Raw genomic sequence first — 72,089 nt, 5'->3', positions numbered from 1 at the left:
TTCAGTATTTTTTTCATTCTTTATCTCAGACACTATAACATACATGCAGGAATTCACATCATTTGTATTACACATATTAACTTCCCCACTTAATTCTTATGTAACTATTTTTTACGATGATAATAATTCAAACACCATGTCCTGAATTTCCACTCCTGACTTTGTATTAGCTGTTATTGAAACAATTCTTAAGATATACGTTTTCTTAAAAAATGTAAAAAAGGACATTTGCCTACTAATTATGAATGGACGTTTTTTTTTTCTTAAACCTGTTGATTGGACATCTCTTACATTAAAATGCAAAAAAAACGTTTACAACAAAGAGTAATAATAGATGTTTAACTATGTTTTTAATATGTTGCTCATAGTATTTGCATTTGTATTTAGATGTAATGTTCCTCTCCTCTCTTGTGTGAGTGTGATAGTGTTTTTTATTTGCCATTTTTTGTCCGGTTATTCATCTTGTTAATCTTGAGTTGCACTGTGCACTTTTTGTTTTGTGATAAAATACAAAAACAAAAAACGTATATACATCATAGATTAAAAATATACATGTATATTTTTCTCATATAAGAGATGAAAAGATGTATTCAGCACTTTCAGTATAATTTGTCTGCGATAACGATGCCTTTTCGCTTTTGGTTCCGTATTCTTAATCTGTAATGACAACCATCCTTAGAAAAAAAATATACCTACATTTGCAATAAAAAAAAGTATATATTAATAGTTAAACAAACTTTAATTTATTTATTATTATATTTTCATCTTGAAAAAAAAAAATGACTACAACAAATCTATTTTGATATTTTCATTATATTTTAAATTATCGTAAGAACTGTTTGTGTTTATTCACCATTTCCATATTATTAGACAATGTCAAAATGAACTTTCTCCTTATCATATTTTATTTGCTTGAAGTTAAATTACATTTTTTTCCACCGCAGCTTCTTGTGGCTAAGCAAAGAACACTAAAATGTAAATTAGGGTATTTTCTGAATTGTGTCATGCAATTAAAAAACCCAAACAAATATAAAATGTTTTGTTAAAACCCAATGTAGACTTTTATTTTTTCCAAGGGATTATCTTCAAAACATTTAAAAGAAAGTGGTTCAAAGTTGGATTGCAGACGGCACCAGATGATACTTTATGAAAGCCAGCAATAACACAATCTGTTGATCCTGTGATGTGGGGATCTCCCCTTCCCTTCTGTTGCACTTCACACAGAGACGATGGCCCAACAAGTCTGCATGAGAGCCTAAGTTCTTTAGACACATGAGGAACAACTTATTGCAAGGGAATTTAAAGTAAATTAAACCGTGCTCTTCAAATGTCACACACCCACATGAATTTGAACTTTCTCTAACTCTTCAATGAGCGGCTAAATAATATTAAATCTTTCCCAACAAGCACCATTTAACATCAATCACAGAGGTGCTGGGCGGAGGAGCGACACGGAAACACAACAAAAGTTTGGCCTCTGAAAAAAGGATTTAAAACAATTTTGGTTTGTGTGTAAAAGAGACATAATAGCGTCATGTCACAGCGGGATACGTGGCATTTGTTGTAACATGTCTGTTTCCATCGTTAGGAAAAGTGACTTGAAAGATTTGCAGCTCCTTTAATCAGACGATCATGGTATTCAGAGGATTTGTCTCCGCAAAAATAATGTTTCCTCTGATGGAAAATAAAGTGGAGGCTTCAGGAGGCCAGGAGCATGATTTTAGGAAGTGTGCCATTAACAACAAGCGTAGGCCTTTCGTCCGCCGCTCCTCATGTGGAATGTATAAGTTCTGTGGCCGCTGAATAAATCGCATGTGCTCGCAGACTTTTGACGATGAAGTAGTGAAAGATCTATGCATATGCTGGCTGATTTTGAGCTCACATTGAATGGTTTTCATCGCAAACAAAATGTGGGGAATCAATAAAACCTGGTTCCAGCATCAATACGTGTGTTATATGTGCCGTCTGAACAATGACACGGACAAAAACTATGAAGCAATAAAAAAAATTCAATATAATCAAACATCTGTATATGTGTGAGTTTTGTCCTCAGTCAAACACGCTGGATGTGTTTTGTGTGTACTGAACGCGAGAGTATGCTTGTGTGTGTCATTAATCGGCTGCACTTCAGAGAAAAAGGTAGAAATCCATCCAGATGTTCTGCAGCTGGGTGGATCTGGTAGTGAAGATCTAGACAGCATCTGTCACAGGCCAACATTTCTAATCTGTCCTGAACATTAGGCAGAGAGCACTAAAAAACATCACCGGCCGCATGTGCCGCTCAGTTCACAATGTGCTGCCCGCCGGCTCGAAAGTTTGGCCTCAAGAAAGTAGAAAATGAAACGAGAAAAACTAAAAATATTTATAAAAACTATGAAGTGAAGAAGCATTTTTAACTATTCCTCTGTACTGCTTCTGAACTCTTCTCCTGAGTGCGGAAGCCACACTTTTATAAAGCTAAGCGAGGGCTAACTGAAGTTATTAGGGCAGAGTGCCTGAGGCTAAAGACCAGCGCTTTGAACTGGAGGTCCAGCAGAGCTTAGTGAGGTCAAGATCTGTCACACGGCTAGCAGAACTAACATCACACCGCTCTGGACCCGCGTTTTCTCCAAAGAACTTCAGCTGTGCATTGAATAGAAAGAAACATTATGTATTGGAGCTACCGTTCGCACTCCTATTTATATCATAGCAATTCAACATGTAATGACAGACTACAGAAGTTGAAATAATCAAACCTGTTTACACAAGATGCAACCCTATAAACTCACTATTAGTTATAGCTGTTGCTGCTACCACAAAATACTTCTTGAACTTTTAGTTTACTTTTCTAACGTTGCCATACTACAGCGTTTCAGAGCTACCTTGGATCAGTGTTAAGCTAACATTCTCAGTTAGGGAACTGTGGGAATCACTCCTAGCTGACCTTGATGGTCTCTAGATAGCCCCCTTCCTGGGTTCATGTGCCTAGTTACCAGTTGGTCAACCTCGTGCCCTGTGAACTGACCCTGTCCTCCCTGCGAGGTTTGAAAGAAAAAGAAACCCAATCCTCCGGGGAGCGCTCCGACTAACAAGAAAACTGCTGGCCCGAATCTCTCAGAAGTGCTGTGTTTTCCCACTGGACCACTTTCAGCTTAATAAACATCTTAACTAGCCAGAGGTCCCATGGGAGCTGCTGGGAAATCCTCTGGGCAGCCAGAGCTCAGGAGCTGGCCCTTTATTGCATCCAGGTGGCTGTTAAAAAATGCTAGCCGGTCCTAAATGTCCAATAAAATGCAAGTGGCACCTTCGGGGGTGGACAGGGTCAGTGCACCTGTCTGTGGACGAAAGCTGCCCTCGCTCCCTCTTGTCCAATCAGTTTGATGTCACACTCTGCACTGTGTTGTGCCACAATCATGCCCAAGGTAGCCTTTCTGAGCGGGCCTAACCCACCAGCACACCGGCCAATGAGGAACTAAGCCAGAGCCAAAGCAGTCACATAGAGATGCAAACTGACTAAAAGAATACATAAAACAACCAAAAACAGATTCAAAACAGGCACGAAGAGACACACAACTACTGCAAAGAGACACACAACTACTGCAAAGAGAACCACAACTACTGCAAAGAGACACACAACTACTGCAAAGAGACACACAACTACTGCAAAGAGAACCACAACTACTGCAAAGAGAACCACAACTACTGCAAAGAGAACCACAACTACTGCAAAGAGAACCACAACTACTGCAAAGAGAACCACAACTACTGCAAAGAGAACCACAACTACTGCAAAGAGACACACAACTACTGCAAAGAGACACACAACTACTGCAAAGAGACACACAACTACTGCAAAGAGAACCACAACTACTGCAAAGAGAACCACAACTACTGCAAAGAGACACACAACTACTGCAAAGAGAACCACAACTACTGCAAAGAGACACACAACTACTGCAAAGAGACACACAACTACTGCAAAGAGACACACAACTACTGCAAAGAGAACCACAACTACTGCAAAGAGACACACAACTACTGCAAAGAGACACACAACTACTGCAAAGAGACACACAACTACTGCAAAGAGACACACAACTACTGCAAAGAGACACACAACTACTGCAAAGAGACACACAACTACTGCAAAGAGACACACAACTACTGCAAAGAGAACCACAACTACTGCAAAGAGACACACAACTACTGCAAAGAGAACCACAACTACTGCAAAGAGACACACAACTACTGCAAAGAGACACACAACTACTGCAAAGAGAACCACAACTACTGCAAAGAGACACACAACTACTGCAAAGAGACACACAACTACTGCAAAGAGACACACAACTACTGCAAAGAGAACCACAACTACTGCAAAGATAACCACAACTACTGCAAAGAGAACCACAACTACTGCAAAGAGACACACAACTACTGCAAAGATAACCACAACTACTGCAAAGAGACACACAACTACTGCAAAGAGACACACAACTACTGCAAAGAGACACACAACTACTGCAAAGAGACACAACTACTGCAAAGAGAACCACAACTACTGCAAAGAGACACACAACTACTGCAAAGAGACACACAACTACTGCAAAGAAGAACAAATGACTTGAATGATATACTAAGCGAGACAAAAGTACAACAATGACATGCAAAAAACCATAAGGAGACAAAAACTGATGCAAAACAACCACCAAAAGTCACAAAAGATGCAAAAACACAATAAATATGCAAATGAGTGCAAAGGCAGAGAAAAGCTGCAAAGCGACAACAAGCACCTACCACAAAAATACACAAAGTGACTGCAGAAACAGATAAAAAACTACTTAGAGACACAAAAAACTACAAGCATGCGTTAGCCATGTTTGTAGTTGTTTTGCGACTTTATCCGTCGGGATGTCTTGCTCCTATGTGGGCGGGTGGGGGTCTTTAAAATGTCTGTTCCCAGAAGCCCATTGTCTGTCCATGGCTGTTAGCGAAACTATCTTCTAAAACAGTGGTTCTCAACTGGTCAGGCCTCGGGACCCACTTTTTACTTGGTCAATACATCGCGACCCAACATTTTGAAGCACTCAAAAAAACGTGCTGTTGTAGTGCCGTGAAAAGAGAGTCGGAGGCGGTGTATTAAGAATGGAGTTCCAATCTTTATTATCCATTACTTTCAGAGAGGTTAACACATGCACTGCTCTGCCTGATGAGCTAGCAGGAATGGCAGCTAAAGCTACAGGTGTTCCCCACTAAAGGGTCCGTGTGGCAACACAATAAGCAAGGTGAATTATGTCCAATAACGTGTCACCACACAAGCCCCCCCAGAATTCACACATAAACAAAATCAGCATGGCGGGGAGGAACGACACGCCGACCCCCACGACTCCTGAGCACGGGAGTCGGAAAAGTGACTCCCGTCTGTGCGGCCCCCGGAAGGGGAGGGACCGGAACAACAGGTCTTAAATCCGTGACAGGGGACGAGGCCGGGGGGCGGCCCCGTCGCGGAGGTCGAGCCAGCACCACAGGCTGGTCCAAGTCCAGGTGAGCAGCCTTCACCCGGTCCACCGAGACGCGCTCGGCCTTGCCACCCAGGTCGACCACCAGGTGCTTGTCCCCGTGCTCCAAGACCCGAAAAGGCCCATCATAAGGGGGCTGCAGGGGGCCTCTGTGCGCATCGTGCCGGATGAACACGTGCTCCGCCGAGCGGAGCTCTGCGGGAACCTGGGACACCTGAGTACCGTGCTGAGTAGTAGGGATCGGAGCAAAGGCCTCAGCGGCGTCACGCAGGAAAGCCCGCTGGGCCGACGCCGACCAGGGAGCCGATGCATTTGGGAGGAAATCCCCCGGAACTCTCAGCGGCTGACCGTAGACCATCTCAGCCGTAGAGCACTGCAGGTCTTCTTTAGGTGCGGTCCTCAGGCCCAGCATCACCCAGGGCAGCTTGTCGACCCAGTTACCGTCCGTAAGGCCGGCCTTGAGGGCCGCCTTCATGGAGCGATGAAAGCGCTCGCAGAGGCCGTTAGCCTGAGGGTGGTAAGCGGTAGTCCTGTGCAGCTTAACCCCCAAACCGCCTGCCACAGCGTTCCAGAGCTCGGATGTGAACTGAGAGCCCCTGTCTGAGGAAATGACTGACGGGGTGCCAAAACGACACACCCACGTTGCAATGAAGGCCCGGGCAACGTCTGCGGCTGATGTCGAAACGAGCGGAACCGCCTCCGGCCAACGGGTCGTTCTGTCCACCATGGTGAGGAGGTAGGAAAACCCTTGAGAGGAAGGCAACGGACCAACCAGGTCAATGTTGACGTGATCAAACCTCCTCTCAGGCACCAGGAAACGCTCCAACGGGGCCTTCGTGTGGCGGTGCACCTTAGCGCGTTGACAAGCCACGCACTCCCTGGCCCAAGTCCTCACGTCCCTTTTCAGTCCTTGCCAAACGAACTTCGCCGCTACCAAACGCACCGAAGGTTTAACGCCGGGGTGTGACAGGCCGTGCACAGCCTCGAACACAGGACGCCTCCAGCTGGCAGGGACGCCAGGCCGCGCCAGGCCCGTAGAGACGTCACACAGGAGAGTAATGCCCGCGTCGCCGAACACCACATCCTCCAAGCGCAGCCCCGCGCTCTCCACCTTCAGGGCCTGGACGCCTTTGGTCGGGATCTGTGACCTGGTCTGCCGCCATGCGAGTATAGGCCCAACTGGACGGCACCGATGACGACCCTGGAGAGGCAATCAGCAACCAGGTTCGACTTGCCAGCCACGTGCTTAATGTCCGTAGTGAACTCCGATATGTAGGACAGCTGCCGCTGCTGACGTGCCGACCAAGGCTCCGCCACTTTTGACATGGCGAAGGTGAGCGGCTTGTGGTCGACAAACGCCGTAAATTCACGGCCTTCCAGCATGAAACGGAAGTGCCGCACGGCCAAATAAAGTCCGAGGAGCTCCCGGTCAAAGGCGCTGTATTTGCGTTCTCTAGGCGTCAGCTGGCGGCTGAAAAAGGCGAGCGGCTGCCAAGCGCCCTCCACCCACTGCTCGTGCACTGCGCCGACCGCGTAGTCTGACGCGTCCGTGGTGATGGAGATGGGAGCCGTAGATGATGGGTGTGCCAGCAAAGCCGCCTGAGCCAACGCGGTCTTGACCTCAGCAAAAGCGCCGTCCGCCTCTGCTGTCCAGTCGATCTCCTGGACGGGGGTCTTGCCTTTCAACGCTTCATACAGCGGCCGCATGATGTGTGCGGCCCGGGCGATGAAACGGTGGTAGAAAGTCACCATCCCCAGAAACTCACGGAGCGGCCGGGCTGTGAGCGGGCGAGGAAACGCCGCAACAGCCTCCACCTTCGCTGGCAGAGGTGTCGCACCGCCCTTGGTGACGCGCGGTGCCCCAGGAAATCGATGTCCGACACCCCGAACTGGCACTTTGCAGGATTGATGATTAATCCGTGTTCGTTGAGCCGTGTGAAAAGGGCTCGGAGGTGGGACAGGTGCTCCTGCACTGAAGCGCTGGCGACGAGTATGTCGTCGAGGTAAACAAACACAAACGGCAGGTCCCGCAGCACCGAATCCATCAGGCGCTGGAACGTCTGAGCGGCATTCTTGAGTCCAAAAGGCATCCGCAGGAACTCAAAAAGTCCAAAAGGCGTTATCACTGCTGTCTTGGGAATGTCCAGGGGGTGCATGGGCACCTGGTGGTATCCACGCACCAGGTCCACCTTGGAAAACACCCCCGTACCGGCCAGATGCGCCGAAAAGTCCTGAATGTGCGGCACCGGATAGCGGTCAGGCGTAGTGGCGTCGTTGAGTCGGCGGTAATCCCCGCACGGACGGAACCCGCCGTTCGATTTGGGAACGACGTGCAGGGGGGAAGCCCAAGGACTGTCGGAGCGGCGGACAATGCCCAGGCGCTCCATGGTTGCGAACTCCGCCCTCGCTACAGCCGGCTTAGAAGGGTTCAACCGCCGGGCCCTGGCGTAGACAGGAGGCCCCCCGGTAGTGACGTGGTGTTCCACGTCATGCTTAGTGGTAAGCGCAGAGAAGGTGGGTAGCGACAGGTCTGGAAACTCGGCCAACAGTCTGAGAAACGTGTCTGCACCTGACAGCGAGCCTGACAGCCCGTCCGTCGTACGCTGCGCTGCCAAGTGTGCACACGAGGGAAGAAAACGTTAAGGCATCAACCAAACGCCTATTCTTAACGTCCACTAAGAGTCCATGAGCACACAAAAAATCCGCTCCGAGGAGGGGAAAATAAATGTCCGCTGTCACAAAATCCCAGCTGAAACGCTGTCCTCCGATGCACAAACACATAGGCCTCACGCCGTACGTGTGAATGGGACTGCCGTTAGCCGTCGTCAATCGCGGTCCGTGCCCCCCACGGGCGACATCTTCACTCGACGCTGGAACTACGCTCCGTTGAGCGCCCGTGTCACACAGAAACAGGCTCCCCGAAACGCTGTCGCTGACGAAGAGGAGCCTGCACGTGCCGCCGACGCTCAGAGCCACTACTGAGCGCCGGCCCCTCCGTTTCCCGGGGGTTTGTAGCTGCACGGAGCGATGCATCTCTTCGCCCTTGTCCCGAAACGTGCGTGGTAAACGCACTCTCCGGCGTCTCCACGCCGGCTAGCCACAGCCGTGTCCGGCGTCCGCCACGCTTTCTTGACTGCCGGTGGGCCGCTGAGCGTCGCGGCTAACGTCTCTGCCCCGGGTTGTTGCGTAGCCAGGAAAAAACGATCCGCTTCCTCAGCCAAAGCACGGGGCTCCGTGACAGGCGTGTTGGCCAGCGCCGTCTGTACCCGGGGAGGCAAGTGACGCAGGAAAATCTCCGTGAATAAAATCCGGGGATCTTCCCCCCCTAGCAGATTTAGCATTTTCTCCATTAGCTGGGATGGCTTGCTGTCTCCTAGGCCTTGAATGTCAAGTATCTGGCGGGCCCTCTCCTTAGCAGATAAGCTAAATGTCTTAAGGAGAAGGGCCTTAATCGCCTCATATTTGCCATGAACTCCCAGAATTCCGGCAGCTTTATGAAAACATCGCGCTCAGCCATGTTCGTTAATTTTCCGGAAACTTTCTCGGAAACGTCAGGGTCACCAGTGTAGTGCCGTGAAAAGAGAGTCGGAGGCGGTGTATTAAGAATGGAGTTCCAATCTTTATTATCCATTACTTTCAGAGAAGTTAACACATGCACTGCTCTGCCTGATGAGCTAGCAGGAATGGCAGCTAAAGCTACAGGTGTTCCCCACTAAAGGGTCCGTGTGGCAACACAATAAGCAAGGTGAATTATGTCCAATAACGTGTCACCACACTGTAATATATACGCTTTTCAGCATACAATATTAATAAAAGTGAAGTACAGTGCATATATCCCTTCACAGAACTAAAGTATGCTTTTAAAAAAGGTTTAATGAGATGATGGAATCAAAGCTGAACTGTATAAAAAGGCACACATGCTGAAAACCCAACCCCAGCAGGGGGTCTGGGGGGATTCTCCCCCAGGAGATTTTTAGAAATACTAACAAACTATGCATTCTGGTACACTGAGAAGAAAATAAATAAATCTATTACTACCCGACATATTAATAATATTTTATGCCATTCATTGTTTGTTTTTCACTTTGTTCTGAAGCTGAACTTGCTGCTCCTCACAGAGAGAAGAGCAAAGAGGAGAGAGTCTGTGTGACTTACTTTAAATTGTGGGTAAGGGTAGATAGCTCCCATTGTTCTGTGACCTGTCAATCATCAAACCGGGGGTCATATTTCATTATGTGTTAATTTGTATCTGAAGTTGTACCCATGGATGTATAAAGAAGAGTTCTACCACAAAGTTATTCTCCGTGGGGACTTCCGGCAACAATCTTGATTCTGATTGGCCAGAAGACTCGAAAAAACATCAGCAAAGATATTTTATTGAGAAGATGATCACTACGTGACAGAAGTTTTCAAAACCGTTTATGGTCTCCGGTACTTCCATTCCAACGCCGACTGCATGCACAGCGTTAAAAAAATCGGACCTTCAAAATAAAAGTTTGAATTTTTTTTTTGGGGGGAAAAAGTCAAACTTTTATTTTGAAGGCCCGATTTTCTAACGCTTTTTTTTTTCTTCACTCACACATCCGCGACCCACTCCAAACGGGTCCGCAACCCACTTTTGGGTCGCGACCCACCAGTTGAGAACCACTGTTCTAAAACATATTCAGAAGTGAAAGACCATTTTCCTGTTGTCATGAGGTCCCCATCAGATGAATTCCAAACCTTTCATCCTGTTGAATAAATGCACAGCTAACTGGTAAATTAGGGGGATGCTAGATGTAATTATGCCCAATCACTTCCCGTTTGTTTACGACTACTTCACACGTATGTGAACAGTGGCAGCAGCCTCCCTTCATCTGCCCAGCCTGTCCAAAGGGAGAGTTAATTGTCCCGCAGGTTGTGGAGAGACCTGGACGGTGTATTGGGCCTTTGATCTGACTTGAAAGGAGTTAATTGATTTCTGTGTTACAGGGGAAGAAAAAAAAAAGAGATGCTTGCTGGTCATTTCACAACATGTGCAGGAATATCTGAGAGAGAAAGAGAGGGGAAGGGAGGGAGGGGATGAAGAGAGAGATCACCTCACACCCGACTCCATCCTTGCTCAATTACAATAATTTGACTCACATGTGCAGGCCGCCATGGCGGAGGGAGAGAGGGGAGGAGAGCCGCTGTGTGGGGGAGGAGAGGGGATCCCTGCTCAGGGAGATCACTCATCTTACCTCGAGCGGTGGTACAGAAAGACAGATTTGATGTGAGGCTCTCCTTGGAGCGCTGCCCAGGGGGTTGTCAAGGTGGCGGGTTCCGAGAAGACCACACGTCCAACCTCTCACTCTGATGTGATGATGTCAGCGTAGAACAAGACACAACAGACTGTAGGAGGTAACTGGCAGAGTACGTGTTTCGCTGCCTGTGTCTCTGTTTCTTTCAATATTGATTTTTCTTACAAAACCTTTCCTCTTTAAGGTCATGGAAGGTTTACCCTGTCCCAGCATGCACTTGGCTGAAGGAATCACATTGTGTTTCCTGTTTTTTCTTGTTATGAAAATAGGAATAATGTGAACATTAGCCTTTACATCTTCTGTCAATGTGATTTGCTGCATCACCTGCCTGAGAGTCTGTTCACCACGGGTCCAGGTCTGGTCTGTTTGACAGGTTTCCTGCCTTCACTCCTTCACCTCTCTCTCTCTGGTCACCCCTGCTCAGGGGGAAACGGGGCTGTCAGAGGGAGAGTGGCAGGCTAAGCCTGTCTTAACACAGCACCTCAAACCACCTCATAAATACAGGCTTCCTTTTCCAATTTCCAAGCGGCCCATCCACCTCTGTCTACATGCTTACACACTGCTCCATGTCATGTGCCGGGGTGTGAGTTTAAAAATGACCACGGGACATCTGGCCGACTCACAGAGGGTGGGGCTTTGATGTGTTGCGCTGCAGTTCAGCTCGACTTTGTTGAGCAACGCAGTACTGGAGATCCTAAAGAGCCTGATAGGCTGGAGATAGCAAGGGAGTTTAAAAGATGCTTTAAACAGTCGACATGCGTCACGCTGAGAGACATAGAACCGCATTCAACTACTCCTCTAGCCTCTAAACTGCGGCATAGTTTACAGACAAAAAAGAGGTTGTTTCCATTTTGATTTTAAAATGTAGTCTCTGAAAATCATTAATATTTTCCATATCGTAAAGTGGAGTGAAAGTGAAACCATGTGAGGCAGCTTTTTCATGGTGATGCTGGACAGGGCTCATGAGGGAGTTGTGGTTCACAAAGCTCCGTGCCCATCTGGAGACTTCGGCTGCACTGCCTCTCTTAGCATGAACGCAGAGCCGGTGATTAGCTTTATGTAAACATCTGACCTGCAGCACTAACATCAGACTCTACCTGCTGAGAGCAGCAATACAACGCTGCTAACACAATACTAAAGTTACGAGTAGGTTCTGCAGAGAAATGTTCAGGTTAAAGCAGGAGACATTCTATATTTTTGTAGTTGTCAACACTTCCCATGAAAAGACCAAAATCAACAAAGTGGTTGTCCGTATCTAAATAAGTTTCAACCCACACTTGTCAGTAGCACTCCACTTGTTCCTACTGAATAAGTACATCTTTTAAAAAGGACCAAGAATATATTCTTTCTTTTGGTTATTTTGAAACATTACTCAAACACGAATAAGTCATTTATTTGTGGGGACCTTTTATCAACATTTGATTTGATGTGCTGGTGAGCATTTACAGCAGCACGACAACGTTAGGGGAAATGGACTTCCCCGTTAGGGGAAATGGACCAACAAAAGCTCACTCTTGTTGGTGAGCTTATTCCTCTGTGTGAGCTTTTCGGAGCTCACACAGAGAAATAAGCTACCGTCTATCAGGCTATGGCTAGACAATATTTGGTGTTAGGATTCCTCCATTGTTAGTTTTGGACTTTTCATGGGATTTTTTAATCATAAAAAAACAATAGTATATTGTCTCATCCTTCATGATACAGTTTTGCAGCTTTTCTAAATATTGTTTCGACTTAACACATCCCCTGAAAGGATATTATATACTATATGCTATGAATTCACCCAGTCTTAACACTTGAAGATATTAAACTATAATCTAAAGAATTGTAAAAGGGATTTAAGAGCTAGTAAAATAGTGATATTTTTAGTTTTTGCAAAGTTTTTCTGGAGCAAAGGTGAAAAATGCAATTTTGCTTGTGCAGCCTGTGTGAGTGTATCTGGATACATATGGCGTACTGTATATATGCACTTTATGCGCAGCGGGGGGAGGGCTGTCGGAGGCTGTCACTGTGCTCTAGGGCATCACTGACATGAGTGTCACCTTCATGAAGGAGCGTGAAAGCTGTTCCCTCTGCAGAGGATTCCTCAGACCGTCGCTCTGATTTCAGCGGCAGAACAGAGGAGTTAACGCGAGCGCTCCTGGAGGCTTGTCATCTGCTCTACGCTTCATTAAACACCTGTGAATATCAAAAGTCATTAGGAATGTTGGTCAGGAGGAAAACAAATACCTGCATTGTTAGCAGAATCCATAAGTTCACAAACTTAGCAGGAGGAGAGCGTAATTAACAACGAGGACATTAATCCATTAATGAGTTTCTAATACTAATTACACCTGCAAAAATGTGCAAATAGATTCTGACAGTTTAATTAGTTGCAAATGACACATGTGAGCTGGAGTGAGAAGAAAGTGATGTTCTGGTATCCAAGTGTAAACTCTGCTTCTGGATCTGGCAGCAAAGTGTTGTTTAGTTTGTTAAAGAAGAAAAAAAACACCTAATTAAAGAAATATATGCATGAAATGTTGGATAATTAGTAAGTTAAGGGTTGCGCATTTTAAAGTAGTGAAAAACAACTTCCACTTTTTCTTCTGTTCCTTCAAAACAATTCTCTATACAGGTGTACATAGAAATAACAAATATAATAGTCACTAATAACGTGTTCACAGAGCTGATCTGTTCTACTCTTAAAGACCTGACTCAGGAGAGCAGTCACTTCTGATGTGGGCGTGTGTCGGGGGGAAAGGCTCCTGCGTCTCAAAGCTCTGCTCGTTGGTGCCGCACGCTGCTCATGAAGGACTTTGTGATGGAGAGATGCCTCTGCTGGAAATGAACATCAGAGACCTGTTTGCGTGGGATGAGGCCGCTCTTTCCGTCCTGCATGACTGCGACTCAGCACGGTCCTGTTTTACGAACAAAATTAGTCACAGCTAACAGACTTTTACGAATTCATCTCAAGGACATTTATTAGCTTGGTTTACTTTAGGCCAGACGCTTATGTATTCGAGCGACAAAACATACATTTAGAAAAAAAAATCTATTTCAAGATAAATAACAAAATCTTCTCAAATGTATTGTGCACAGTTGTACATTATAAAAAATACATTTAGTACTAAATCATTTAAATAAAATCCATTAAGGTAAAAATACCTTTTTCTCTTAAATTACATAATATAGTTGTTTTTTTTCTAAATTATTTTACAAGTATTCACATGATCCTTTCAGTCAGTAGTGTTTCAGTCGTTGTGTGTCAGTCTGGCAAGGTGAGACCGCAGCGTGGAAGGTCACACAGCGATGCTCCGCTCTGTGCTGAAGTTGTAGTAAAACTGCATGAGAAGAAGAAAAAATAAACGATTAATACAACATGTGGAAAAAACAGCATAAAACACAATTTACCTGCACCATCTTAATACCAAATAAATGAAGTATATATATGTTTACAAAAGTAAACTGAGCACAAACATTTAAAAAACTCTCTGAATGTTCTACAGTGATATTATGTTGAACTATAGCTTAAACATGTATTGATTAAATACGAATCTCTTATAGGCCAAACATTACCCCGACAGCAGAGTGATCGTGAGAGGGTCGTCCAGAATTCACATTGAGAAAAAAACTAACAAACACTGCCCCCCTCTGGCGAAGCATGGGCATTACTCTTTGATAAGCAAAAGGGCTTCAAACTATAATGCTCAACTTACTGTATGTGGCATTACAAGCAGAAAAGGGTATAATGTTTGTTTTTTCACTGTTTCTATACGTCATTATTTAACTTCTATTTATTAAAATGATAATTTACTGAGTAGACATTTTAAACTTTGTTGCAGGAAGTATATTTTGTCATTAACCCAAATATAAAAAATGGTGTTGATATTATTCAAAGATATCGCACAATTGCTTTAGGCAAGAAAGACCTATAGGAAAGAGGCCAGTGTGACAGATCTGCAATAATAATTAGAATGTGTTCATTGCCATTACAAAAATGCAGTGCTTTGCCTTCAGCTGAATTCACTTTGGAACCAAAGCAATTGCTGGCCTCAAGTTACATCACATTGGAAATATTCTTGAGTTTTACAAAGTGACGACAACAGAGATGTTACATTTGGGAAAATGAGAGCAATGGAATTGGATTGGTATTTAATATTGTGAGATAACCTGAGTTAAGGTATTAGAATCAGTATCATTGAGAAAGCAGTATTGGTGATTGCCCAACATTATTAGCAGTTCCAAAAAGTACTTAGACTTGTATCTTATATATTATCAAAATCTATTTTATGAATTCAAATGATTGAATGAAATACCAATTTATTATGCAAGTGACTGGGGAAATATAATGATCTACAATAACTAACAGTCTAATGTTTGATTACATATTTATCAAACTCTTTATAACATGTCACATTAATGATTTTGATGTGGGTGTAGTTCCACTTTCTGAACAGTGAGGTTTTGTGAAACAAAGTAGGGCGCACTTCACCAAGTTAGACAGTTGTATTACTGCAGCATAGCACTAGGTGATGCTGTATGATCACTGAAATACGTTTCTAAATCTCGACCAGAAGCCTTGGAGCCACAGAGGCTCGGACCGGGCTCTCACAATCACAATACCATTGTCCTGATCCTCATATACTTTAGCGGAAGCTGCAAGTTACGCAGCAGCCTGTCACGTATCACAAGACCTTTAGTTGAGCAGAAATGTTTCCCCCCACAACACAAAAATTCTGTCTCAACATCTGGCACGGTAAATAAATAATTTACGTGTATGTGTGTGTGTGCTGATGATGGATGGGGGAATGGGGTGTTATCAGGGAGAGCATGTATCAATGTCTGCCAGTTTTATACACAGGCTGACAGGACAGTGACACACAAGAACATGGGCGGCAGTCACCCAGACGAGCCCAGCTTCATTTCCTGTCCCTGCTCCACTGCCAAAAATATGTGACATGTTGTCTTCATTAATTCCACCTCTATTTGGAGCTCTCCCACTCACACCTCTCACACAGCCCTGTACACCACTGCCCTTTCCATACATTCACACAAGCATGCACAGAAACACACATACTGTACACACTCCCTACAAACACTGAAGGCCCATCATACATAGGTGCTAATGAAAATCTTGTCATGTGTGCACACACACACACTTCCTTTCCACCCTAGCATGCTCCCTCGGAAAATCATTAGCGAGCCGCCGCCAACAACATTTTTCAGCAGAGCAAACTACATAAAGATGTCACTTTAAATCGCGTACTAATTAACACTTAAAAAGACACAAATTAGATATGCGTGGCTAAAAGCAATTATAATATCCGCAAGTTTTGTGAGTCATTTGGGAAATGAAAAGAATGCCTAATTGCTGGAACCAACATCATCCGAGACATGGCTTAAGTGATGCCTGTTAGGAAATGGTCTTATCTGCAACTGGGGCTGTGATTACAACAGTTTTCCTCAATTACATGTGCATATGTATAATTCTTGAAAGTACATCTCTTTCATGAATCTATATGTTTTTAATGGGTTTAGAAAGAGGCAATTAGGTTCTTTGCTGAAAATGCCTCCGGTTACTAAAGAGGGGGAAAAGAGCTCCACAGTTTAGTGGACAGTGACCTCTTCTGGACAACAGAAGAAGAAGAAGAAGAAAACGCTCCACAATATTCAGAAATGAGGGTACTGATTGATCAGATTGAACTGATATTCTATATAGAGGTTTTTATGTCAAAAAATGTGTCTCTACTTCTACAGAAGCCTTGATGATGGAGAGAAGCGTGGATACTATTTTTACAGTGTACAACTGATGTAGAAAAACAAGCAAAACTAGACAAAGAACAGAAATAAATAAAATACGCATCACTTTCTAAAAGAAACACCTCTGCTGTCCAATGTGTTTGCAACAATCTCACCGACTATATTCCCCCTCTTGTTCTGCAGATATCATCGAGGGATAATAACAAGGGAAGAGAAGTAAGAATAACACAATGGTGAGGGATGCTTCCACTTGGAAACTAATTATCAAGCTAAGCTGTGACTTCATCCTCATCAGCCTGGCCCCACCATTAATCTTGTGCTGTCGTCCACTTCACTAAATCCTGTGTGTTACACTATCTCACATTTACTTCATCAGCTCCAGCGCGGCTGTAATTAATGATTTCTCATGCCCCTTCCCTTCCCTTCCCCAGCTCAGCTCACCATGTGTCCTCCTGCTAATCACACTCCCTGAGAAGGAGAGGAGAGGAAGAAGGAGAAAAAAAAAAAAGAAAAGACAAGAGCATATATGAGCAGCCAGCCTGTCTCCCACCCTGGAAAACACACTCAAACACGTACACGCCATTAATACCTTCGCTGACAATGAGCTTCATTCAGATGACCATATGACAAGATGGCGACTCTGTGTGATTTGGATAGTATGTGACAGAAGACAGAGGCAGAGTGCAGAACAGACACCCGGTTTGATGAGGGAGTGTTTGCTCTGTAACACATCTCAAACCCAACAGCACCTGTTCTTTTACAGTGGTCTGTCACTTCCTGGCAGTTCTGATACCAAGATACCGTGCTAATGAGAGAGAAGGGGGGGTTGTCACTCTCTTTAAAGCACACACACACATGCACGCACGCACACACTCCCTTTCCTTCTCCTGCTCTCACGAACACACAGGCTGCACACAGATTTTCTTCCTACGGATGCCTGCAGGCTACAGTGTTTCATCAGAAATGGGGAGTACTTTGTGGAGCTTTTATTTGCTCTGCATGAACTTTTTCGCTACTGAAAATGAAGCCGATTGGAAACTTGAAAAGTGAAACATGCAAAAATCTGACTCCCTAAGACCTACAGCGCTCTGCGAGGTGCTAGATTGAGCTGTTTGAGAGAAGAATTGGGGAATAAAAGTCAAGTGTTTTTGGAACAGGAGACGAAGCTTTTAGGAGAGAATGGCTGCCTCGCCTGGCCATGCTTTTATTCAATTGGGGCTTAGTGGAGCCAACAGGGCCTCACTGTCTCAGACACTTAATTACAACCCCAAGACCGTTTGCTTTGCATTCTGGGCCAGCGGCGTCAGTGGCAGCCGAGCGTTGCAGCCTCTACTCACTTCCTCCTCGATCTCTGCCAGGGATTTGATGGTAATGCCCATTAAATTGACTTGCTGCATCTGAAATCCAAAGCAGGGAGAGGAAGAGGAAGAAGAAGAAGAAAAAAAAACACACACAAGAAACATGGCGGTTAGGCTCATGGCTAAGTAAGCATGCTTAAAATCTTTAATCCTCTCCCTCTCGGTGTCAATACAAACGGGGCTATAGTGACAACCGCCGCCAGCCAGCCAAATGGACTGCATTGAGCCAGCTCTGCCTGACTGCACACATTCATCACTCAGTCTGGAGGAACAGAGAGGAAAGGAAGGAGAGCAAAGGAGAGGAAAGGAAAGGAAAGGAAAAAGAAGAAGAACAAGAGAAAGTAAAGGGAAAGAGAGGAATTTGAAGCGAAGGAGCGGAAAGGAAGGAAAAGGGAAGGAGAGGAAAGGACCAGGAACAGGAAAGGATTAAGGGCTGTATACAGGAAGCAAGGAGCACATATCATGACCATAATACACAACAGGTTGCAGAACAAGTAGTTGCAGACTGACTTTCATGACCCCTCTCATATTATTTGAATAATGCAATCGTTTCCTCAAATAATTTGTACCTCTTTGGGATTGTCACAAAACTTTTCAGCGATGACAAAGGGCACGTCGTCCAGAGCTGCAAAAACATAAGAAAACAAAGTTTAAGGTTGACATAAAATATATATTTATTACTCCCTATTCTTGTTCCTTAGTAATTCCACAAAACTAAGCACAGGTTTATAAAAAGGCAAAGCTATGAACATCCCCAGCCCCCCCGACACCTCCCCTCCCTCCGTCTACAGAGACAAGATGAAAGGCTTTTCTTTTTAATTCTGTGCTGTATTTGAGCACCTCCGCTCTCTCCTCCAACCCAGCCCTTTCCCAACCCTCCTCCACTTTAATTACTCTTGATTATTCCTGATTCCATCTTGTCTGAGAGATGTTCACCGCGGAAACAAAGACACACTCACCCAAGGCACAGAAAAGTGGAAAGAAGAGAGACAAAACATTCACCAGATATCAAATTTGCATGAAAATAAGCCACACTGTTCAGCGGGCAAAAAGTGGATTGAAATGAGGACTTGCCAAGAGCGTGGTGGTATAATTAGCATTTGACCAAACAAACGAGCTTCAACAGAGCTATAATTAAGCAGGCCTGTAATTAAGTGTATGCCCTTTATCATAATGATCGTGGTTAAAATGGTGTGATGGCTGCCAGTAGATTATTAATGGTGTAACCCCGTACTGCATGCATCCTGCACTGGAATCAAGGTGTCACGACTGTCAGGCTAGAGAGCAGCCCTTTGTTTATAAAATACATTAGGGCCCAAATTAACACATGGTGACAAGGGACACAAAGCCTCGTGTTTCCAGACTGAAGGGAAAACTGCAGCTGCTTGGCTTCATTATAAAACTCCCAAATCTGGAGGCACAAAACTTCCTGCCGTTGGCTTCAACACGAGCCCCAACTATCAAGAGGCCAAGCTTCCAACTAATGTTCTTTTACCCACAGGCCATCAGGCCGCTGGCACGGGAAAAGGAACTCATAAATGTAAGCCGAAGCTGTTCATGAGTCATCGTTTTGGAGCCGACACTCCTCTTGGCCTTTCCTGTTCACAGCAATATTCCAAAGTAGGACATTCTAAAATATCCCTCACGTTGACACTTATGTGACTTGCTTTCCTTTCTTGGTTATTACACAGATCCATGGTTTGGCACTTTCCACACAAGTGTAGTACAATGTGATCTTTGTAATCAAAGCATGACCCTCACCCTCATGACCACAGGAACGCTTGTCTAGTTTCTTGGCTTCCACTCATCTCCCACAGATGTAGTCATAACAGGAGTCTACAGGCACGCTCTAGCAGGCTATACTTAGACAAAGCAGTGCTTTGAGCTAATTAAAATGTCAATAAAACAATGCTAACATGTTAAGCAGGTTAAATGATATAGCCATGTTTACCATGTCACTTTAGGTTGGCAGTATTTGATAATTTGCCCCAAGAAAGGACATGCCTAATACCAAGTATTGTACCAATGTAAATGTTGACCTGCTGATGGCGCTACATGACAAACAAGGGATCATCAAAGTTATCACAATTCATCCAGAGGGGGGCAAGAGAGCTTGTACCAAATTCAAAGGCAATCCATCAAATAGTAAATAAGATATTTCACATAAAAACTGAAATATCAAAATCATGGTGGAACCCGAGGCGAAGGGAATCACCAAAATCATTACTATTAATCGACTTGGAACAATTGATGTCTGTAAGACAGTTAATGGCAATCCATAAAAGGCTGTTGAAAAGATTCAGTCTGGGTCGAAGAGGTGGACCAACCGACCGACCGACCGACCGACAGACATTGTCATCCCTATAGCTACTAGCATGGCTAAAAATGGCTAGTAGTGAAATGTTTAGCTTCCTTTTCCACCCACGAAAGGCTGTTCAATGCCCCAGCCTTGACAACTACATCCCTGTAAAGCCTTTGGATACATGGCCATCTAAAGCAGAAAGCAAACCAAGGTGGGTCCAATGACTTGTTTAAGGTCATAACAACAAGTGAACAAACACGCACTACCGTGTCGCTGTGAGCACCACAGCCAGGCAGAGGCAGGCAGGGAGAATACATTTAAATCAATAGTCAGCAATGGGAAGTCGAGATTGTAGCCGCTGATGGATCTGCGTGGCGCGGACAGATGAATGCAGAGCTGAAGGCCACAGAGTTTCTTTATTGCTCAAGGATTACATTTAAAACCAGATCTCACTTTGTATTCCACCACCATCTATACTAGAGAGGCTATCTTACATCCAGATAAATGGAGAGGCGCAGGTGATGACTTGGTGGTAAGAAATGGATACCACGGTGAAATCCGGAGGTGCAAAGGGCAAAAATTATGTAAATCCAATCTGCTGACCAGGAATCCCACTATGAAGCATGTTCGAGCCGCTCAAATGGCCAGGCTACAGTCCATTAACTCATGACTGTATTGCAGTGTAGGGAATTGGGTGGTTTGGAGTATGTGAGCGCAGAGAATATGAAAACATCTGGCAGGAATTTTGGTACGATGACTATCATGATGATGATGATGGTGGTGGCGGCGGCGGCGAGCGCAGAGGTGGCGTTAAGTAAGGAGGACCCTGTGGCTTGAGTGATTGTAGTGTAAAGAACGGAGTCAGCACGGGCCTCGTGTGGATCATCGCCTTATTAATGGCTCCGTCAGGTGCGATGAGCAATGGCTGCATTGTCATCTCCAGCCCCTGGGCACAGATGAATGGCTGTTTCAGGGCGGGAAGGGCTCCCTCGTACGCTGGGCTGAGCACTAATCCCTCACTCTTCCATTGTTGGATACACTGTCACCCAGGACTTCAGCAGCGCCATACATTGCATTTCCAGGGTTTCTACCAGACATGGCCACACACACACACACACACACACACACACACACACACACACACACACACACACACACACACACACACACACACACACACACACACACACACACACACACACACACACACACACACACACACACACACACACACACACACACACACACACACACACACACACACACACACACACACACACACACACACACACACACACACACACACACACACACACACACACACACGATCCAGACACTGACGACTGATTGAAAATATGCACGGGTGATCAAGCGTACCCCATTTGACCTGAACTCAAGAGTAACACTTTAGGAATGTTGATGGACTTTTATTTTACACTTCACTAATCCAGAAGAATAGCATTGATCTCTGTCTACTTTGATTACCAGGCTGAATCTGACTCGCACCTGAAATAAGTGAGAAAGCCACGGCCAGGGGAATGAGCCTCTATTATGTTTAGCTGATTCCTATTGTCCAGTAAGATACAATAATAAGAGATAATAAGTAAAGCCGCTGGTTTAAGCTCTACCTGGAACCGGCTGCATTTTATATTCCAAACAATTGGATGTTGTCTCCTCTCTTTGTGTAGCCAGGCTAGACATTGCCATACCTTTCCTGTCGGCGTGACTCTCAATTTGAGGCGGATTCTTTATGTAGACCATGGAAATGCTATTCTAGTTGCAGACCCTGCTCTCTGTCACCTCAGCAGATAATGGTGAGTAGATGAACAGAGAGCTGGAGGAGGACCCCCTCTGCCCACTCACAGCCCTTAGCCCCTCTCTGACATGAGAAATAGTGCCCAGGCCTGACAGCATCTCGGAGACATATTGTAGTTTATTTTGTCGCCCGGGCATGCCATCTGTGCCATTCCAATAGAGGGTGTGTGTTCAGGCTGCTGCAAGAGAGAGGGTGCGAGGCTCCGGGTCCCTCAGTAGCTCTGCAGCCACGGCAGGTCATTAGTCAAATTGCCTAATGAGAGAGAATACAAATGGCCCCCTACCCTGACAGGAGGAATTTTGGAGGTGTCAGAGCTCCTGACCCGTGCTATGAGAACAGATGATAGCGAGTTGCTATTTTCAGATTATTTTAATGACTATGGCTCTATGAAACCCATTCTTTTTCTTTTATCTTTTTCCCTGCTTTCTCAAGCCCTCTCGACAGACGAGGAGTGGGGAATCAAAAAAAAACTTTTCAATGCATTCAAACTCTCGCTTGCAAAAGTGGAAGTGTAACTTTTGAATTAGTTAAATGTTTACTGGAGAGTCAATTAACATTCTAAAAAGCGCAATAGGTTGATACTAAAATAAGTCCCGCACTGAAATGATGTTGAGGGTTTCTGATCGTCTATTTTTGTTTCTGCCGGCTGTGCGCAGCTTGTTTTCCCAGACTGACTCTGTGGTGTGTGTGTGTGTGTGTGTGTGTGTGTGTGTGTGTGTGTGTGTGTGTGTGTGTGTGTGTGTGTGTGTGTGTGTGTGTGTGTGTGTGTGTGTGTGTGTGTGTGTGTGTGTGTGTGTGTGTGTGTGTGTGTGTGTGTGTGTGTGTGCAAGCTTCTGTTGAAATTCTCCTGACAACGAGTCAGTTGGTTCATACTTAAATATTAATTTCATCTCATCCAAATGTAAACAAATCTAAATGTTTCTAATGCCAAGAGTAGTATGCAACACATCTAGCGGATGGATGTGGGTATGTTTACACACTGCAGGCTGGGGCTTCTACACACTCGTGTTTACGGAGAGAAACTGAGGAGAGAAAACAGAAAAGCGGCACCAAGGGACTGAAAAGAGGTTGAATCATTTTACACAAGCTTGCCGTCCACATTGAATATATTTCAAAAGAAAAGGTGCTGTATGTTCTTATGACATATTAACTCACTTTGAAATGTTTGTGAAATGTTATAGATGCATCATCAAACATTGTGAAAAAACAATAACCATATAAAATGTTCTCTACAGTCTACTAAGAACTGCAGGGCAAGAGCAGAGTATTACCACAAAGTGAACATATACTGTTTGTTTTTAGATCAGAGGACGACCACCATAGAAGGGAATTAGATTGTTCAGACTACTTTAAAAGCAGATGTGTGTTTCAGTGGTTGGCGTCAACTGAGGATTTCTATACTTTATTTTATTTACTTGCACTATTATTTGTTTTATTGTGTTGCACTGTTGGAGGAGCCTGTGACCTGAGATGTTCACTGTCTGCAGGTCTCCCTTGAAAAAGAGATCATTGATCTCAATGGGATTTTAGCTGGATAAATAAAGGTTTTGAATTGAATTGAATAACTACACTGTAGCTATGTACAAATGACAATAAAAGCTAAAATGATAATTTAATAGGTTTTAATTCATTTCAATTTATGAAGCTAGTCACCTGTAACCTTAGTTGAGCTAGAATTGTAGTTGTGCACAGCTCTTGATTTATTTGATTCTTTCTTATGTTACATGTTAAGTAACCGTTATTGACAAACCATCTATTCATATTGTTTATTTAGGTTTTGCGTAAGGGTCAGCCAACATAAGATCTTTTCTGCGTCTTTTTCAATTTCAGTGGTGTGTAAATGGTTTACTGTGAATCTGTGTTTTCACTTTATTGTGCACTACCATCCGCAGAACAAATTAAAATGAAATTAAATAAAAAGTTACGTTTTATATTACCAGTAACACAATGAAACATAACCTCAACATAAACTGTAAAAAAACAAGCAATAGGCAATGGCATATAAAGTAAAAGAAAAATCCAATATTTAAAAAAAATGTCTTCACAGAGGGATGCAAAATGGCAAGCTTATGTAGAATGACCCACTTACTTTTCCATCTGTGACAAGCAGTCCTTGAAATGTGGTAGTGGGTAGGGAGCCAGGAGGCAGCCCCAGTCGGGCGCTGCTCCATCAGTCTTCCAGAAAGTGGGCAGAGCCAGCAGCACCTATGGTGGGCCGGCCACAAACACTGCTGCAAAACACAGGGTGCTCCGAGGAGGTGTGTGCTATCTTCTCTAAAACAAGCACTGTCATGCAAATATACAAGATATGCAAGCTGTTAATTGTGAAACACCAAATGTTAGGTACCAAAAGTCTTCAGTGATCTGGTATAATTACTAAAACTGTATTCACTGTTTTTAAAAGCGGCCAGTGCTAAACAGGGCTTCTCACTAGCTATTGAGAGCTCTGGTGGAATTAAATGGACAATCAGACTTTAATCAGCGGCACAGTGTCTTTTAAGACATTGCCATGGCACTGGCATTGATCCCCAGCTGTGGCTGCTGGTAAATGTGCAGCAGAATGTGTGTATAAATGGGGTACGCCTCTCTGGACAAGTGTAAAAGCTGGCAGAGGGCTGACAGTAAATTGCATGTGCCGGATGGGACACAGCAGAAGGCACAATTACACAAATCCCCTCTTAATTAGCGGTTCTGTGGACAAACTAACCCGTAATGATGCGAGGGATGTGGTGAGCCCCAGAAATCCTAACAAGAAACACTCACCAGCACTGGAGACCGGGTCATATGGCCTCGGTTCCCCTCAAGTTGCGACTGACTCGTGATCTGTTTTGATCAGTGCAGCTGCAGGAGAGGATTCCCACGTCGGCCCGCTCCCCTCCACCCCTAGCCCTCGCTGAGCTGCTTGCCCTCTGGACTGTGGGTAAAGCAGCAGGCACTGTGTGGTTGTGGTGGCATTATTAAGTTCTCCATGCTCACAGTACCAGGCAATGTAAAGTGGCATCTCACACGGTGAGTAATGAACTGTGCCAGAGTGGAAGCAGGAGGGATGACAGCCAAAGAGGCCTCCTTGGCAGCCACTAACCTGGGCATCCACCAATTTATCATCCCCTAGAACCAATCCACCAATGCTGCGCTGCCATTTGTCATTAATTATGCTAATAAGGAGACCATTACTCTCCTGATGAAACAGGCCATTGTTATTAGTATAATGCTTTTACAGTTTGATACATATGCATTTGCTTATTGTGTGTGGATTAGTGGAAGAAAGACATTTTGGATTACTTAAACCAAAAAAATACAAGCACAACTACAGAGGAGACTGGACTTTCCTGTACACACTAATTAAGTATTAAAATGACATAAATACTATTTAATAACCATGCACTATTCCTTGCACCCTAACATAAAAAAGACCCCAACAATATGTAGACACTGATGTGTGTGAACTTTTTCACAGCAGACTTCATGGCTCTAAGCAAACCAGTCTGAGCAGAACTATTTAATATAGCTTCTGAAAGCCCCAGATGCCCTTTTCCAAAACGACTTCATTCCCAGAATCTCATTGTGCTTTCTAAATCACACCACAGTATTTATTAGAAGATCATTAATTACAAACTTAACAAGTCAGCAGAGCCATTAAAAGATCTTTAAGGCATATTTGACCATAAATCTCCTTAAACTATATTTAATGACTGGATTTTTGTGAAATATTTTTTATCAAGTTCTAATTAGATGTGTGATAACAAACCCGGCTGTACATGGGGCAAATGAGGGAGCCGTGACAGGCCCATCCATTGGGGCTGTCCACGTCTGGACACTGAAACTAATGGAGCACTGCTTCTATCTCAGGGATGGATAGAAAGCAATGAGGGATGAGACTCCAGAGTCCAGTCCGGCCTGCAAATGCACTCATTTAAAGTCTCTTATTTGACTGTAATAAAGGTTCAAAAATGCCTAAAGGCCTCAAGGCTCCAGTCAAAAATTCCATTACGATTCATTCAGGATTTATCCCCAAATACTTAATGGCACCGTCACACTAGGATCGATCATGTTTCCAAAATAACCTGGATAGTCTAATCGGGTTTTTTGACATATCGGCGGGGCGAATGCCAACAGGATTTTCTTGTAAGGGTGTTAAATGTGTTAAAATCCGAAAGTGCTTTTTGACTGAGAAGACAAAGATGAATAACACACAACAGGTTGGTATTTTAGTTATAAATTAGACAATAATGTTTCAGAAGTTTTCCTAAGTTTTGCCTTCAGAACATAGTTTCTACATTCAACTTCTTATCTGGACAATTTAGAATTTAGAAAAACTTGTTTGTTTAAACACATTTTTCCAAATTAACAACAAAAAAGACTTGTTTTGATTCTGTTTTCGATCCGACAAAAACTTCTCAGTCGAGAAATGTATAAGAACATTTGTGTATTTCTGAGAAAATGTCACTTTATGACACTGCTAAAACTCCCATAATGCCTTCCTCACTTTTTTGTTTTTGTATTTTTTTGCTTTCTTTCGACCAATCACATCTGGTTTGATTTTTTGTCAATTGTTTGATTCAGTTTTGCAGTATTCATGCCAAAAAAGAAGGCATGTAAGCTGCTATTTAAATGTGGATAATGCATTAGCAGCTCAGAACTAAATCTAAATGTAGAAGCCATCAAATTATCAAACAGAAATTCAGCACTCCTCCTTCACAGCATTAGCTGAGTCGAGTAGTAAACAGTGTGAGGAACTGTTTGTGTTGGTGTGTGTATACGAGTTTACATTAGGTGTAAATACTATTCTCCTGCAGATCCCCCCCCCCTCTGTGTTTAGCCTTTTGCTGACCAGGGGAATTAAGAAGCAAAACGTGGGTTTTAAGAGTGTTCCTTTCATGTCTTGATGTAAGCTTTGGCATTACTTCAGACATCAAGATCGGTTTCATAGAAATCCCATTCCATCTAAAGTAAAAGCTCGGCAGTAAATCTGCCGATACTCCCCCATAACACTTCCATAAATGATTCATTCAGCTCGGTTTAGCTAATGCAAAACAGAATGTTAGTGAATTGTGGATGGAGCCTGAGCTGCGAGAGAAGGACCAACCCCGCTGCTTAGTAATTTCATCAATCTCTGGGAGAAAAAGAGAGGAGAAAGGAGAAAGAAGAGAACGGCGTACACTAATAATAACTTTTGTGTCACTATTCAGAGGTCGTGTTTTTTAATCCCTCAGCCTAAAGAATTGTGTTATTCTAAAATATAACCCCAGCGGTGCAGAAGCGGTTGAGATCCATCACGGTGTGAGATAAGAGCCGGCGGATCGCCTCCCTCTGCACAGCCTTGCCCAGAACTACACAGAGAGATAAGATGGAACTTTTGTTTGAAACCTGATGAGAACCCTCTTAATGAAAGTGCGCCGCCAAAAATAATCTTTTTCTCCATGTTAGTCAATCAAGAAATGGTGTAGTTTGGGGGAAAAAGAGGAGAAAGAAAGTAATTTTGCATAATCAGTGAGCACCATCTGGAACAATTAACCAAATTCCACAGAACTCAGAGGATCAGTCATATTGGCTTATTAAAGATCCAGAATTATACAAGTAATAAATCCTTGGAAAAACGAAGCGTACCCCTGCCTGTCACGACTATTTTAACTTCAAATACAGTGGAATACTTGATAAGGCTGAAAAGAGGAGATTAATATATGCAAATGATGTCGAGTATTTAAAAGCCCCCCAACAACTGTCCTGTTTTTTTTCCCCCCCGTCTCTTATTACAGGGCTTTATGTTTTATTCATACACCAACTCACCTGTCATTTCATAAGCTATAATATTATGAGGGTATTATTAAACAGCATAAAGTGGAGCTTTAATTGGAAAGCTCCATTGCATTTTCCAATTATTTGCAGCAAATTAAAAGCAGATGCACATAGTTTAATAAGAATTCTAATATTGTTTCCTGAAAATCAAAAAATCACTGTCATCCTGCCAAGATATTTTGCAAACCCAAGTTAATTTTGAGCCTCCTATTTTTTCCCTCCGCCTCCTTCCCTCTGAAGGATGAACTGTCTAGTGTCTGTTAATTGAAGTTCCTCTAATGGATATGAAAATAATTGCTCTCCATATTACATTAGATCAGGGCCAATGTCAGGATTTCTTTTTGATTAATGCAATAGATATGTAAATGTATTACTTTTTATTACGTTTACCTTCTTATCAGGTGGATGTCTGCTGAATACTATATATGTTGTTCTGCAGGTAATGACGAGAGACTGCAATGCAACGCGTCACACAGGTTTATTTTAGAGTTTCTGCATTTTTTCAACACATTTATTTATATCCAACATATGCCTTTTAGACACATTCCATGATGCACGTTTAATTACCTTTAAGCTATCCTGTTTTTCTGTCAATGTATAAATAACACTGAGGGACTTGGCATGGATCAAAGCAACGTGGTGGAGAAAAGCAAAAGGTTGGAGCGGCTCTGCAAACTTGATAACTTTTCAAATGAGCTTGAACTGTCAAGTGAAAGAGGGCTGCAAAATAAATGTGAATTCGTTTTTAATATTCTGGTAATAAATGTCAAAGCGCCTGCACATCACATCTGTACATGATGTGACTGCGGATGACAGATTTCCCAGACATGTTACCTCTCCTCCCCTCAACTCTCTCTCTTTTTTTTCTATTGGGTTTTTGTTTTGTTGGGAAGTGACGGAGGGTTTAATCAAGAAAGCAGGCAATTCATCAATCCTAAAGAAGGCGCCTGTACAGCCCTGACAGAGCGCACATGGTTTTAGACCAACTCGAACCTGGCCAGCTGTCAGCCCACACACACGCGTGCACACGCAGACACCCACGCACCCCCCCAACCACACACACACACACGACAGCTACCAGCGCTAACAATTAACACACATAGGCTGTCGGCTACGACCTCACACTTGGTCCGCAGGCTATCACATTGTTAATGAAGGGAAGTTGTGTTCTCTCACATGCACAGTGTGATGCTGTGAGGCTGACGAGTACACAGTCTGAAGAAATTAAAGCCAAGAAGCATCTCGGGCTAACTCCATTATCCACTCTTCTTTCAAATCACGCAGGGACACATGAAGGTAGAAGGAGGCAGCTGCAAAGGACAGTTTTCCGGAGGTAAATGATGACTGCTGGCAACGCACTGTACAGTATGTGCATGTTCTTCACTGTCACTCAAACAACGTCCCTGTGGATGTATCGCACACCCGATGCCACGAAGCACTCAGCTGTGTGTTAATGTGTGCTCCTTCAGGGCCACACTTTGCACACTTGTCTTGACTAACTTATAATATGACTGTCACAGAAACAAAATGATGTATTAATAATTTTTTTAACACATTTTTTGGGATGGGGGCATACAGAACAAAAAAGGAGAGAAAAAAATATTCGATTTTAATAAGTAATTTTAAAATTCTTATATATTTTTATACTTAAAAAAAAAACGTTTATTTAGCATTTTAAATCATGTGCACTTCAGCTATTGTTTAATACTTAGGCTTGTGTTAATAAGGTAGGGTGTAACATGGCCATAGCCTGGGTGTGCCTCTGCCTGAGCAGCAGGAGGAATCTTCACCACATGGTGTCTCTCTCCAGCTGGATAAAAAGCTGCCTGCCTCGTTCTCCTCATGCGAATCACACGCTCTTTTAGGGCGAGAGCGTCTCAGCCGGCTCTGACTCCGTGACTCTGAGGCGGCCGTGGTTAAATCTCTGCTTCCTAACGAATTAGCCTCTCTTCTGTCTTAGTCCTGCAGCATTGTGCTTTAGTAGAGTTTCTCTCCTTGACAAAGAGAAGGAAATTCGTCCAGTGCAATGCACGGTACATATGTAAGTATGACATGTGATGGATCATCTTTGACATCTGTTAAATGTTCTCGAGTGTAATGCCGAGCTCCTTTGGGAAGTCACGTTCGCTCAGATAAGCAAAGCTCTGTACAGTATCCATCAGTGAGGAGATCTAGACATAAAGCATTTGTAGATAAAGCACCAGAGGAGCCGCCTTTATGTCCACATGGTGATGCTATTCAGTGGAGATAGAAAGCCCAAGAGTTGTTTTTTTTAATAAAAAACAAAGCATTTTCTTGCGGTACAATGGCCAAAAGTAAGCATTCTAACAACCCATGTTTTTATAGGCTGAACAAGTTGACCCTGCCGTCAGCTTTTAACAAGCTCGCACTAAAGAAGTACTTTTTCTTAAACCTGGTGGACTAGTCATAAAAGTCTAAATATCATCTCAACCTATTTGTGGTCAACTTGAACAGACAAAAAGTGACGTCTGCTAGTTTTTATTTGGCGGTTTTTAAGCAATCATTTTGACTTTCTTTTTAATGTTATTAAATATAACATCGCTGTCACAAAAGGCTTTTGTTACCCTGGAACGTGATGTCATTTTTAAACTTCATGAAAAATAAACCTAAATAATATACAATTCTAAATACAAGACTAAATAGTGCTGACTTGGATACATTTCGAGTGTGAAGTATTTACCAGTCATGGTGTAGTTCCCACTGCTCTGGGGCTCAGAGTCCTGCCGGGTCGGGGTCTTCCTGTGCCCAGAAAGAAAACAACACTGTTTCAATAAACAGATCAACATTATTTTCCCAGACATTATGGTAAAACATGAAAGGCGCCATGTCAAGTTTCTATTTAATGAGCATTATTATGTTCCCAGACATATTGCCCATACATTAGAATAGAATGTATTTAGTATGGAAGCCTTGAACTGCCTCCTTACACTAAGGCTTTTTTATCTCAAATCAAAACAGAGCACTGAAATACCAGGATGAATCTAAAGAGGAGAAATATGGTAAAAGTTAAAGCGTGCCTCAGCTGCCCAGGGGCTTGAACAGACCGTTAGCGGGGGGGAATGGAGCAGGATCTTGTACATTCTGGAGGAACTGAGCGATTCCATTATTCAAGGGAAGTCTGCTTTTCTTTTTTTTACGTTTCATGGCCTTGTATTACAGAAAACAGCACAGAATGCACTTTGTGGGCAGTTGAAGTTAACAAACCATATAAGATTGAAATCCTCATCAATCAAGCTATCATGAATTACACCCTGTGACTCACCCCTACGGATCGATAAATCCACAGCAAGCAGGAAAAAAAAAAAATTATTCACAGCTTGGAGGGAGCTGCATAACATGACATGCTCTGGAGGTAAAAATGAGCTCTGGGATGGCATTATAAAACAAATGATCTTATAATGATAATGCAAAGTAGTTGGCAATATCATTAAAAATGGGAATTGCTTTGATTAGAGGACACGCAGGCGTACGGGATTGTTGTTGAAGAAAAAGAACAAGCTAGACAAGAAGAATAAAACGATGTTGAATTATGAGAAGACACAACAGATTCTGGGAGTGAGCAGGTGTGGAGTTAGGAATAATGAGCCGTGTTTTGTGTACTGTATCATGTTCTGTATTTGGTCTGTTTATGGAAAACATAATAAGTCTTACAGGGGGGTGTACCATTTTTGAAATTTAGGACTAAAAGACAGATCTGCATATTCCACGAGTGTTGTGCATGAGTTGTGTGGCCTTATCTCTTCGCATGAGATAAATAAATGCAATCATTTCCATCAAGAGCAATAAAACAAGACTTCTGACAGGCAGTGGTATTTATGAGCTGAAGCCTGCAACTCAGATTTATTTGCAATGAAAGGGTCGACTTTTCCCCTCCTCATTTACATCAGCATTTGGCCATGTTAAATCCAGGCCAATGGTGAATTTTTAAAAAGGTTGGCATCAATCTTGTGGGAACGATTGCCATATTCAACGCAGACTTCTTTTACCTTTCAAAAGGTTGATTCCACTGCTCAGGAAGAAAGGTACGCATCTTTCAAAGCACAAAGACATCCCAAGGACTGATACAGTGTGTGTGTGTGTGTGTGTGTGTGTGTGTGTGTGTGTGTGTGTGTGTGTGTGTGTGTGTGTGTGTGTGTGTGTGTGTGTGTGTGTGTGTGTGTGTGTGGGGGGGGGGGTTTAAATGTCCTTTTGGTCTGTTTTGTTAAATTAGTACGCAGAATAAACAAAGAGAACAGAGAAAGAATAAGTCTGCCGATTGATCTATGCATCTGAGAACCACAAAGTGGTACTTAAAGCCCCAAAGACTTGATGTAAAACCAGGGAATTGTGCTCATGAAATGATTTTCTACAGGCAATCTCTAGGGTTTCTTTTCCCATCTGTTTGAAACACAAAACTGTCTCAATCCAAATTGGTGATTTCTAAATACAATTTTAGGTGCATTGGAGAGGGTAACATATGGCAAATCAATTAGACATCTAATTCTTAAAACAAAAACATGGCAAGTGCATTTGCTAATCAACAGCAGTGTCGGCGCTCCTATTATGTCAGCCACTGGAGTTTTGACAACAATTAATCCTCATTTCAGGCAAGGAGAGCCATATTGACACATATTCCTAATTTGAATATTCAATTATAGAGTAGTTCCTCATCAAATTAGAGTAAAACTGGGAACACGGCCTGAAAGATTTACACAATTACGAAGCAGATCAAGAGTCTTATGTTCCCATGAAATCTGCCGCAGTTAAAATCATATTAGCTCTGCGAAGCAAACCACGACACTAAGGATTACTTGACAACACGAATTACAGTTCAACAGATTATTTTGTTCTTTAAGTTGTTCCGTGCGGGATAAGGAAAAGAGTTGTCTCCGTTGTGGGAAAAAAGTGGGAGAGTCGGTGGGGACAGACGAGCGGTAGTCAGCGGAGAGGTAAGATGAGGATGAGAGTAATATCGGCACAGCGATACAGAAAGCTGGGAGCTCTTGTTTTGACACACATCCAGCGTTTCCCGTGACAACATCTCCACACCTTCCTCTATGTGCCGACAGTGCTGCTTTGTGGGAGCTGCTTTCTCACCCATCATTATCCTCCTTTAAGCTCTGTGTCAGCTGTTGAAAAGAGGATGTCTCTGAATCTGGTGGCAAATCACTGCACATCGCCCATCAGATCTCAGCTGATCATTCGATCATTCTTGGCACCGCGTCCACGTCCGTTTGCTTGATCTACGCTACTTTTTCTGAAACTTTTTCCGAACACAAGAAAGTAATGAGTAAGATTGAAGGGGGAGTGATTGTTCTTCAACACTTCTGAGATGTGTCAGGCGCACACTGACAGTCGCGGTGTCTCTGTCTCGGCAACAGTCGCGTGCGGTGGGAAGTCTTGGTTAACCAGCAAGCAATGAAAGCTGATACAATACTCCTGCAGAGTGTCACAGGTAAAAGACAGCGCTATCTGAAACATATTGATATGCATGCCAATTCTGACACTGATGACTCTCTAGGCTTCAAGGAAAAGCCAACTCTAGTGTGAAATGATAAAAAAAAGAGATACTCAGCCTTGACATTTTTATCGCTGTACAGTTTGATTTAAAAAGTGTCCGTGTGTACAATAGCCTATTATTCTAAGAGAAATGTCAAAAACCTTGATTCTGAGTGAAGCTAAAGGAATTGCAATATTAGAACGAGGCTAATTTATGCTAGCAGTCACTGTAGAGGTCAGATATCAGCCTCAGCAATGACAGTTTTATCAGGAGAACAAATGGCAGCGTTGGCCAGGAGAAGGAAGGAGGGGGATACTTTACTGGACACATTAAAAGGCTGACCGGATGGCGCAGGTTTCCCACATTATAAAGTCGGTTGATATGCTCCGTCTTGACAGAGAACAAGCCAAAGTGGTTGACATCAAGCTGCAGCTATGAATCAAAACAGAACGCACTCGCTGGGTGAGGCGCTTTCAACAAATTTGATAAAGGGACATTAAACACACAAGGTTCAAATGCAGCAGCAGCAGCAGCTTGTATAACAGGCCTGTACCAGCTTTAGTGGTTCAATATGGTGAGACAGCCAGAGCCAATAAGAAATAAGTATTGTAGGTTTAGCTTTTATCCTCGATCCCACTTGATAAAACAATTCCTTTTTTAATTCCTCCGATTCTTTTTGCAAGGTTGCAGGGTCTAGCAATTAGAATTAGAAACGTCCTCAGACTCCTCTAATAACACACAGCATTAGGTCTATAACCCTTTTCACATCGATACCAGCCAAAGCATAAAAGTATGATGGAAAACCAGTGGGGCCGATAGGGTCAAGAATTCTTTATTATTATATCAATATTATTTTTTTAGTACTTCCCAGCAGTATATAACAGTAATCACTTTATGATTGAATCAATTCAATTAATGGGATCAAGCAAAAACGCTGGCAATGGATAGATGAATGGACAGATGGATAGCCAATTAAAAATAATTAATCAATCAGTTTTCAATGTTCACTTTCGTCTCTATAAAAAAAACATTCATAACATTGCTGGTTATATATATATATATATATATATATATATATATATATATATATAGACATTTTGTATTCATTGGGATAAACCCCTTGAGATGCACCATCTAGTTTTCAAGGGGTCCCGACAATAGCAACAACTTACAGACATACATAAACAAAAAGACAAAATGCAAAACATGACACACAAGACAAACCACATACAGTCTGTTAAGTAAAGTTCAAGCAATGCATACAATCATTACAATTTGAGACAGTTCGAGCAAATCAGTTTCATCAATATCAGTTAATAACAAGTACAGACCAGTTGAAAGTGAGATAACAATGCATGTTTAAACCCAATGATGCAAGAGATCTAATAGCAGCAGGTAAAGTATTCCAGTCAGTTGGGGCTTTGAACATGAACGCTCTTCTGCCAATCCATTTTTTTGCAGAGGGGACAGAGAAATAAATCTGAACAGAATGTCTAACTTGATGATTTGACGAGTAGGGTACGAAATACTGCTTTAAATAATAGTTAAGATAAATGCATTTAAATATCAGCTGAAGCCAATGCATGTGTCTTCTTACATTTAAAGAAGGCCATTTAAGTTGGTTATACATTGTGCAGTGATGTGAACGAAAAGGACAACCAAGAACAAATCTGCATAGTCTGTTGTCGGCTATGTTGAGTGGAGCAAGATCTGATTTATGTGCATTTTAGGAGACGACATCACATAATCAATACAATTATCTGATGTATCCTTTAAGTATTTGATTGTTAGATGGACCAAAAAGGCAAATTGATGATATCACCTTGAGCTGTGTCTTTTCACATGGGCGTGTTTTACTTACAAATAATAGAAATAATCTAAAGGGAAATAGATTATCAGTTGCAGGCATAGTTCTTTAAGTACATTTAAATGTTTGCTAAAATCAACATTAGAACTTCTTAAGTTCTGTAGCTAGCTGTAGTGATAATAGTCGCTTTAGGTTGTTGCCACAATCCTACTTATTACTTTATAGGTGATACAGAACAAGAATATATTTCTGTAAATCAAATCCCTGACTCTTTATCTTATACTAACTGAGGCCTTTTTGGGAAAAAAGTTCATTTTTTTTTAAACTTTCCAAGAGCTACAGGGATCCTCTTTCCAGCTGACAAAACAATACAAAAACAATTCAAATACAACACCTTAGCCTTGATGCAATGACTCCGTGCATCCCATAATGATGCAACAGCCTGCAGTGTGCTGTGTTCTGCAGCTCTGCACTCCTGAAAAAAGCTGATTTGCGGTGAACGTTTGTACACAACTCTAACAAGCTCTCGCTGCCTGAGGCGGTGTAACATTTGAGAGGGATCACTGCAGCTTTCAAAATCATAAGGGTCATTAAAAACTTACACATTATTGACTGTATTTAAAACATATTTTCCACTGACTGTAAAGAGCAGTTAAATTTAAGAGGTGCTATTCTCCAAAGGCCATAAAGTTGTTATAGATAGCCTGAAGGAGGCATGGAGGAGAGAATTTTCTCTTGCTGAATATGAATAAAGTATAGTGGTGTGATACTACACACACAGTTACCCTACTGTACTTACTTGAGCAATCAGGGAGTGTTACGGAGCTGCTTATAAATCACTGTGTCAAACTATCTAATCTATGACTTCAAAGAAACTACAGAAATATTTATATCTGTGTGTATGGTTGTCTAAAGTGCATGTAACTACACAGAGAGGATGCCAGATAAATAGTCAAAGAACTGGCACTGTCTAAATTGCCCACAGTCCCGTCCTTATGTGATGGAAATACTCTCAAAAGAAGACTCTCTGACTGTGGAATGAATTTTAATGTTAATACAAAAACAGCCGCCTGTGATCTCAGCAGGCATCAGGAGGGGGTGTGAGTCGCTTCGAGGTGCAATTTATTCCAACCTCTGAGCCTCGCCAACTTGAAAGTGGGCTTCAAAAGAACGGAGGATTACCGGTAAGAGTCACTAAGGCGTACACATGGGCCTGAGCGCTCACCATCGCTTCGACACATCAAAGATTATTGACCATCAATTTCCCAAATATGGACGGTTCACACAACTCTGCTCGGTTTGAACTTTTGGTTCTGAATTCACGGCTGTCCATTTGAATGATCTCATCCCGCTGAGTGGCCGTGTGAACAGAAGCTCTGTGTTGAATACGCCTGCTGGCAAGCACCGCTCCGGCCTGTTGTGGCTTTTAAGTGGCTTTTACTCAGCCCAGCACAGGATGGCAAAGCATCGCACTTCAAGCTGGCAAACCCATCAGCGCCCCGTGCCAAAGCCCCGCTCTCCGCAGCGCCGCCACGCCGAAGGAGTCTCGATTGTTTATTTACAATTTGCTGTGGAAATCCCCAGCTCTTCATAGCGATGAATAATTAAGCTGTTTGATCTGGACACAGTACAAAGAGGTTGCTGCGTTCACTGTGAGGCCTGAGGCGGAGGAAGCCTGAGCAGCATAAGCAGGGGAAGGGGACGCACGCGCTCCAGCATGGCGGAGATCTTGGAGCTCTCCTCCCTTCCTCCGCAGCTGTCGCTCGCTCTCCGGGCTACATCTCCTCCTCTCTGCACACAGCAACACTCCTGTCACCGCAGTCAGAGGAGCGACCTGCCTCCGCCTCCCGGGACGACCCGCAAATAGCAGGAGTTTAGCCCTCATTGAACTCGTGTTCTTGTTCAGGGGTTCCTGTCTAGTTTGCCTGTCTCTCCTGTTCACCCCCGCTACCTCGTTGTCCAGCCACAACCTTTTACGGCAGATTGCCCGGCAGTGATCAATGACTTGTGTCTTCATTGTCGTACACGTGGTACAGAAGCGTAACAACACCGGGCGTGAAATAAAAAAGAGAGTAATGAAGGAGGAAAGTTGAACTTCAAGAGGCAGTGTAGAATAAAGTGGCCTGATGTTACCTTACTGTGTTGGCTGGAGCGGCACTGTCAACTTCACTGGACGTTTCCTGGGACGACTGATGCTGAGGAGCGTCACCCATTCGGTACCATATCAACATACTGTTGATCTCACTGTGTAAAGATGAAGAAGAGACATGCTGATAGTGTTTGACTTTTAAACAGCTAGTAATCCTTCAAGAAGATACAAAACATCATGAATGTATTTATATCCAGTGCCAAACAGCTCACCCTATACTGGTGTAGTTAACAAGATGGTACTTGGACTTGGCAACGATCTGGATGTCATACACAGCCGTCACAGCAGCCGCACGAGGGATGATTTTCACGCAGAGCCTCCTCTTCCTCATGGCAGTTTCCTCTGATGAGTCAGGTACACATGAGGGTGTCAGACAGGAATTGCCGGTTGCGTAATCATGTATTAGTTTCATGCTGAAAGAAACAAAGCTCTACACATTTTTAACCTTAAGGAGAAATATAGATATATTCACATCCCCCACTTGTGCTTTGCTATTTAGTCATTATCAGTCTTAGAATAAGAGATGAGCTAATATCAGCTCCTGGGTGACTTGCTGTGCTTAAAGGGAAATAACTGGACAGCAGAAAGCCACAATATCCACATGTGTTATTATAATTTGTATCATTTTAGTAGGTAAAATGACAGAGGCAAGTGAATCCTCCATCAGCTTTAGTGCACAACAGGGATTTAAACAGGATATTCTAGATAGAACCTCATACATAATGTCACATGTATACATTAAACATGGATTCACATAAAGTAATAAAACATTAAATTACACCGCAGCCAAACAAAACATAATCTCTTTTCTTCATTCTGGCAAAAAAACATTGCCATGCTTTCCTATATTGCATCCGTGCCTGGCTCATTTATTTCCCCTGCAACAATAGAAAGTGCAGTGTAAATGCAATGATAATAAAAATAATAAACAAGCTGTCCTCACTCCCCACACCAAAATATTATTACATTTCCAAGGCATGGATAGTGAGGGGGAAATACATAGCACTCAAAAAGCACTAAAGCATTGGGGAATGCATTTCATTAATATTAGATAACCCCCATCCACTCGTCCTTTCCCCAAATAAATACATAAATAAATAAGCCCCTCATAAAGAAAAGCACAGCTCCAGCTGAGATAAACAATGACTCATGATTCTCTTCTCTTGTACCTCCAGGGCAAAATGTTTATTTTATTCCCACAGTCTGCCATAAATTAAGCTAACCTGCACCCATAAAACATTCACTATCTCAAGCAAAGCTGCCCCCGAGGACCTCCGCATAAGCTGGTCGGAGAGTGAAAAAACAAGAGGAGGGGAGCTGGTCTGCGGCCGGTATTGACTGTTTACTTACTTGTGTCCAATGTTTCTTCCACAGGTGTGAAGCCCTCTGGCAACGCGTCCTTAATGTCAATCAGCTGCATGTCCACAACAACGTCAGCCCCCTAAAACACAGAGCGCAGGCAGGACATTTAAAGTCATGTATGCAAATCCAACTCCTAAAAGGACAGAGAGCTTGAAAAATAAAAGGTTAGTCATTTTTTTGGGGGAGAAAATGTAGAGATAATAGAGTCAATGATTTACTAAAAGCTCGAGAAGTCTCTAAAGAGAAGGGTTGACAAAATAGCTGAAGTAATTACTCTCTAATAGCTATTTCTTTTTGCAATGAGAGAATGCATCTGTGAACTTGTAATCATTCTCAACCTTTTGGCGAGAAGCTGTGGGATGATGGGAGACAGAGGAGGCAGTCTAATCAACAGAATGGGACTGGTTAAAAACAATCAGGGACTGTGTAGTTGACATTTTCAAGCATGACTCTTCCCTGCCTCCCATTACATTTTCATTTTTTGCCATAATAAATTGCAATAATACACAGCGGCAGTAGAGAGTGGGGCGAGCCAGGCGTGACTTGATGCGTCCGAAAAGGCTGGATTTCACTACTACTGTTGCCCGACAGTCATTACCATTAGACATTTTGTATTCATAGTTTGTATACTGACTTAAGGAGGAATATGGATGAATGTTATTACTATGCATGGAAGCTTTTTTTTCTTGTGTTTTCCTTTTACTGGAGAGATTTCTTCCATCAGGGCCTGACAAAAGAGGATTTCCACCTCCAACCTAGAGTATGATAAATCACAAACTATTTACTTTCCCCCCCCATAATTCAGAGGCTAATTTTACAGAATCTGTTTTTGTCATAGACAATTACAGTGGGAGCTCCAGTGAGTGGCAGGCAAAATAGCCTTTGTTGATGGCTCTGTCATGTTTTATTTGTGTCAAAGTCCCTAAAACAATGTGGACACACATTTTAAGATAATACACAGGAACTAGGGGAAGGCTATTTGTATGCTGTATACTAAACTGAAGACCAGATTGAACTCAGGGACGAGGCAGCCGCTGCCAAGATACCTGGCATTTAGAGGACATCCTATAAGAAAAAAAAAGACTTGATTAAGTCCTAAAATTTAAATGTGCAGCATGATAACAAAAATGCAGGTTTTGTTTACACCGTCTGCATTATCTTCCTGCAGCCCATGGAAAATAATAGACAGCCAATAGTAAGCTGTATGAGCGAGACAGGAAGGTGTATTTATGGCAAGGAGCAGCTGACAGCCAGGCAACAACACATTACATTACATTACATTACATTGCATTTAGCTGACGCTTTTATCCAAAGCGACTTACAATAAGTACATTCGACCAGGAAGACACAACCTTGAAGAAAACAGAATCATAAAAGTACATCAGGTTTCATAGAGCCAAACATTTCAAGTGCTACTCAACTGGCTTTAGGTAAGCCAGTCCTTTATTAGTATAAAAGTGCTTCGTTAATCGTTCTAACGCTCGAAGTGGAGTCGAAAGAGATGAGTTTTCAGTTTGCGCCGGAAGATGTGCAAGCTATCTGCCGTCCTGATGTCAATGGGGAGCTCATTCCACCATCTTGGAGCCAGGACAGCAAACCCACGTGTTTTCGCCGATGGGAACTTGGGTCCCCCTCGCAGCGAGGGCGCAACGAGTCGTTTGGCTGATGCAGAGCGAAGTGCACGCGCTGGGGTGTACGGTTTAACCATGTCCTGGATGTACGAAGGGCCAGATCCATTCGCAGCATGGTAAGCAAGTACCAGTGTCTTGAAGTGGATTCTAGCAGTTACCGGAAGCCAGTGAAGGGAGCGGAGGAGCGGCGTGGTGTGGGAGAATTTAGGAAGGTTGAAGACCAGACGAGCCGCTGCATTCTGGATGAGCTGCAGAGGTCGGATGGCACATGCAGGTAGACCAGCCAGGAGGGAGTTGCAGTAGTCTAGGCGTGAGATGACGAGAGCCTGGACCAGAACCTGAGTCGCTTTCTGTGTCAGCTGGGGACGTATCTTCCTGATGTTGTAAAGCGTGTATCTGCAGCAACGGGTTGTAGCAGCGATGTTTGCAGTGAAGGACAGGTTGTTATCTAGGGTCACACCCAGATTCCTTGCAGTCTGAGTCGGGGAAACAACTGAGGTTGTAGGCAGTCCAACACAATTGTAGGCAGTCCAACACAATTGACCCAACAGTATTATGAGTAACATTCAAAGATCAAATCAGACACAGAGAAGTAAAGGATGCTCTATATAAAGCACTGCTATAAGTGCTTTTTGTGGTGGAATGTCTTACGTAAATAAAGAGTGTATTCACAATTATATGTGGCTCAGCTTTCAGGAATCACTGATTGGTGGTTAGCATTATCTCTACAGGGACAAGGTTGATAGAATAAATTGGAATAGTTAAAAAAAACCCAGCTCATTGTTATTTCATGAATATACATAAATAATATCCTCAGGAGGACACACAACATGGAAAATATCTCACAGAGATATTATTCATCTGGAATATGCATGCAAATCCATTATATTTAAAAGTTCAAAACGGCACTGCCAACGCTGGCCTTTTTAAAAGCACTGATCAAAGTGCAAAGTGTACTTAGATATTCAGGCGGTAGAAAGCAGGGCTGATAACTGCTGGCAAACAGAAAAGCTGCTGCAGGCGATGTGTTGGTGCTGAATGCACAGCGAAAGGGAGAAGTTTATAGTTACACTTACAGTCTTTCTGGTGAAACAAAGGTAGCGAGTGACCTTGGATTTGAATAAGCCGTCCTTCCACAGGTCGGCGTCAGAGCCATCTGTTGTTTGTGCAACCTACGTGAAAAAAAAGGAGAGAAGAAAACATGCAGGAGGTGGGATAAAGTTAATGTATGTGTGCCATGAGCGTGTTGCTTTTGCCTCTTCCCTTGCATACTAGCCTTAATTAACGCTTGCCTACACTAGCGCCCCATCTCATTAGTGCTCTGCGTGGGTAAAGAAGTCTTAGCCTCCAAAAAGACGACTAAAAATATCATCCCTCGGGACCAGGCTGATTAAAGATACCCGGAGAAGGATCTGCTCTAATAAGGAAACCAAACTTCAATGTTCTTTTGTGGGAAACAGCCGGATTATTATGAATGTATTTGTGTTAAAGCCAACCTTAAGCAACACAGAGGTAAATTAAGAACACTGCACATGCACCTTAAATAGTTGTGTTGCTCTACTCCCTGTGTGGATTATTTCTATTATTTACTGTAATGAGAAAAGTCTTCTAAGAAAACCTTACAGAGGATTTAAAGCCATTTCATGTGTATGACTAATAAGTAAAAATCCTAAACTGTTCAGCCTTGTACAATGGACTCATTTATGGATGTAAATGATCAGTGGAGTCAGTGAAAAGGAAAGGATTGCATCATGTTGACAGCATGTAGGCACCACAATTCAAGCTCAAGGTCCAACAGCACATTGCTATGTAAATGTAGGTATGCAGGGCAGAATGATAAAGCAAAACATAACCTCTTCCATCGTCCCGGCAAATATGCTGGGCTGAAGCGTCATGTTCCATTGGCTATCATGTGAGAATCGCCTAAATAACTGCCAGGGTTATTTTCTAAAGGGATCCTTTACAAAGAGGAGTCAATCTAATGAGGTTCATTCAAATGAAGAAGTCATAGATCTCTGCACCCACCCACACACATTACCCCCCCTGACAATAATGATGGATGACCCTGGTGACTGGGTGGGGGAAACATGGCACGGGGAGATTCATGAAAACCCACCAGTGACTAGCTGGGATGAGAGCGGAGACTAGAGTGGGGAACAGAGATAGATAGTGGGATGAGACAGAGAGAAAGAGCAGAAGATGAGGGGAGAGAGGGATTGCGGGGCGTCTCTAACAGCAGTTCCAAGAAAGGTCCCAGAAGGAGCCAATACATCACCAGCCTCCCTCTTTTCTTTACAAGACAAGCCGTCTTGGCCACTTTTTCCAGGTCAGTAGCCAGCGCATCCTGTCAGCGTAAACAAAGGGCTCGCTTTGTGAAACCCAAAGTCAAGTTGAGGAGTAACGAGGGCACGGTCCTCCTCGGAGGCACCTCAGGCATCATCCTGCCACAGCCGTCGGCAGCAAGGATGCGACGCACGTTGAATGTGAAATGGCAACTGCTGAGCCACGGCACGGAAAAAAAGGCATGTGTAAAGTTCCTATGGCTCCTTTAATAAATGCACTTGGCACTGTATGGCTCCATCATTACACAGACTACAATGAGGAGAATGCCACGCATATGATAAGAAATGTCACGGCTCTGATATTGAATTTTTTTTGTTTTATTTGATTTAAAATGCAATGACAGATTGAACTGCCACTTACTCAAATATAAAGCTGGCAGTGATCTAAAAGCCCACCTATGAAACAAGTCTTTAGGGGCTGCTGAAGAATCCTATGAAGGATCTCTGGAGACAGACACCGCCGGCAAGTTACTACGATGCACTGAGAGGCACAGCTGTGAATAAAAATATAGAAAAGGCATACAATCAGAAACCTCTGGGGAGTGAAAGCAGGTGGGGAAGACATAAGAGAGGTAGAGGGAAATAGGCTAGTTCTTTCAAAGAGAACAGAAAACTGAAGAGGGAAAACGGTTATGGATCATTTCTCTAAACTGGGAATAAATAAACTGACTATATATATTAAAGAACTACTGCAGCAGTTACTGTGGAAATAAAGTTCCTTGACTTTCAGTTATAGTTTGGAGGTTTCCAGAAAAGTGCTTAATCTCTGAGATTTAGATGAAATGTCTGTGCTTTAGGTAAGAAGCTAACGCTAAAGTCGAGGGTTTATTAGCTTAGCTAAACACTGGACGCAGAGAGAGACGGCTAACTCTGGTTCTCTCCAAACATTCAGGCTAAAAGTAACTCTAAAGCTCACTTATTATCACTTTGTGGGACTTGGACATTGTTTGTCTGTTTGCCCAGCACCTCTGTGCACTTTGTGTATGAATAAAACAACTAGATGTTTTGAGTTAGGTCTACACAAGCTGTTTTTCCCTCCTTCCACTCATATAATAGTCTTAGAGCAGGTTTGCCCTAGCTTTGGTCAATAAGTAAAGACTTGAGAGTGGAATCTATTTCCCTAACTCTTGGCAAGAAAGCGATTGAGCTTATGTGCAACTATACCTTTAAAGTAAATATTCTCACTCAAAAACAGACAAGCAGCTACTGGGTTTGTATGCCTGGGCCTTCAAGCTAATCATCAGCTAGTACTAGGCTTCTTTAAATGAACTGTAATTAAATGACTTTTTGAGGGTAACATGTCAAACTCTCAGGTGAATCTGAAATACACACACATCCCCTTGGCAACCCTCTAGCACAGAGAGTGAGAGTGCGTGAGTCTACTCATGGTGTTTGATGTTGGGTGGCTGCTGGTGCTTCAGCACAGCTCCTGATCCCAGTGGAGCAGTGTTTGATCTGGGCCTGTGCTCTCTTGTGTTGGAACAACCTGCTCAAGTAAGAGCAAAAGAGTTAATCAGCCCTTTGATCTGCTGTATAAAAAGTATGGTAAGTATGGTAAGCAGTCAGTATTAAGGCGGATTTCTAAAAGAAGTCTAGTGAGAAAGCGGGGGAGAAAAAAAATCAATAGAGCTTAATATCCTGAGACTTCCCCTGCTCAGCGCTACATTAGCACACTGATGCCGACTGTTGATATTTTTGTTTGTATCTGGAGCCTGCAGATGAAAGACCACATAGTGATGTTCAAAAGATGTTCTTGAAGATGGGACAAATGCATTTGAAATAGTGCTTCAGAGTCTGAAAAGCCGTGGTTATTTTCTTGGAGGTTAACTTGTACTTGACTTTTCATTCCTGGATAAGACTAAGATGTTTTATAACATTAAAGGACATGTTCTTTTGTTTGATTATAATTTGTAAAAGGAAATTTCAAACAGACAGAAATATATGACAATATGTGATAGCATCAAGTACAGGCTTCAAGCTATCTAGCGAACCTTTGCTAGTCTAGGACTTACAAAAACTAGCCTGCAGCTGAAGGTATTCACACATAAGATTCATCTTCTGGGCCCAAACTGCATATTAGTATCAATTGTCATGGCAAATCATTCAACACATGAGAGTAACACATGCGTCACTTCCGGGGAAAAAGTACGGCTCCGCCCACTTTTGGGGGACAACAAAGCTGTCATTTGAATGGCGGTCAATACAAATTCTGAAGTTTTTGCCAATCCGATCAGAAATTTAAAAAAAACGTGGATGTTTGGATCTTCAAAAAGCCCGATTACAATGGCCAGACAGGCAAACAATTACATTCAATTATTGGAAATCGAAGATCGGGCTCGATATATGGTTAAATATCGCAGTAGGCGATCGATGTCCATAGATGAGAGTAACATCTACGTCACTTTACAGCCCGCCCACTTTTGGGGGAAACCAACGCTGTCATTTGAATGGCAATCAAGCCTGAAGCTTTTCTTAGAGGAAGTACAGAAACACTGAACTCTGGATTTGTTTTAATGTTGGAGGTGCAATAAACGACACAGCAGCTTTTTGGCATGATAAAACTATTATTTTCCGCCTCGCTCATGAGAGTAACAGCCGGCGAAAATTACAGCCTCGCCTACTGATTTTAATTTAACCATATATCGAGCCCGATTGTTGATTTCAAATGATTTAATGTAATTGTTTGCCTGACTGGCCATCGTAATCGGGCTCTTTGAAGATCCAAAAATCCACGGTTTTCTTACATTTCTGATCGGATTGGCAAAAACTTCAGAATTTGTATTGACCACCATTCAAATGACAGTGTTGTTTTCCCCCAAAAGAGGGCGGGGCTGTAATTTTCGACCGGAAGTGACGTAGCTGTTACTCTCATCTATGTTTGTTATTTTTTAGGGGGATTTTTTCCGTATCCCAATCACAAGTCCAAAAACAGAGTATCATATTGTCAACAGATCGTAAAGACTTTTAAGCCAAATCTGGGTAATTTGGCTATAGAAACACAATTGACTTGACTTGAAAAAATTAAATAGCACTCTATATCATCTCCATCCAAGGTATAACTGGCTGTCCTGGACATAACTAAATGTAACATCCTTAAAGCCACACCACAAGCATTGTTAAAAAGAAATGCAAAAAAAAGCTTTCATGATTAAATGCTGCCATGCATTTAAAAATGTTCTATCTATTTTAGCCAACAACAGTATCGGTATTTTTCGCAGTGCTTTGGGTTCATCAGATGTACACCTGTGTAAGCTTTGCACTAATCGTCTATGTTTTTGTAGCAGTTTGTTTTCATAATCCAAATGATTCAAACGACTTAATGAAGTTGATGTATGAAGTGACGCAAGCTGACACAAATGAGGCCTTTCATTCTTTGCATTTGATTGCCTTCACTTGTAACATGTCTCAAATTCATTATCTTGAGTACACATTATTTCCAAATTTCAAACCGCTAGTGTATCCTGGGTTAACAAAAAAAGTAATAACATTTGCTGAGCATCTAATCCCGAGATAAACCAGTGTCATTAACAGCCACTGACTAGCTTTTAGCCCTGCAGAGCATGCACAGTATTTGCACATCAGCTGAAATGTATTGGCGCACTGGAGCAGCGGCGGAGGAAGTCTGATGGGGTTTATCTCCGTTTGTCACTACCGTGTGGTGTGTATGCGGCTTCCCTGCCAGTGGCTCCCTTCTGATGCCAACCCACCATCATCTGCCAGAGATTAGAACAAGCTGGGTGTGTAGGGTGGAGCAGGAAGAGAGAAAAACTGGGGGAAGAGGGGGGGTTTGGGGCGAGGAGTGAAAGCTAGAAGAAGAAGTCTGAACAGGAAGCAAGAGAGAGAAAGAAGGATCTGCCCTTGAGGTTGTTTTGTGCTTTGTTTAACTTCTCATTTTAACCCCATACTCAATTATTCACAACAAGAAAGGTTTGAATAAAGCAGCTGATCCTGCAATACATCCTTATACATTGCACTTGGTTAAAATGGAAAAATAGGGGTAAACTTAGATGACTCTTCTTGGCATTAACCAACCATGATTGAATATTTGCCTCTGGTGTGTCTGTAATTCTGGTGGCAACCAGCAACAATGTCAGGAAGGGAATCTTCCTAATCATCAAAGTAAACTTTATGAATAAGTCATCTAACAGCTCTAACAAAAAAACACCTTGGAAGGCTGCCAACATCCTGGATCTGAGATATGCTTAGTTACAATACAATAAGCTACAACAATGACATGTACAACAAACAGCAGAGATCCAAAAATCTAAACAAAAACATTTAAGAAATATAGGGATTATAATTCAGATTAGACTTTTGATGTTGATGCAAAAATGGTGGCAAAAAAGGCGATAAATATGATATATACAGCTCAGATAATTTATTTGACCTTTTACAGAAAAGGAGATGCAAACAATTGTATTGGCCTAATCCAAGCATATTAAATCAAACTACACACTTCCACACAAATAAAACTGAATACTCACAACATAGTAGCCTTCAGGGGCCTTACTGAGGGAAGTGATTACTCCAACTGCAGATATGGGGTCTTTGGGCAGCTGGTTGCTCACTTCAGACATGTCAAAGCTGTGTTAAGCAAACACAAGAGCCTTGTCACATGTTTTGCATTTACCGTAACCAGAAAAAACACATTAGAATGATCCGTAGTTTTTTCCTTTTGGAAAAAATATAGAAACATCATTAATTTCATAAATATTCAAAATAAATTTGATAGAATAAAACATAAAAAACTGCACTTTGTGACATACAGTACAGCGAGTATTTTTTCAATGTAAAAAGGTTTTAAATAAATATACGCAAAATGCAGATAGTGAAACACAATTAGGATGCACCCTTCAGGGTCATTAAAAAGAGAACAGACAAGGTTTTTCTTGGCTAAAATGACCACATTATTGACTTCCTGATGAGGCTTTTTAGGATCTAGAAGAAAAAGTGGCCCCTTAATCCGGGATCAAATGACAAGTGAGACCAATGACAAAAGCTGCATTTGGAGACCACCCAATGGCTTCACCAAATCACAAATTAGGGGGAGCGATCACATATTTTCAAGGAAGTCCCAATCAATTGCTATCTATTCCTGTCCAAGGGAATTTTTCCCTAATGGGTATGCAAGCCTTTTACAGGGTAAGTGGCTTTGCAATGGTTCCCTTATGCAATTTTATTAGATTAGGTTTAAAGCATTCTTGTACTAACTGACAAAGTTGCTGCATTCAATCTTGATGTTTACGAAATCTATTGCAATTAAGCTGATCAAATTAGGGGATTTACTCCAGAAACAGCTGTCTCTTTAACAAATGCTAGATAGCTGTACTTATTCAAATGAAACAGGATAGCAAATTAGCTAATAGAAAGAAGGATCTCTTTGTAACATTAATTTGTTCAAAATGAGCTTTGTTTTCCAGCACAACATCAAGGCTCATCCAGGCAGACCAAATACAAATCCATCCAAACTTATTTCCAGCTCCCAAGTAAAACTGTGTTTCCTACATGGTTTACAGTACAACAATTGATGGTATGTCTGTTATACTTCACTCTGGGTAAAGGAGGACTACAGCATACATGTCACTTTATCTAAACATGTATGATAGTACAGGCATCTAAGCCTGTATAGAACAACATATATGTTTAACAACCTACACCTTAACCTTGCCACCGTGTTGAGAAGATGGAATAAATGCAAGTTGGTGAAAGTTAAGCAGTGATCATGTCATTTATGAGTATGTGAGCTACACTTAGGCACCATATCTGTTTACTAGGTAGCTAGCTAACATCTACTTTGGTTAATATACACATGCTATGAGCATAACTCAAAATGTACTGTGATTATTACATCTTTAACTATTAATACAAATATGCATATAATAATGTGCTGTCAAACAGGAGTGGTCTGCAAATGTACAGATATTAAACTGAATGTTTGTCCACATTGTTACTCTGTTATCCTTAGCTAATGCTAATTCAATAATAAGCAGCACGTCTCTCATCTCTCAAATGACATTACTGTATGGCTGTTATACATGTTTCACGGAGGTCCACATGGGTAACTGTGCAACTGTGTATTATCGCTCATACAAATGTTTGTTTGAGTAAATAAATAATCAACGTAAGACCTCTAGAAACTGTCTGAGCTGTTGAAAAGATAATCCAAAACCCACAATACGAATCATTTGGCATTTGTTTACCTGATTGAAACGTGTCCTGCCGTTAACTTTTCAACTTTGGACCTCTTCACCCCGCGCTAATGTACAGGAAGTAAACACATCCGGGTAGGCCTACAACTGATAATAAATGATTAACCATAGGTTAAATCATCTTCTGTGGCCAAAGAAAGAAAAATCCATGTAAGCTTGGTTGACTTATTACAGTGGACCCTTACCAGTGGTTGCATGTAATTAATACAAGTTGCTCAATTGCTGCAATTAAGTATAGTTCTGGGTTTCTTCTACTTTACTTGAGTATTTCCATTATTTCTGCTAGGTTGTACTTCCACTCCACACATTTCAGAGGGAAATATTGTCATTTTACTCCACTTCTTTTATTTGACAAATGGTAGGCTACCTGTTGGATAGTCTATGTACTACACATGTTCTCAGTACTATCTAATATTTGCTCCATTAAAAGGTACATTTATTTTCTGATGATTAAAAAAAGAAGAAATTAATATCATATAATAATAAAACACATTTATAAGAGCCATTCTGCCGAATTAGTACTTTAACTGCACTTTTGATTCTTGAGTACATTCAGTTTATAATACTAACTTTTAACATTTGAACTCAGTACTTAGTATGTTTTAAACTACTAATTTATTAGTACATTTTTACTTTTATGTGTCTGTATTGTTGCAAAATGCCATGCTTTTTGGTATCATCACTGTAGTCGCTTTTTGAATATAATTGTAATATTTATGCTCATAGCTTGAATATGTTGCTGATAAAAAATCACAACATTCTGCTCAATGAGCGCAGCACAGCAGCACCAGATACTTGACGTCTAATACAACAGAAGAGTACATCTTGAAAGCACCATCGGAAAGCTATATGAATGCTTAATGTGACAATTTACTTTGTCAGTGTGAATTATGCACACACCCAGAAAAAAAGGCCTGGGCCCACAATGCCATATTGACTCGTGGGTGTATTTCTTTGCAATAACTTTTGAGATCCAATTTGGCTATGGTAACTAAATTAAGGTTGTGCTTCACTGAATGACTATCATTACATGGATGTATCTACGGGTCACGCCTCTGACAGTTGGTTGTCTCTCTAATCATCACATGTCATTACTGTAATCAGATAAAAGTAAGATAAAGAGCAATGTATTAGCTTAGCTGTAACATTAGGATGTCCATCTCCCCGAGCAAAAAACTTGAAAGCCTCTTTGTACACCGTCCAAAACACCATTGGGCGACAGATGCTTTCCCATCGGCGAGTTATTATTTCTACCTCTATCAAACCAATCAAATAAATTATTTCATTGTGCAAGTATTATCCTAATTTATTCTAATCAAAGACTTGTTGCTCTCTTTTGTGACATGGTGCCATATGCCAGCAGGCGTCTTCATTGGGGCCACACACTGTGAAATGTATTTATGGGCTAACATGGCTGCACATGATGTGATCAGTTTTCCCTTTTTTACATTTTTGTAGCACTTCTCTAATAAGGGAGGAGATGTTCAAATGTAAACGCCACCTTCTATGACCGGCAACTTTCACCACCTCCACACTTACCGTTGATGTTAATTAAAAAGGGCAAAATCTGGCTGTTATTAGACAAGTGTTTGTTTCTAATTTTAATTTGTAGAGTCTGAGCAGACGAACATGGCACTGCTTGTTTTAACAGCCTTCTTATGTTATATTCAGATTTTAGATGTCTTACAGCTTTACAAGTTTCTTTAGCCTTGTAAAGCACTGTCCATCAATTAGAAAGTGGAGATAATAATTGAAACCAAGGATTATTGAATATGATTAACGGAACACCTATAAAGAAACAAAACCTGCCACTAAACAGTGATATTCAGATTGTAAAACAGCAGCATATGATGGATGTTTAGCCTAATGTGTATCCATATCATATACAAATTATTGTAGCAATAACGTGTGAAATTAACCATTTTTCCACGATAGTAGAGTTTGTTGGATACTGTAACACCCCCTCATCACTAACACCCACCTCAAACACACGCTTCTACAAACACATGCTTCTACCTCAAGGTGTTGACAACCTACTAAAACAGGCATGCTCAGTTTATGTAGAATTTGAGGCAATGCTGAAGTTCATAAGATAAAATCTCAGGTGTCAGTGAAAAAAAATGATGAAGAATGTAAAAAGAAAAAAAACCACACACACATTCTCCGGCTGAGAAGGTGCACATCTGCTAAAGTAATGGTCTAATTATGGAATAGGTGATGAAACACTCGTCGAGAGTCTGGAGATATCAGCAACACATGCTAACTGTGAAAGCCATCAGCTATTACAGTGTTTTAATGTGCGGCACATCGCACGCTGAGGATTGTGGGGAAAGATGAATGATGGCTGTGGCAGATTTCTGTGGGGGAGCAGACAGTGTAGGATGCATAGCATTACAGCTGGCATTTGGAAAAGGTTCATTAAAACTGAGATTTCTTTGTTCACGCATTGTTTCATGTATGCTTTATGACACATCTTAGTTAAAGTCGACCCCATAAACACTGGATCATCAGATCACATACAAAATATCGCACACCTATTCTGGTAACAATGTTGTAGTTGTGAGTGGTAATCAGTGGATGACAGAAGAGCCCCTGGACCAAAATGATACCTTAGTGACGACTTTGCACCCAAATGATAAAAAAAACAGCAAAGGTTTTCTTTTGGTGCGTAAAGGTCATTCACTGTGTTCTGCAATTTGCTGACACTAGTCTGGGGACCGAAGATGGAGATTTCTGTGTTGCCACCCCGAGAGTAATAATATCCCTATCTCAACTTGGGAAATCTACTGCGCCCCAATGTCCCCATCACCCGTATGAACCCATTATGGGCTGTGTAGAAATCTGCAGGTCTCATTTCATATATGACCCTCGTCCCCCTCCTCCATTTTCTGTCTACACATAAAGAAATCCCTGTGTCTCCTGAATAGCTTATAATAACAAGCTTTAAGAAGCTATACCCTTAGTGCCCCCATAGGATACGCCCTTGCAAGACTCCATAATATCATGCTTTTTTTCTAATTAATGGTCAGTTTTGTCCAGTCTCATTGTTGCCTTGGCTGAAAAATTCTCCTGAAACATAATGGCTTTGCCAAATGTGATTTAATTTTCCATTTATGCCATCTGTTTTCTTGGCTAAAGCACTAAATTGCACAAGTTGAAAATGTGGGAACTGTCGGATTCAGTTTGTAATCCTTCACTTTTGTAGTTAAAAAAAGAGGAGATGTCTTATCATCCCTATAGCCTTCCAAGACCAAACACTAGGTCTTGCTTTGACCTATGCTTTGACCTGGTGCATTTTGAGTGCCCATGTCATGCATATAGAGACAGTCACTATACTGTAGCTACAGTCATTTCCTTGGTAGTATTTTACATGCACTCATCTCTGCTTACACTTTATTGCTCAACTTATCATTACACAAACATCCATACACTCCATTCATCTGTGCATGCACACCACACACATATACATACATACACACATATACTTTCCTCCGTCTGGTGGGGAGTCTGGACTGCTCCGACTGACTGCGCCTCACTGCCCTTGTGCAGTGGTGTGCCAGTTGTGCCTTCCCCCATCGCTGTGAATGCCACCATCTGGTGTGCCACGTGGACATCATAATCTCCCCTTAATTACATTAGCAGTGCAATCAGTTACTGCATTACAAGGCCGGGCGAAGAGCTTTTAAATCTTGGAGGAAATCATAAATAATTGCACTAAGTACCCAGCGCCAGATGTGCGTGCCAACTTGGCCGGCATGAGATAAATAGTAACCTCAACAACAGTGTTTAATATCTACTCTGCAAAACAATTTTGGGCAGTATGATCCCCTTGTCTTTTGCTCCCACCCTGTCCTTTCCCTTTGGATTCTCTCACTTCGTATGTTAAAGCACACAGAGAGGTTGGAGTCCATTGACTGTATGGTCAGCTACCTGTTGCTGCAGTGAGACTGATGGCATCCAAGAAACAGTTTGAAACAAGGTGTTTCACAGCGTCACCATTCGGTCCATTAGCCTACTACACTCTTCAGTCATTCCTCAGTCATGTGATTAGATGTTTCTGAGGTATCTAGTGCTGGACATTGTATATGGATCCTGAATAGTTGAGTTTGGTGTTTGAGTGCAGGGTAAAAATACATTACACATGATGAGCCACCATCATGTCTTTTGTCCTTGGAGGGGATGTTGCGTTGTGTTGCATGGTACTTTTCACTCATCTTCCTGTCATGTTCTCGGCTCCCAGGGCGGCTCATACTGACACACATCTCACTCACTTCATTGCCAGCTTAAAAATCTTCCACTTATCAACTGAGGGCCACTTTCCTATGTCAGAAAAAAAACAGTGGTCACCAAAGATTTAACAGTAACTCTAAATAAAATGTGAGTCAGTGGCATTGATAGACATTTTTCCTGTAAAACATCTTGACTCGTTAAGCAGGAGACGCACAGGTGTAGCTAATAACGCTAACGAGTAGGACAGTAGCACAGCCCTGCAACTGGCATAATTAAATTGTATGCAGCCGTCGTTAATGTAATTCAATACACCTGTGCTATTCCTAAATTGTCTGCAGTAAAAACAGTCTATTGTAGTTTACACTGCAGAATTATATGAGAAGGATATTTCTGCCTAGAGTCATAACAAACTTTCCACCAATGGATCCTTGTGAGATTGTGGAAACAACACCCTATTGCCCCTTTCATTGATAAACTTAAACTGGTACACCCCCCCTTAAGTATTAGATTTAAAATGCTTCCCCGTAATATATCTGTGAACCAGCGCTCATAATTTAATTTCTCTTAATTTACATCTGCAATTTCGTTTTTACATATTCGAATGATGGTGTTCACAGGTAAACACATCATTGGCATCATTGAAACAGGATTGTGCAAATCATATGCTCTTTTCAGTAAAGTCATTTAACTTTGATAATAGGATGTTATAATCAAGACATGTCTCAGAGATGTGAACACTGTGAACTGTATGCATGCACTATTGTATCTTTACTTCCATACAACCCATACATTTAACTCGGTTTTGCTCCAAAATATATATTATTTTTTTTCACATCTTGAACCCTATTTCCATTTCTTTAGCATACTGATATTATTTCTCTGTGTTGGACAGATGCAAATGTAATTTGTCTTTCAATTGAACTGGTTGAGATGATCTCATTCCTAACTTGTGTTAATGATGTGGTAAAACATTTACATTTGAGTTTTAACAGTGTGTAGCATCCACATACTCTCACTGTAAATAAGATATGAATTCATAAAAAGGCCCCTTGACAATCTATCTTCAGGGTGGATATATTGATATTAACATTTACAATGCCCATTTCAATTTGATCTCAATCTGGCCTTCAAAGTGCTATTTAAATGAACGGGTGTCTTTTCAACTAAACAATGTGAGGATGGGAAAAACACCGCAGAGTGAAGAAAGAGAATTACAGATATTGACTAAATATGTCTTATCATTTATCATAATTTCTCCATCCACTTTGTCACGGCTTCAGCATTTAAGGAAGATAGATGACACAAGATGTTGTCCTCTCTTTCATACTTTCCGTGCTCTAGGAAGTGTGTCCAATATGGACTTACTTTACCTCTTTGCAATTCAGTTGGTATGCGTTTGTCACCATCGCGACATACGGTGTATTCCATGCATGTTTTTCTACTTGCTGTGTTACGGGACATCTGGCACCCAGACCTTTAACCTATATGATAAAGGATGCATTTCATGAGCAGCAATATATCTTACTAATAACAAATATTTAGAGGGCAGCGTGTCAAATTACTACACTGGTGTTTTAGTTGACTAAGCGGTTGATATATGTTATTCAGGGAGTTTTTTGAAGGCGCCACAATGTCAATGTAGTGTCATTAGGAAGCAAGGCGTTGAAAGGTGTGGCATTTGCGATTCTGTGTCCCGGTGGGCTTTCTGCTGAGGTGGTGGGCTCGGCAAGGGCGACCATTAATATCTTAGCGGGAATATTCCCATGTTGAGGTGACTGTTTGGAGAAGGTCCTGCTCCAGATCAGACACCTACAACATGAAAGTTCAAAAAAGTGCTGAGCGTGAGCACGACTAGTAGCAGCCATCTGCTCCCCTGCTAACTAATGCAAAAATATCCACAGTGGACAAAGCTCCAGGAGGGGTGTGATCTACTGTTCAATGTTTCTTCCAAGAAAGGGCTTTCTCTAAAATTAATCATATCACACATATTGTATCCAAAGACTGGGACAGCAAAGAGTTATTAGTTTAATAAGATGTAGTGATATGCTTCAGCTATCACAACAGTTTATTCCCTGTTCTTGATACAGAGATTTCCACATCTATTATACACACAGGACTTTGTCACTCAGCTCCATTATATTTGAATGTGTTGTTTGCCCCGGTGCGGTGATTTAGAGGGAACATTTGATGAGAGCTAGCCTGGTCCACCAGGGAGCCAGGCATTTTATAAGGGTATAAATAATCAATGACACTGCATCTGTAATGGCCTGTAATGCAGTTTGTTAACTCCCCCACTTCAACCCTCCCCCACCCAGAGTGGCACGTTTGTTGCTCAAACAATAGGAACGGATTGTCAGGGCTAATTGACAAGGCAGGGGATTCTCTCTTTAGCTGTCCGTCTCTCTGTGTTACTCTGACGGCCCATGGCTCCTCTTATATCAGCAGGACACATTTTTGTTTTGTTAAATAGCTTTGAGTCATGGTTAAATCCTTGTGTACATGGAGTGTACAAATGAAAAATATTCAGATTAAGTCCATATTAAATAATAACCTAGGAATGCACAGTCAAATGGAATTAATTAGACTTTGTTTGTGTCATTTCAGCTTTTTACAATGATGTCTATGAATTTTAGATCAACTTTTATTGATCCATTTTCCACATTAAATCGACAAAGGGGTTAAAACATCTGCCAAAAAGTTCAATTTTGTGACCTCAAATGCCATAAAACTAGCACACATGTTCAACTTTGTAATTATTATGGATAGGGAATGTGAGTTTAAAGAGAGCATTGTAATATGTGCTGATGCTGATATTCAAAGACATACACACTCAGCCTTCACTGTCACATCCATGTCTCATATTTCACACAATTCCAGAGTAGAAAAAAAACCCCAAAATACAAAATATTGTCCCCCGCCTCCCCCCTTACGCACACATACACCCACAGCTGAACATGATACATATTTTGAGTTTCACCCCTCCCCCTGATCTCACCCATGAGCCTCTGATTTCCATTATTATTAATATCTGCCTGTTTAATTTTCAGCTCTGTCATAATGTGTCGGCCTAAACTATAAGAGACAATCCCTTATTGATTACTTTCCCAGCAGCCCCGGCGCATGCCCCAGCTGATCACGCCTCTCATGCACAGACATCTCATGCATTTCAGATAATAAGCTGCTGCTCTGGAGTTGAAACAAATTGGATGTGCAGTCAGTCACTGTCCAAGTGAATCATGTTGCAGTCTGTCAGTGGACTAGGCTTGGATTATCATCTTACCCAAGCGAGGCAAAAAAAGGGAGAAAAAATGCCATGAGCACCTGCCATGGTGGCAGGGTGGTATATGTGAGCATGACTCCCACATTGTTACTGAGTTGATTATTGATCACCCAGCATGCTGTTGTATATCATGTACATCCATGCTCAAAAGTTATGTACAAAAATAAAGTAACTTCTCTTGAAATGCTAACCAAAGCATGACAGAGGAGGACAAGATATGACTTAAATCCAAGAAAAATACTATTGGACATACATGTGTAGTTGTCTTAGTAATTGTCCTCATCAAATCTCAAATGGACGGACTGTCTAATAAAAATCAATTTTTGTGTCATTAAATCCAAATACAATTGCTCTTTTTCTTTATTTTGATAAAGTTTGACACTTCAAACAAACATACATTCCCTCAGTTTTCATGGTAAATATGCTTTAGGTTATTGTACAAGCAAAATACTGGATTTCAGCGTTGGAGCTGATGGCATTAGAAAAGTAACCATGAAACAAATGTGATAAGATATGAATGGAGCAAGTCGTTAGTCGTCTGAATCAATAAAGGCCTTATTAGAAGCAACTTTTGTTTACATGACAATTTAATGCAATACTAGAAATTCTTGACAAAAACAGTGTTTGTCCACCACATTTTCCGGTCTGTCAACAGCAATCTGGATAGCATGACAGCGCTTGTGAGCTTACAATAGAGGATGCTAGAACACCGTGCTCCGTGCACATGTTACACTGCACACGCACATGGCATACACTCTGCATCAACCTATTTCCAACAGCAAACAATGCTGTATTTACTTGCTTTTGGATTCTTTAACAGGAAGAAAATAAAGCATCCTGTCACCCTGGACCTGCCTCCTTTTCAAATTCACTACACTTTTGCGTTAAAGAAATCAAAAAAGGAAGTTTTGGGAGTTTCACTGGTAGACATGATTAATAATACATCAGGATTATAGAGCCCAGACTGTGCTGCACTGACTTTAATAAGTCCATGGAGGGAAAACAAACCCAGACAATGAAAGCAACCACACACTCTGACTGAAAAACATCTGCATTTAAAGACCAATAAAATCTGCATTTTTACCCTCAGTGCTAAGTATAAGTTAGTGGCTAATGATTGAAATGTATACCTAAATGTACTCTATATGATGGCTAACACACATGGCTGCTTGTCTCAGATTTTTCACAAACTATATAAAAATAATGGTTTTATTTGGAAAGTACACTTGAGCTACTGTGGTTTGCTGTAGAAACCCTGAGAAGTAGAATAATTGGCACCCTAGTGTAAGGCTCCCTCTGTTTGGTGCCAGCTGTTTAAAATATGGATGATATTGTTTTCATTGCTGGGTTTTCATTGAGTTCCACTTGGTCCGTGCAGTATAATCCTCTGACTCTGACCTTTTCTGCCATGTGGGAAAAGTAAATAAACAAGGCACTGATGTATTTCCTCTGTTACCAGAGGAGCTGAGCAGCAGCTTCTGTTGATCATATTCAGGTGTCTGGATTCAGAAAGCTGTCTGCCGCCGCTTAAGAAAGAGTGGTGAGATGGCTTTTTCTGTGGAACAGGCAGAGAATAATGGATGATGTGGAGGAAGAGAAGAATTTATTGACAACTATGATTGGTGTATAGCATGTGTTCCCCGGGGTAATCCCCCTGCTAGCAAAACTGGAAGCTGTTGACCATGAGATGTTGTGTTCCGTATGTAGCTACTCATGGAGGACACAATACAAAATTGAGAAAACAAAGTTGAAGACAAGTTAAAGTATGAATAAAAAATGCATCTTTGATACACTGATTTGAACAATATATACAAATACACTTACAATAAACTGCCAGAATTGAACAAAGTCCTGCCAAGTCCTGTCATAAGTTTCCAGTACATTGTTCACACCCCCTCAGATATGACATATCTGTACAGCGGCTATACAGTACGTGGATATCACACTAATTCCAGTCTCATTTCATTATTCCACCCATGACCATCGCTTGTTAACTCTTGCATAAATACATAGATAAGAAAATTATGAAATGTAAGTCAAGTCTTTCTCGTTCTACTGTCTCCTTAAATCATGCACAAATGTGATAATTACCCGCACTAGGCCAAAAGGGCCCATCACTGCCACTTTAAATCCAATAAACGCCATGACCTGATCACTATAATTGACCATCTATCAGGGTCATTGAGGAGTCCAATGTTGTTAACCGCCGCTTATAATCCTTCTTGATCATTGCTAATTACAGAAAGTGGGAGAAACCAATATTCCAGATACCCAGAGAGCAGCTGCCAACCATTTCAGTAAGGTAGGAGGGGACGTTTGGATATCCGTTAGTTTGAAAAATGACCTACATATGTTTATAACTTTGAAAAACCCCATAACACCTTTTTTCTCAATCAATGCCTTGATATAATTATTTGGGTTTATCATAAACCCAATTTGTTGGGCTAAAATTAGAACATTTGATTAATTTAAGATGAGAGATTTCTGTTTTTGTGTTTTTGTTTTATCTCTTCTCGGAGGAGTTTGTTCATATACCAATTACAATGTCTATCAAATCTGATCACACCTGCTGAAAGCTGCAAAACTCAGTTCATTTATAATCATTTTGAATTGCATTGTTTCTTAATTATACTTATTTCATGTTTTGAATACATTACTCTAAACTAAGTTTTGAGGCTTTAAAGAGTTTTATATTGTAAGAGCTCCCCTGCATCAGCACCAGTCTGCTTAACATATATTTGATTGAATTTGTAAGTAAAAATGTCTTTAGTAAATGAGTGAATTTAAGCTACAAATGTATTATATTGAAACACAGTTAACTTGGTGTAATACTATAAAGGCTTGTTAAATAAGAAAGAGCTTTTGATTTACTCAGGGGAGAATGGCCGTCTGGCCATGAATTTCCCTCAGCCCTGGAACGTTCTGTGAGTATGAGCTGTACTCAGCAGTCAAATTTTACACAGATGTCACATATGTAGACGACCTTTAATGACATTTTAAATAAGCCTAAATATGCACATACTATAAAAGCATATTGCTACCTTTTAACAGTTCACATTTCAAAATTACATTGCCTCTGCCAGCTTTTGCACTCCATATCTTCCAGCCTAGCATTGTTACTATACTGTTCACTGGGGCAACAAGTCATTGAGAAAATGTACAATTTATTGAACTTTTATGGAAAGACCCTTACCCCCTTTCACCACCGCACAATTAAGTAAAAGCCATATAGCCCTTCAGTTACCCTTTTTATAGTAATTCATTTATTACTCTGGTTACAGAGGAGATGCCTCTCCTGCCACAAACACCCTAAAACATGTGTGGATGGCATGAGGATGAAATCCACAATGCACTGAAGGGCACAGCTTTCATCAAGACATTCTTGCTTTTCTTCATGAGCACATAATAAAATCTATCATTCCGCTTTTACAATCGACTTGTTTCATTACAAAGTTGGACATTTTATATTCACAAATGGGAATGGCACAACCAAGGCTCATTAGGGTATTTCAAAAGGCTTCCCCTTGATAAAAAACATGCCTTTCCGATGGCTCGTTTCAGCGAGGGGGAGCATTAGAAGATGGACGGACAAAAAGAAGACAGAAAACGATGCGACAGACAGAGAAATGAAAGGTAAATGAGACACAAAGATTGAGTGAGTGGTCGAGAGCCTGCTATAGTCTCTCCTGAGATCAGTATGATGATTGCACCCACATTCCTCTGCAGAGCTTAAACCCTTGGAGGCTTTTCGAATGTGAAAACCTACTTCTTCTCTCTTTATAGTACAACACTTAGGCAGCGTACCACTTCTTTTTTTTCCACCCTGAACATTGCTCACATCGCTGTTCCCTGAAGCTTGAAAGCACAACATTTCTCAGCCAGCAAGTCCCACTGGGACTAAAGCCCAGAGATGGAAATGCAAAGGAAATGTTTTATTGGACAGTTGCAGACAAATAAATCTAAATATGTATTTTGGTCATGTTTGTGTGCCGACTGCTTCCTGAGGGAGTTGAAATGATTATATGACATAAATAACGTCCCTCTAGCATGATATTAGGTCATATGTTTACATATACGGACCTAAGGTCAGGGAAGAAAATAATTCAAACGCTATTTCTCTTCTTTTGAAGTGAACATTGTTTTGGTAGCATACAGACATGGTGCTCAGAGCCATGCTTTCCAGTGTGCACAGACTATTAATGAGAGATGGAACCATACAGTCGGGTAAAATATACATACTTAAGTGGATAAAAGTCATAGCTGTGTTGAAGCCTGCCAGAGAGCCACAAATCAACCTGTCCAGGGTGTGTGCGGAGGGGGTGGGTGGTGGTGGGTCACCCTGAATAAAATGGTTTAGGCTCACTGATCTGAGAGAAGAAAAGTCAATGGGAGGTGTCAATGAGAGGGCAGGCGGGGACTTCTGCAATCACATGGCCTGTGATTGACACGGCTTAACCTGGGGGGCTGTGTGAGACGTCGACATAGTGCAACCCCTTAATATGGCCTCTGCTGACGTCGCCTCACAGTGAGTTATGGGCCAAAACTGCAGGTTGTGTGACCCAAAGTGCATCTCTTTGACAATATAGTCAAACAGGGAAGTTATAGGCTTTCATTTAAATTGTGTGGGTTTGTTTTGATTCACTTAATTCTGTGAAATTGTTAAAGAAAAGGTAGAAAAGAGCATGCATTGGGAGTGAAGAAATATATTCCAAGACTGTTCCCAGCCTGCTTTTAGATCACTAATCTCTCGGCAGGCTAGCATCAATGCCTATTAGTATTGGCATATCCACTCTAATTGATGATACTTCCTCCCACTTTTGGTGAACTTGATGGAAATTGTCATCTCAATTACCATTACAAAGCTTCTCAGAAATGCTCGACGAGGATCCTTTTTTGTAAAGGAAATTGCGATGATTATGGTTAACATGATTATTATATAAAAAGACATGCCGGTAAAGCATTGTTGGTGTTTTTATGGATGAAAAAATAACCTTATATTGTAAGGAAGAGATACTATTAAGCTATCTGCAAAACAATATTTCCAAATTCCATTTTGTTTCAAATGTTTAAATATAATGCCAATATTTGGGAAAATCTTTCCCTTTTCTGCATCTTAGTACTCCACTTCAATAACAAAGAAGAAAAACGGATGCACTTTAACTTCCCTCTGTCTTTAAAGGCAGAGAAAACTTGGGGAAATAAAATTGACGGCCTGTGGCAAACTGCACTTCAGAGAATCCAGCCCTCTTTTCTTTCTGCCACATGTGACAAGTGAGCCATGCAGCTTTGCAGAATTATATATCTGTGTGTCTAATTATTTCTTTTCAAGTCTATACAATAAAAGACTGCATGCTTTTCTCTTGCCTAGGCTAGGACAGCAAGAGGAGTGCCCTCCAAAATATTCCCTCTCATGCCTCTGACATGCACATCTGTCTGCACGTCAGTGTGGCAACTTTCTCGACGTCTTTGGTTTTAATGAAAGAGATCTGTGAGCTACAAATGCAATAGGTGCTGTGATGACACATTTCAAATCCATTGTGCAAATAGTATCTCTCAGACTTTCTTTTAATCTTTATTATTCACTGCTTCATAGTTCAAACTACAGTGAGGACGTCAGACAATTGCCCATGTACCGCACAGACTCTATTGTGTTAAATGTGTGTTACACTTGCAGAATAAAAGGCAGCAGCAATAGTGGAATTATTTGCATTACATACAAATGTTTTCACACATTTTAAAATGTTGTGTGTTTATTTATTTTTATGTTATTGAAGTGGACAATTTCTCTTGTGTTTCTTGCAATGAAAGATGGCTGTTAGAAAATGCTTCTGCTGCAGTGCGGTCACAAGGGGGTAGCATTGACACAGTTGTTTAAGCCCTTTAGCAGGCAGCCCAGCAGCAGGACAAACTGCCTTTGATGTAATTGAGGTCTTAGACCTCTTAGAAAAGCATATATTGGTTTGTATGTGGAAATGTTCAAGGAACAATGGATTTCCATAAGTGGATGTAAAATCGTATTTGGAGCATCCCCGGCATGCTAACCACTCTCTAAACAATAAGAAAAAGGACTGGTTCAGGATGGGATGTGTAATTCCAAGGCACTTACAGGCTGGAAATGGAATGGAATGTAGCATTAGGATTAAATGTGTGACTAAAAGACACAGACTTGACTAGTTTTGGGCCCTTTCTTGGGTGATTCATTCAAATAAATTCTTAGATATTCTCAGCTCTGTACAGTGGTACTATACATCCTAATAGGAGTCAGCAAGTAGCATAAAAGCACATCCTTTTGTCTCTCTTTCAATGGAATACAAATATATTTGTTGCCATTGTTTAGAATTACAAGTAAGATCATTTATTATTTTCTTGAATTTATTTTGAGGAAAACAGGAGAATTATGACTTGCTACCTGTATAGATTAAGCTGTTAATTATCAATCATTCCACAGCCACACAAGAATTCCCCTAACTAACATTTTTCTCTTTCCATCTTATCATCCAAAGTAATACTTAAGAGTACGAGTCTGGCAGGGACTCATAAATAAAGGTTACCTATTTACATATTCAGTTTATCATGAATATTGCATACTCTGTACATAAAAATTCAAATGCAGTGTTTATGAAATATGATCATGCAGCAAATGTGAGAAGACACCGGGCACAGCCCATTCATACACAGAGGGGATTTAGAGCAGCCCTCTGTGATTAATAAAGAATGAAATAGACATTAGACCTACAGAAATGAACTCCTGCTCAAAGAATTTTAGTTTTTCTCTCAGCTTATTTACAAAAATATATCCAATGCATGATTATTTGTATTAAATATATTTGAAAAAGCCCTTACAAAAATTGATATTTGATAGTCTTTACTCTGGGTTATAGATATTTTAATTACTTTACGGATATATTCAAATTCTTACCTGAGGTGGTATATCAACCTCGCAATAATTCAGTGGAAAATGACAGCTATAAAACAACTATGTTTACTGACTTCTCCATCTCCTCTAATGCATGATTTGACATACAATAAGTAAAACAAATATCATGGAGTTCTAATGCCTTATACCGACTATTAAGCTGATGCATATTAGTTCACTGTGCATGTTAGTAAAATACCAATGTTTGATAAAATAGTTCAACCAGACACAGACACACACCATGTAAGAAAATCTGTTTGGTTTACCCTGAAAACGGCTGAGGGAAATAATGGCATAAAGAAGCAAACACTGTGCAGCAAGTGTCTCATCTCCTCTCATGAACTAGTTAACCTGAAAGAATACGATCTACAAATGTGTTTCAGCAAAAGCAAATTACCTGGGTTTTGTGGAGGGGAACTAATCTCTCCAAGCATGACACTGGACAGGAAAGGCCTCTTACTGTTATTATGATGTGTCGGCTTGTGTTAGATGGAGGGCCTTGATGGCCGCATCAGGAAAGAGCATTGAAGCCCCTCTACCATGACAGCCCTCTGATGGATGCACAGGTGGTAGAGGGGCAGGGGAAGATGGAGGTTAGAAAGCTGGGGATGAGGCGAAGAAGGAGGGTGATATGAGGTGCTGTGGGGGTTATATACAATAGTAAATACCTACAAATGCAGCGCATTAGCAGTAGGTGCAGAACCCCAGATAACATTAGCATGCACGATAAAGCTTTCAATTGGACAGGCCATCTCCGATACAAAATAAAGGCCCTGTGTGGTGAATTTTCAAAGCCTATTCCTTGTGACCGGTAATGATTTGTTCTCTATATGAAACCGACCGATGATAACAGCCGTTTGAATATTATTATGGAAATCATCATATCTGTACATTAAGGCTTCACACATTATGCAATGCCATATAGATTATAGACATCATAGGAAACTAAAATAATGATGTACAACTGTTAGCTAAGATGATTCTGAATTATAAAAGATACCAATCGTGGCATCATCTTGTGTTTTCCTGCAACGTATGTGTGTACCAATATGTTTTTAAATGTTTGATTAGCAAAATAAGTCAAAAATAATTGTTGCCTATAATCATGGATTTAATGTTTATTACACAATTTAATGATAATGGTGATTTTGGGGAAGGAAGTGGAAAACAAGTATATCAACAGTGTAACTATATTTGTTTGTATTCACTACACATGTTTTAAATTAGCAATATATATTTGTTTCCCTTTAATCATGAAGTAAATATTTTTTTCACAATGTCATGGCAAAGTTTGGGCTCTCTGCTGGAACTGCTACCCCCGCGACCCGACCACGGATAAGCGGGAGAAGATGGATGGACAATGTCATGGCTGTAATAATAATAATTACACCGTGGAAATTTACTGTAGATTGTTTCCATTTATACAGAATACATTTTGGCTGCTTTTGGGTCATAATCTCCCTTTCACAATAGAAGCCCTGGACATATACATTGGATCACTGCTTAACAGAGAGCATTTAATGATTAAGCAACTTGACAAAAATAGAATATTCCCAAGTGGCAGAACAAAAAGAGAACGCCAACTGTTAAACTCTATCCAACCCATTGAGAGAGGAGGCAAAGGACGTGAAGTGAGAGTGATACAACCAATTATAAAAATAATTATACTTAGCTAGATCAGTAAGTAAAAACTCATGCCTAGGTAATACTACAGGTATTAACTTTCTTAAGTATAGGTCTCAGTTCATGGTTTTTAGTTTCATGGGATAGTTCATGTTTTTCTTAGTGATTTGAACAACATGCTGCTAGTGGCAACCATGTTGCAAACGTCTATGAACCACAAGATCAATCTACTTGTTCTTATAAAACTCAAAAGACAAACAAATATGTAACCATGTCTGTCGGGCAGTTTTGTAGTTTTATTTGTACCTTATTTGTATGTTGGGGTGGGGGAGTTATCTGTTTCTGCTTCAACAGCGTTTGCTATATGACATTAGTAGCATTGTTGCATTTTGCTGGTAGGGTAGTAGAACTTTAGACATGCACTTGTTGGCGTTTTTATCCTTGATCCGAGAATGCTCTAACAGCTGGGGGGGTCTTGCACACAGTATCCATACTTAAATATTAATATCAATTTGTTTCCCTATGTCAGCAGGTGGTAATTTGAATTCTGGTTTAAGAAAAGCAGTTTCGGGCTGCAGATCTGCCAGTGAACGTCGGCCCCTGGTTCCTCTTCATCTTGCTCCTTTTGGTGTCCCGTGAGACAACGGCTTGGGGAAAGTGTTGTGGAGAGAGATGGCGCTCCTCCTTGGTCTGGTAAAGATTGGGGGTGCCGACTCACAGCGGGACAGGTGTTCTGAGCAGCACACAGGGGAGCCTCACCAGGTTGCAGTGCATGGCCTACATCCATCTCTGTACCTGGGGAGATAAATGGAAAAGTGTGACCCAAACAGTCCAACACCATCCCCATGGCAGGGACGTGTTCTAACAATGGGGAGCGGGGCGGGTTTCCCATATCATTATTAAGAAATGAGACACACTGTGCAATTAATTCTAACCCTATATGAATGTCTACTGCTTGCAGCATTACTCTTTGTGGCAATAGAAATAGATTAATAGTGCAGAATAGGGAAAATAATCGTATTTGGATGCTGCGTTGATAGAAAATAGGCTTCAATGCTTGGCTCATTTCTTGATCAACATTTTTTGTCATCTTGCAAACCCCACTTTTTCCAGCCTTTATTGTATAAAATGGTGTGATCTTTCCACTGCCCTTTGTCTTGGAAGAAAAATTAATTCTCATTTGCATTACCACGTCTAAATGTCAGCCACCGATATTTTGTTAGACATTAGTAAAGCTGGCAGCGAGAGGCGCTGGATAATTGCACTCAGCCTAGCAGAGGGATTTACATAATTTCAGATAGCAATTAAAGAATCCTTGGGAGTTTTCATCCTGGCCTCTCTCTCCAGCTCACTCCTACAGCAGTACAAAAGAAGCATTCGTTTACATTAAGCTCCATGCTCCTTGCGGTTCATTTGCATGAAATTAAAGGTTTTCATGATCTTGAACAGCGGGGTAACATTTAAAATGCTGTTTTAAAGCCCTCACCTTGGAATAATGAAACACTTTTTTCAGAAGGCAGTGGGAGTTCACTAACTGCCTGTCCACAGCAAAACTTTTTCATTTTCTATTCACTCATTCAATATTGTATGATAATGGTTTCAATTAATTTAAATACAACTTTTTTTCCCCTATTTCCAAGGTCCCCTTTCTTTTTGATTCTGACTGTAACTACCTCCAGCTCACCTCTCATCGAGCCCTTTAAATATGACACTATGAAAGAAAAGTTGCCCAAAAATGCATCACTCAATTCATTTTTTCCTAACAACAAAACATACACTAAAACCTACTTCCTGCCCCTTTGCAAGGATAAACTAATGCGGGTTCTTTCTCCAGAGCTGTGAAGATAAACCTCTCATGTACAGTATCTTTAATTAGGTCCCTGTGGGTCCCGGTGCTATCTGCCATGCTGATTAGAATGAACATTAACTTGCTTTAGCCTTGAATCTGATAATATACATCCGTGTGTGGTGACAACAGTGCAAAATCCAAATGGACATATTTTTGCAAACAACATATTCCACTGTTTCTGAGCATAACATATGTCTTTGAGCTATTAAAAAATATAACTTTCATGTTAGAAGCAGAGCCTCATTGCTTTAAATCCGTCATGCCTTCTTGCCGTGGCCTGGATGACACATTTGATACGAGTATGGATCATCAGGATTAGTTCAACCAAAGCCTTCTCTTGGGAGGTCTGTGGCTCAATGTGCATAACATCACTGTACTGAACAACATTGTGAGCCAGCTCTCGCTTGTGTTCTGTTTTATCAGTATGCACCATCCAATAAAACAGAGCTATAATCAAAACAAAAAAACTCCTGATGAAAGGGTAGGTCTTTGTTAAGACAATAAAGCTTTGTCACAGAGCTCAGAAATAAATACAAAGCCTCATCTGAACAATACCCTTCACACTTCTTCCTTGATTCCCCTTCCGTCCTTAAAGGCATCACAGAACATTTTCACACTAGTCGTATACCGCTGTGAAATAAATTGTGACAGTAACTCAATATGAAGTGAAATAGCTGAGAAAGCCTTGAGTTCACTTGCGCTGACAGTGCTGTTTAATTCCATCTTGTGCCAGCCTGACATTTCTGCTGCCACTAAATATTAAACATGTGTACCCGTTTCATTTGCATCTGGTAATGAGGTGGGAGACAGCGCCCAACTGGTCAGGCCTCTCTCTCGCGCTGTAGTGCGTCTTTGCTACCTCCAACGCAGTCACATGGACAAGGGTAAACCAACAGAACATGTTTGAATGGAAAGGGGGCTGAGACAGAATGGAATAGGAAAAAAGGGATGGGGGGGAGTGAAGGATAGAGCACCCTTGTGTTTGTATGCTCTCCAGAATTCAGAAACCAGTCTGAAATGACCCCAGCTATCAAGCAGTGTCTGCTCTGGCTGACATTTCTCCCTGAATCTTTTAAGATGCATCCCTTGCTGCAAAATGCATTAGTGGAGAGAGGAGAAACAGAGGCACAAGAAGAGAGGGTTAAATGTGATTGCTCTAAATGTCATCACATCTTCATAATGCAATATATATTCATGATCTGGCAGTCCAGGGGGCCAGACATCACAGTTGTGTTCTGTAATTCAAATGTTTTATCCCAATTTTGATACCGCATACAATTCTGGGGAGACATTTCCAACCAGGGTGTGCATCTGTTTTTTTAGGCATTACAGTATACATTGGGATGCACCGGTATGCCCGTATATAATGGAAGCTCGGGCTACCATCAGCCATATACAGTATTATTGGTTTATCACAGAAAGTTATCGTGGTGGAGAAAGTATTACCATCATTTTATTAAAATGGCTGGAATGACTATTTGAATTTCTTTTGGTTTTCTGTACAACATCTTGAGTATTTTGTTTTCCTTTCAATGCTCTCACAACATCATTTTCAGATACAGAAATCTCCAAAAATGAACTGTACACTGACAGCATTTACTGACTGGAGTAGGCAAATATTTATTAGTAATTTGTATTGACAACTGTCCCAGAACTGTCAGTAAAAAGGACCAATATAATGGATCAGTATAAATATACTTTTGAAATATTATGTGGAATACATCAACATATTATTATTATTATACAAAAGTACTGTAAAGGTAGTTACTTTCCACCACTGGACACTAGGCATATTAAAGGAAATATTCCTTAATAACATGTATATTCATGACCTTGTTCACTTTTTATTAATATTACATTACTGTAGGCTACTTAACAAAGGCGTATTTTTATATCCTTTATGTTATCTGCATTGTGCTCCTTAGTGTTTTGAAAAGAAAAGCCAGGTCTTCTGATGTTCTTGAAATGAAAGCACCATATTCTCTTTCCTCTGTCTGACTCTCATGATAGTGTACAGCCATAAGCGCTTTGAAAATAAATGTGTGAGGAAACTTTACACATTGATTTTACTTGTATGACTTCCTTGGCACAGATTTTATTTTTTATTATTTTTGGAGCGAGTGTCAAAAGGAGATGTACTTCTGTCATTGTTCGGCATACTGCTCTGCAACAGTTAAAGTTAAGAGACACCCTGCCGCTCTATGAGGGCTTGTATTGCTTTCATAATATGTATCAGATATGTCACAGGAAATCAAACCTTGATCAAAACAAAAGCTGACTGTCGAGGAGAAACAGGGAAACATCAAAGAGCTTACAGTAGAAAGGAAGGGGTGGTTGAAGTTGTGTGTGTGTGTGGTGTTGGTGGGGGGGCTTCCCACTCCTTGTTAATTCTCTTCATCAGAGCTGTTAAGCACATTCAGCAGTCGTGGAGAATTGTGTCCACTCCCGGGCCTCCGGTGGGACTACGTGTCCTGAGGTTTACTGTTGCTAGCTTGTCATGTCCGCGTCAACAGCACTTATCGCCTTCTGTCTGAGCGCTGAGACATTTCCCAGGCATTTAGCTGCCTGTTTGTCTTCTCTTGATTTCCCCTCCAAATCTGTCACATATAGTCTTCACCTGACACCTCACAGAGTGCTCCTCTCTCAAACACTGTCAAAACAGGGAGATCCAACAGGAAGAGATAGCAGCAGGGAGCCACAGATTGCCAAATGTTATACACTGATCAGGCGCGGCAAATAATGACCTGCGTAGGCAAAAACAGTCCGGGATCATTTACTTCCATCAACTCGCTGACTGCTATCCACATAAGAAAAAAATGGAACAGTTTGTGTTCACAGTTTCACACTTCATTTGGACTCTGAGTTATCAAGTGCTGCTTTATTCTTCTCACACATTGTTCTGTACTTCATTAACACGGAGTCCAGAGTTTTCAGGTCACCAAGACTCTTTCTGTAAAAGAATAAAAGCACTGGCATGAACACAATGCACTTCACAGTCAAGGCTTGGCGTAGAATCAAATGCTTCTCCTTTGTGCATTTTTCTCTTCCTTGCCTTTCTACCATGGCGAAAACCCCTTTCTATTATTTCAATAAGCTCTTGGTTTTAATACATTATTGATCTTAAGGTTGAACTACGGGCCACTGCATTACCAGGATTCCAAAGCCCATCATGGCATGACACTCATGTACTTGTGAAAAATTATACCAATTATGAAATCAACCAACAACTACCTCAAAAAGCAATCAATTGTCCATTGGAAAGCATTTTGTCCCACGATGCTATTGGCTTTGTGGTTACACAGAAGGAGTGGGCACTGGATGTTGAATGACTTCCAAATACTGATTCCTCTCTTCTTTTTTTCAAACACTTATTACTATTCACTCTGAGATGGTTTTGCTCTACAGCGAGCTTTCGATTGCGTTATATGCTCTATGCTCTGTGTGCCAATAAGACAATAGCATTTGCCATTGATTCGCCTTAATGAGCACCGAAGGCTCAACACCACCAAGTGCACTTAAAAGCCTACATTAAGGATATGAATTATGATAAGTATACTACATACCAGTGCATTAGAAAGGATATATTAATTCTAATTCTGCAAATGCCACAAAGCAAGCTGAGAAAAGAAAGCCATTTCTAGAGCCGCTAAAGTGGGTGGGGGCCAGTGGCTGAGTGCTTGCGGGGTCAAGTGCAAGCCGTGTCTTTGACAGTGGCTGCCTGCCTGTGTTTCCATATCACAACGTTCAATCATGCAGTGCCCTCATGCAGAAACCTTTAACACAATGCTCATGAATGCAGGGGAGCAAAGCTTACTGTCTGCGCCAGCACCAGCAACCTATGTGGAAGCGTTTGTTGTGGTCAGTGGGTATTTGTCATTGTTTTGTTTTTGTGCTTAATGCGAGTAAAGTTGCACATTGCAGAAAAAAACAGACAAGCAATGCTATCCACATGCACTTCATGGGGTATGAAAAACTACAATTAAGGTCACCTTTATTGTTTCCAATCTGGAAATCGCCGGTGTGACATCTAAATGACATTTTAATGAAAGTTTTAGACAGGTTATTTTGAATAGTTTTCTAAAAGATGCAGAAGGTTGAGCAGTGGTGAATTGCAAGTGTCTTCAGGGGGATGAGGGTGGCTTGACGGGCGTACAAAATCTGAGCAAATAAATGAAGTGGAGATGGTAATACAGTGTGTTATAGTGGAGAGTGACAAGCCCGTTCCTCCCATGAAGCAGTTGAGCTGGCATTAAACAGACAAGACATCCCGTTCAGTCAGTTATCAGCCCAGGAATAATGAAGGAACAGGCCGGCAGACCAGGACGAGTCACCCTAGTCAGCCAAGTGGAGAATTTAATTTCGTGCAGGTTTCTCTGCAGCCAAGCATTTCCCCCATCGGAGGTCCAATGGTGCTTGGGTGAGCGTGGACAACTCAGTGCACCCGACTCCGAGTCTCTCCGGCACTGACAGAGATGTGTGGTGATGGATTTTAGAGTGGCTGGGGGAAGATGGTGGACTTGAGTTTTGGTAGGGCAGTTAAAGAGGGGAGAGGGCGGTGACAAGCTAACTTCAGTTAAAAGTAAAAAAGCGATCAGTCGTGTTCCTCATTTTCCAGAGTATGGGTGCGTTATTAAATCAGAGACAGTGGAATGAGAAATGTGTCCTGCCTGACCCTTAGATATGTAAAAAGGTAATAATATTGACAGTGCTCAATCTAATGTCAGCCAATATGGCCACTTGGACACTAGATTTAAATATAATGACAGATCTCTCCCTTTAATAACTGAACATTATAGTTTTCTACCGCTGAATACTTATCCTTTATTTAGTTATTTTTCTAAATGTTACATTAAGGAGTATTCTTAGACGTTTGCTTTAGAAGGGGTTGCACTATTTATAAGGTTTAATGTATCAAAAATACAACTTTGCGATAACCAGTGAAACATAACAATGGGTTATATATTAGTTTCAACTTGCACTTGCACATGCTCAAGTCAAATATACACATAAAAAAAATCTACAAAAAAAATGAATTAAATCACATTTTATAGGCTGGATACCATTTTAAATGTTCATGGTATCACATGCATTCCATTTCCTTACATATGCTAACAATCAAAATGTTCTCCCATTACCTCCATCAGTAATGTTTGTCTTTCTGTAAAAGTGTCTAACTTTGTTCAATTGTATAAATATAATTGTAATATTTGAAGCATTTCTCTTTTAAACTTAATTGTTTCACCATGTTAACATCTTATTGAGCATTAATTATTTCCAGTGAACGTAATGAATGGGTTTTGTTGACTTTATTTCTTGTTCTCTCTTGACATCATAACCCCCCCAAGGTCTTTATCTTGCCCTGTTTGTGGTCTCATGATCCCGTGTAGCATACAAAGCATATCA

General features: G+C 41.5%; 1 protein-coding gene across 4 annotated transcripts; it reads right to left on the bottom strand.

Annotated features, from left to right (window-relative positions):
- Positions 1–13,081: 13,081 nt before the first annotated feature.
- Positions 13,082–48,886, bottom strand: LOC117543961 (multivesicular body subunit 12B-like). 4 transcript variants are annotated; one of them, XR_004568618.1, is made up of 11 exons: positions 48,780–48,881; positions 47,064–47,163; positions 41,314–41,409; positions 38,595–38,685; positions 37,457–37,586; positions 37,229–37,339; positions 30,490–30,548; positions 18,444–18,499; positions 17,854–17,913; positions 13,984–14,097; positions 13,082–13,674 (listed from the first exon to the last, which is right to left on the bottom strand). XR_004568618.1 is itself a non-coding variant. In XM_034212654.1 (10 exons), the coding sequence occupies exons 2-10, from the start codon at positions 47,154–47,156 to the stop codon at positions 14,056–14,058; spliced, it is 738 nt and encodes a 245-aa protein (XP_034068545.1). In that variant the 5' UTR covers positions 47,157–47,163; positions 48,780–48,880; the 3' UTR covers positions 13,708–14,055. The 4 variants fall into 4 exon arrangements, 3 of the variants coding, with proteins under 3 accessions (XP_034068545.1, XP_034068546.1, XP_034068547.1); XM_034212654.1 differs by lacking the exon at positions 13,082–13,674 and having other exon boundaries at positions 13,708–14,097; positions 48,780–48,880; XM_034212655.1 differs by lacking the exons at positions 13,082–13,674; positions 17,854–17,913 and having other exon boundaries at positions 13,708–14,097; positions 48,780–48,886.
- Positions 48,887–72,089: the final 23,203 nt, after the last annotated feature.

This window comes from Gymnodraco acuticeps, unplaced genomic scaffold, assembly GCF_902827175.1.
Source record: "Gymnodraco acuticeps unplaced genomic scaffold, fGymAcu1.1, whole genome shotgun sequence".
Taxonomy (NCBI): Eukaryota; Metazoa; Chordata; class Actinopteri; order Perciformes; family Bathydraconidae; genus Gymnodraco; species Gymnodraco acuticeps.
The sequence above is the reverse complement of the archived record's forward strand: the minus strand, read 5'-3'. Positions and strand labels throughout refer to the sequence as shown.

Excerpts from the sequence above, each read along its gene's own strand:
- LOC117543961 (XM_034212654.1), bottom strand. The coding sequence starts at position 47,156 with ATGTCTGAAGTGAGCAACCAGCTGCCCAAAGACCCCATATCTGCAGTT. Across the intron at positions 18,500-30,489 it reads TGGGAACTACACCATGACTG|CTCTGGACGACGTGCCCTTT; the intron begins GTAAATACTTCA and ends ATGTTTTTGCAG. Across the intron at positions 14,098-17,853 it reads TGGCAGAGATCGAGGAGGAA|TTTTACTACAACTTCAGCAC; the intron begins GTGAGTAGAGGC and ends CTTCTCATGCAG.